This window comes from Heterocephalus glaber, unplaced genomic scaffold, assembly GCF_053883595.1.
Source record: "Heterocephalus glaber isolate CG9 unplaced genomic scaffold, H.glaber_assembly_v1.0 deba00000621, whole genome shotgun sequence".
In the NCBI taxonomy this organism is placed as follows: Eukaryota; Metazoa; Chordata; class Mammalia; order Rodentia; family Bathyergidae; genus Heterocephalus; species Heterocephalus glaber.
The window spans coordinates 36,565,202-36,637,290 of NW_028258153.1; the positions used below are offsets into that span (position 1 = coordinate 36,565,202).

Sequence of the window (72,089 nt, forward strand, 5' to 3'; positions counted from 1 at the left end):
TAAACAAATTACATGGATAGTTTTTGTAAAATGCATCACTCCAGCTGTAAAGGAAAGTGCTAACTGCATTTCTCCTCTGTTATATTTAGATATATGAACTCTTCCCAAAATAAACTGCTGCTTTCTACAAGAGCATCACCTCAAATCTTTGTACATATACTGAATTTTTAAAAAGCTTCAGATTTCTTCAAATTGCTGTCAGTGAATATTTGAGACATTTGTTTCTTGCTTCCATTTTAAAATTTTTGAAATTTACTCTTGTGAAACCATGTTTTTGTATGTGACACAATAATCTACTTCCTAGAGCACACGGTTTGGGATTTTGAATGTTTCTTTTTTCCTTTTCCCAGACCTGGTCACTACTGTGAAACCTTATGCTCAAGGGTGTGTACTGACCCAAAGATGCAAAGATATGTTTCAGATATTCATTGTGTGAAAACATTTCCAAAATTCTCAGACAATTAAAATGATTGATACTATACATGAAGCTTTAATTAATTGATAATGTGGTGATATCATGGGTAATAATATGTGTGTTGTCTTAGAATGTGCAAGGCTACACTTAAAATATCTAATCCTCTTATGTGCTAACTGTAACTTAAATAATGTAGGTAATTAAATTGATCCATCCAGATAATAATTTAATCTGTTTCTTTTGTTGAAATGAATTAATAACCATTTTCTCACATAAAATCATTACATGAATATTCTTTGATGGTCTCAAATGGGACTATATCTTCTTTAAAAGAAAATAAGTATAATATACAATACTCTTGCAAAAAATGAATTGTTTTCATTATTTTAGTGTGTTGAGTTTTAAAAAGAAAATGCCATGAATAAAATTTCAAATAAGTCACTCATGGCATCACCAGATTTGATTCTTAGTTATTCTGGAAATTATGATTGGGTATCTAACACGCTTCAGCTCAGGCCCAGCTAAAAGGGATGGAATAATGAGGAAGAAACTGTAACCAGATGATCTAATCGAAATCCAGCACCTTTACAAAAAGATTCTTGGAAGATTTAAATTATAAAATATCCCATTTTATGTGCTTTTTATTGTATTTGTTTTCCTTCATTTTTCTGTTAAACAGTGGTTTTCCTTCTCAGGGAAACACATAGATGCAGCCTCCTGATTAAACTTCTCTGATATTTGTATAGAATGAGTAAGAGGATTCTGCATTTTAAATTTCTCAGTTAACAGTGACTCCAGGAAGCTGTTCAGATTTGAATCCCTTTGCTCACTTGTGCTGTCAGACTTTGAAATGATGGGGCTGTTGGCAGCTCTTGACCCATTCATTCATTGCTTTACATTTTTAATTCATGGGAAGTTGACATGTTTCCTTACATCTAATGAACCAATCAGTATCATGAAATAATTTATCTGAGTGATGATTTACTGAAACATGCAATAGATGAATTTACAGTGGAAACTTCACTTACAAACTCAATTTGTTTATGAGGGCCATTTTTATTTCAAGATGGTCAATTAAAGCCTCAGGCTCCTCTACACAACCTTCAAAGATTGTCTCTTGTATAATTTTAGGCCACACTTTCTTCCAGGCAGATCTCAATGCCCATGGAGAGACATTTGTCCAGGATTTCTCAATTAACTTCTCACAGGAAAAGATGGGATAATGTTCCTTTCAGACTCTCTAAGTGTTAAATCCTCATCTGAGACCATCTGGAATTACAAGTAGCCAGCATTCAAGTAGTAACTCAAGAATTGGGTCATAAGTTAAAACTAAAATTCCAGTCATAATGCAAATTGTTCCTATGTCAAACCAGTTGTAACTTGTGGGTCACTATATATCAGCATATGCAGATAATTTTGTATTTGATTCAATTCATTCTGTCTATTCAAATAAGTTATTAATACATTCCAAAGGAACAAGCATTCAGCATCAAAGGAAAGAGATGGTTATTATGATATTCATAATAATACACCACATTTACCAGATCCACACTGTGAATTACCAGTTGCCCCAGTAGCTATTTTGTCCATGTAAGTTGTTCTCATGTAAATGAACAAAGTTTTCAATGATGAAACCTCATTAGTGATTCTTAATTTAAAGACTTCAATAGGAATTTTATGGTCCAGCCTATAGTCACCAGGGAAAGGTTCATGTGATTATGTGACAATTGTTACATCATTCCAAGTGCATAGTTCAGGGAAACAATTTTGAATGTTGGCAGGCCCCTTAGAGGCTCATTAGGAAATCCAGACAACACTGTTGTTCCATGTCAAAGAAATTTGCCCTAATCAGTGCACATTTCTGGACCTCAGAATGGTTTGTACATCTGGAAATTTTGATCTTCATTTACTTATTGCAGTATCTGTTAGATTAATGACTTTCAGCACTAGTAGTATGAAATGATGGAAAACCTCATTGGAAGGCACTTGAAAAATATATTTGATGTTGAGACTGTGCAAACTGGAATGAACTCTGCATTAATACTCAGCAAAACTACTTTACCTGCAAGTTGTTTAATTAAGTAATCTCTCAAATTTTTTATCCACAATCCCTGCTTATACAGAAATGATGCACTGATATATGCTTGCCTGAGTAAGCATGCATTTTTAAAACTAGTTGGGGTTTATTAAATCACTGAATGATTTGTAAAAATAGAAGAAATATCCATGCCTCTAGAAATGCACATTGAAGGGATATTTACATATTCTATGTGTTGCTCACATGAGTTTTAATGTGTACAGCCCAGGCATAATTTTTTCTGACAGATGAGAGTGATTTTCTAGTTAAAATTGCTTAAGTTTGATTTTTTTTCAAAAATCAAAGTGTAATTAAAAGTGTAATTAAAAGTATTAATACACACTCATAATTGTCTTTTTTCATATATGTAGAATCCTGAGCCATTTTCATTGATAAGTTCAGTAATGTGCCTAAGGAAACAAGCTCTCATATGAATTTATCAGCACTACCATTTGTCACTGCACTGGCTTTTGAACAAATATCTGAAGGCAGATGGGGGACAGGAGGTATACCAGATGTTCCTCCAGGATGGCATTTTACCAGATAGACAGCAAGGAAGCTCTCTGAGATAACTTGGGCCTTGACAGAGAGAGGAGGAAAACTAAGAAGTTCATGGTGGACTAAAATAAGTACATTTGAATATCAAAGAATAAAAACTCTTTAAATGAACTTAGATCCATCCATGCATAATGGTACAAAAGTTAAAACATGTTACTGATCACTTTAACAGATGTTAATAAACCATTTCATCATTTTAAGCATCAGAAAAAAGTAGGAAACATGGAAGGATTTATCCTGCTCACTCCAAACTAAACAACCCATCAAAGAGCTATGTGAGGTCTGTAAACACCTTAAATGAGCCCACCAGGGATGAGATTGTGAGTGTTCATTAGAGTTCACTTCAGCTGGTTTATAGTCAAGCTTAAATATTCACATGTAGCCAGATTGTTGACATATTCTTAACTAAAAACACAGGAATTTTTTTTCTATTCTAATTGCAAAACAGTAATTCATGTTATATTAAAAAAATGAGAGGATTGAAAAATGCAACCCATTTCAATAATATTTTAAAAGATAATATAAGAATTATGTTTATAAAATATCTTTAACAGAAAAAGACAAACAAATTATTTAAAAATATATTATTTTAATTTACATTAAAAGTAACAAGAGGTAGAGAAAGAAATTAGGTAGATGAAAACCGTTAAAAGTACTATAATAATTAATAACCTTGACTGATGAACTCAGGCAAATTCACTGCACAGTTTTTCATTTTTAAATTTTATTTCATTAGTACATGTTTGTAGTGCATGCAGTTTGCCTTAGGGAGGAGGTGCATGTACTTCACACATTTGATCCATTTTTACTCCCCTTCTACTTCCCAGCCACCTGCACTTCTAAATTCCCATTTTTAATTTTTATTATGCTTACTATTATTAATTTTAGTTCATGTTTCCAGTGTATTACATTTATATTCATTGTGAGTATTTGGTAAATATACATGACACATCTTGAATATTTTTACATTCCCTCTCCTTCCAGCCTCCTTTCATTCAGGGTCTCTTTGACCCCTTTCTGTTTGCAAAAGATCTATCACTCTGTTTCCTTTTATCAAACTTTTATTTTGCTCTTTAATTTTAGTTTCTCATGAAAGAGAAACCATTAGATTCTAACATTGTGTTTCTGATCTCTTGAACTTAAAATTATGGTCTCAAAATGTGTTTTTGTCATTTTCTCATTGCTGAGACAAAATACTTGACAAGCACAAGTTAAGGCAGGAAAGGCTTATTTTACTTCACATCTTGTAGAGGTTTCAGTGCATAGTCGGCAGGCTTCAAGGCAGGGCTGAATAGCAGAGGGGCAGTGCAGAAGAGAAACAATTTATGGCATAGCAAGCAGAAGGAAACAGCAACATCCAGCCTCCATTTTCATTTTATTCCACCCAGCCTACAAGCCTATGTATTGGTGCCACTCATACCCAGTGTAGGTATTCTTTTTTCAGTATATCCATTAAGCCACATCCAGAATCATGCTAATCCAATCAGTGACCTAATTTATTTATCTCTCCCATAAGCCACATTCATATATCCTAGATCTCACTACCTCTTAAAAGCCCAATTTATGAGGGCTTTGGGAGGACAACTAAATAAATGCTTTAACAAGGTGCATCCATTTTCCTACAAATCACTCAAGCTTATCTTTCTGTCTGGCAGAGTAGTACTCCACTGTGTATAAATACCACATTTTCTCTATTCAGTTTACTGTTATTGGACTCACATGATGCTTCCAGGATTTAGTTATCATGAATTTTGCTGCTATAAACATAGACATGTATGTCTTTAACTCTTTGGGAAAGATGTCAAGAATTTGGATACCTGGGTCAAATGGAATTTCTATGTTTAGTTATTGGAGAATTTTCCACACTGATTTTCACAATGGCTGTACTAATTTATATTTCCATAAACAATGTAGATGGGTTCATTTTTCACCACAGCCATACTAGGATTTGTTGTTATTTAATTTCTTGATGATTGCCTTTATTTCTTGTGTTAGAGGAAATCATTGGTTGATTTTAATTTGTTTTTGTTTGATGACCAGAGATGAAGATCACTTTTTCATGTTTAATGTCCATTTGTACATCTGAGAAGCGTTTATTCATTTTACTTGCCCATTTTTTAATTGTGTCTTTCATTTTTGGAGGTATAATTTTTTGGCATACACGTACACATATTAGATATTACTCCTTTGTCTGAGGAATAGTTTACAATGATTTTCCATCATAGGTTGTGTCTTTACTTGGTTGAATTTTTTCCTTTGCTATTTACACACTTTTTAATTGGATATGATCATGTTTATTGATTTTGCTCTTGTTTTTAATGTATTTTTGTTCAGAAAGTCTTGCCTACACCTATGCCTTCAAGAATTTTACTGACTTTATCTTTCAGCAGGTTAATTGTTTGAATTCTAGTCCTTAGAATTTGATCCATTTTGGTTTTCATTCAGTATATGGTGAGAGTCATGGGTTCAGCTTCCATCTTCTCCGTAGAGATTGCCAGTTTTCCCAGACAATTTTGTAAAGAGCCTATCTTTCCTCCAAGGTATGCTTTGGTCACTTTGTCAGAACTCACATGTCTGAATGGTTTTAGGGATATTTCTGAATCCTCTCTTCTAGTTCTTTGGCACATATGACAGTTTTAGTGTCAGTACTGAGTAGTTTTCATCTCTCTAACCTTGGAGTATAACGTGAAGTCAGGTAATGTTATGCCTCCTGCTTTGCACTTGTTGCCCAGAATTGTTTTTTTCTATTCTGACTCTCTTCTTCTTCCATATTCATTTTGGATTTTTTTCTCTAGTTCTGTAAGCAATGCCATTGGTATTTTGATGAGGAATCCTTTAAATCTACCAGTTTTGAAAATATGGCTATTTTGACAATATTAAATCTACCTATACCAGAAGAGGGGATATCTTTCCATTTTCTGATATGCTTTTCAATCTCCTTTTTTAGTAGTTTTCACAAAAGAGTTTTTTAACTTCCTTGTTCAGATAAATTGTAAGGTATTTGATTTTTCTTGATGCTCTTGTGAATTTTTTTTAAATTTCTTTCTACTGAGTTCATTATACATGTGCACAAAACGTATTGATTTGTGTGTTGAGTTTGTATCCCGCTACATTGTTGTAAAGGATTTATGAATTTTACCAGGTTTTTGGTGCAATTTTTTGGGCCATCTATGTAAAGAATTATGCCATCTGCATATCATGATAATTTGACTACTTCCTTTCCTACATTAGTTCCTTTTGTTTATTTCTCATCCCTAATTTTTTTCCATTAATCTTTTGAGTACAGTGCTGAGCAGAATTGGTGAGAGTGGGCATCCTTATCTTCTTCCTAATTTAGAGAGAAACTTTCCAGCTTTTTCCCATTTAATAAGTTATTTGCCTCTGGTTTGTCATAAGTGGCTTTTATTAGATTTAGTAAGTCCTTTTGTAACTATTTTCTTCAGAGTTGGGTTTTTATTTTTCTACATGTCTCTTTGTTATTGTAGCTTCTCTCACTATATATATTTTTTCATAAATTTAATTTAATTTTTTTGTATTAAATTCTTTTATTGGTACATTGTAGGTATACAACACAATTACATTTCTCATTGGGAATTGTACCTTTACATAATGCATCTTGGTTCTTATTTTTTCCCCATTCCTAGACCTCCCTTCACACCCTCCACCCTTTCCTAATTACAAAGACTTTATTTCCATTTTTTCCATTTCTCAGCATTTTTTCCTTTCCCTTCTTTCCTTTCCCCTGCCAGTCCCACTACCCCTACCCCTTTGGACCTTTTCTTCCTATTTTACATTTTCGATTATTCATTCTAATCATTGATGCATTTTAGGTATACAATATAATGACATTCATCATTGGAAATTTGCATCTTTACATAGTCTCTCTTGGTTCTTATTTTTCACCCTTGCCCAGCCCTCCCTTCAACTCTATATATTTTTAAATTCTCATGAAACTAAATGTTAATATGATTCTTAATTTTACCACTAGTTAAGTTTCTTCTCCATTCTTTGCCTCAATATAATTATTTGTAACTTGAATCATTTGAATATAACAACTTCATGTATAGCATAGTTTGACACAAATTATTCCTCAAATATCATTTATCATTTTTTAAAAATTAGTAAAATTTTCCAAAATGTGTTCTGTTCTCCCATTTGCATTTATTTGTTCTCAGACTAAGAATGATAAAAGTATTAATGCATTTTGTAACAATCAGAGACTTTTTAATTTGTGACCAGGCCCCAGCTGAGGGTCCTCACACCCAGGATTGGGCTCCAGCCCCAAATGTCCATTGGGGAGATGATCAGCTGTGAGGAGAGAGAAAGAGCCTTGGTCAGGAGCAAAGCCAGGAAGGACAGACACAAGCTTAAGGTCACCAGGAAGGGCCTAAGAGATATCCTGAGGATTTCTGGATAAGGGAAGGAAGGCAAGGATTCAGGTTTACATGGTGAGGGGTTTGCTCCTCAGGAAGGTTAGGCACTTGGCTGGGTATGGCAGGGCCTCAGCTCAGGCTGGATCTGTGAGAGGGCTGAGTGGAGTCCTTCAGTCCTGATGATGCTATCATGCTCCCAGAGGAACATGGCTCCTACTTAGGGGAGTGGCCTTGGCTCCTCAGCAGGGCTCACTGCTCTCTCTGGGGTGAAATCCCTTTGAGGCACTCCTAATCCTGGAATCCAAAATGACTACAGTGTGAGGGCAATGACTGGAACTTCAGGGTGCAGCTTTGGAGATGTAGAACAGAATGTGGCAAAATCTGGTGCTTGCTTGTCCCAGCACATTTTGGAAGCATCTTGGAGTGCTCTATCTTTTGGGAGGATACCATCTAGGTAAATGTAGGTAATGATCTTGTTCTGACAGCTTCTAGACAGAAACTCCCTAAGTGAGGACCATGCCTATTTGCAGAGCTCAGCAGACAACCCTCCCAAACTTTAATGCAACAAAAGAGATGGATATAAAATGAGACATAGATATTGGGCTTTATCCTGATTTTAGTAACCCATAGCACCTTTTTAGGCCCAGTACCTTTGGCATTGTTAAACTTTTAATTTTTATTTTGTGTTACCTCTTTATGATTTATTGCCAGGTAGTTCAGTCAAAGGCCTCATCTAAGGCATAGCTACTGGATGATTTGCACACTTGCCTTAGAAAATATTAGAAAACAAAAATGGTAATTCATTCACAATTTGATCAAAGGATACAGGCAGGTATTCAGCACCTTGGAGCACACACAGTCCTTATAAGTAGAAAATGGGAGAAAAGGCAGGTAACAGGAACTCACCCATGGATGCAGGGTTGGTTTTCAGAGGGCACAGAGAAGTTTCAACCTTACTTACTTCCAGGGCTGATAGGGGAGGGGGTGTCCACTCTTAGAATGAAGAAACTGGATTTTTTTACCTTAAAAAAATTTTTATCATTAAAGATCCATTTTGCCTCCAGGTTAAATTTCTGCTGGGTGCAGTACCAGTGTGTCATTTTTATGAACATGTATAATCTATCTAACTCTCCCATTGAAAGGAAAAACTAAATTCACTCTCTGAAATGGCCATAGTATTGTGAATATTTGTGCAAATACAGCTCCATGATGGTGGCATTTGCATTAACCTGTTTTCTATTATTAAAAGATATATGACCCTGGATGCTGTATAAAGACAGTAGGTTCCTTCAGGTCACAGTCAGGAGGCTGCAAGTCCAAGATCACACAGTCCCCTCAGCTCAGCCCCTGTGGGGGAGGCAATGGCAGTGACCTCACAGTGAGAGGGCACTGGGAGGAAGCTCATGGTGACACAGGAAGCAGAGACAGAGCAGAGGTCAGGCTCTCTCAGAACAGCGCCCTCTGGTGGGGACTAACTGGAGCAGCACCCAAAGACCTCACCCTGTCCCACTAAGGCCCCAGGTCTCAGATTCCACAGCTCCACACCACCCTGAGCTGCGGTCCATTACATGACTACGGGTAAACCACACCTGAAACATGACGACCTCCATGATCGTCTTCCATTTCCATCTTAGGAAAATGTATCCTCCAAGAAATTTAGTGTGTTCCAGTAAAAGTTGATGTTCTATTATTATTTTTTTTGTTGTTACTGGGGATCAAACTTGGGATCTTGCGAGGCCTCCATTGGAAACACTGAGCTAAATCCCAGCCCAATGTCCTATTGTTCTTATAATTCCTCAGCAACAAAGTTTTGTTTTCAATTTAGAAATCATTACAGATTTACCTTTATGTAACATGACATGCTGTCACATTTAATGTTGATTTATTTAAACATTGCTTTGTTTGTTGTGTAAAGTACAAATCTGTTTTCTTAACACTGTATAAATTCTTAAAATCATTACCATTTTAACATATTATCCTCAATTTCAAATAAGAATTTCTTTTTCAATTGGTGATATTTTTCTCTTTTCACTTTTCTATTAATTTGGGGCAAATTGTCCTAATTGGGTGTTTAACACATCAAACATTTGTCAAAATAAGGACAACTATTTTACTTTTATCTTGTACTCACATTTTCTGTTTCCATATTTTCTGACACTTATTTTTCATCTTCAGTTTTTTGTTCTATACAAACACTATTTTAACATAATTTATTCCACTTCATTTTAGTTACTGTTGTAAACACCTTGTCTTTTTCCATGAATATCTATAATGTTGATAATTTAGTTTCAAACTAATTAAAGTAAAATTTACATTTTTGATGTGATTTATATTCTTCAGGATCTATCATTAAATTTTCATATATTCATAAAAATCTTTCTGTAGCTTGAAATCCTTTTTAGCTTTCAACTGACAATAACCAACAGTAGTACTTGTGCTCCATAAAACAGCATAAATTGAATAAGTACCATTGCTGTCAAGGTTATAAAGGAATATATATATATATATAATCCCTATTCAGCTCACACTCTGATGAAGGAAATGAGTGAAATAACAAGAAGAATAATCACTATAGCCTAAATACAATAAATTGCCTTCTTGGTTATTTGCTTCTTGTTTTTTATAGAGTAACCTTACCAATGAGTGGGAGTCTGAGACAAAGTGACAAGAGCCAGTTCGGGTCAGGGTGAGGCTTCCAAGGAACACACACCCCTGAGGAGAGAGCAGAGGTGGGGACCCCTCACACCTGTGGCCCGGGCCCCCAAAGGCTGTGAGGGGCTCCAACGAACACAGAGAGGAGGCTTTGGGGACAGCAGCCACAGCTCCTCCTTACCCTACCCAGTGTTAATATGCCTGTTTCTTTACTTGAGTTTATTAGGTCCACTACCAATTTTTCACAGCAACATCTTCCTGGAAATGCATGCATATTTCAATACAATATGCTGTACATGATGATGATATAATGTTGTCAATTAGAATGAGGAAATAAGCAAGACTAAAGGAATAATTTTTCCATAGCACTTTACTCTATTTCCTCCTTGTGTTTCATAATGTACATCATAAATATTTTATTGTTACATGCCATTTTCTTTTATTTTTCTCTCATCCCCTCACTGCTTATTTAAGGGATGACCTCATCCATATACTCGGTGAGGAGTTTGGCAACATGTTTCATATTCCACATTTTCTATACATTTTTAATATGCTGGTTAGTGTAATGTCCTCATGATCTTCTCATTTTCTGAAAACTCCATCTCTGAAAACAGGAGACTTTTGGGGAAAAGCTGAGATGGAAAAACTGTTGGGACTTCTTCTGCAGTAAGCAGGTCTTTTGCACATTCCTTGCATATAGTAAACTCATCCAAACACTTTAGAAAGTTTGCAATTGACATATGATGTGTTTAAAAGTCCTAAGTATGAAATTCACACAAATGCTACAGAAAACCTTTAATCAGTTATCGGCACTTATTTCCAAAAGCATGACTATCACTAAGTTGGACAGGAAACGCCACCTTAATTCTCCATACATCTCCCAAATAGAACCTTCTTGCCGTGAGTTTCCTGAAGGCACGCTTCATCTGTTCATTTCTGAGACTGCAGATAATAGGGTTGAAGAGGGGGGGATTACAGAGTAGAACATAGAAAGGACCATGCCCATGATGCCAGTAGAGATTGCAGAGGGTCTCAGACAAAGAAGGATGAGCTGAAGACAGACACCACGAGAATGTGGGGGCACAGGATGAAAAAGCCTTCTTCCTCTCTGCTCCCACTGGAAACCTAAGCACAGTAGAAAAGATGTGATTATAAGACTTGATGATATAAAAGAAATAGCTACCATCAATCATCATAGCAGAGACAAGATTTGCAATCTGTTGCTGAAGGTGTCAGAGCAAGACAACTTCAGAAGAGAAGGGATGTCACAGAAGAGCTGCTGGACAGCATGAGAGTGGCAGAAGGGCAGCCTGAAGGTATTGATAGTGTGCGGTGCTGCATAGATGAGGCCACTGAGCAGAGAGGTCAGTGTGCTGTGGACACACAGGCAAGGGCTCATGATTACAGGGTAATGGAAGCACCTGCAGATGGCTGCAAAGTGGTCTTGAGCCATGATGATGTGAAACACTACCTCTACAAATCCAAAGAATAAAACAAGGAAGATCTGAGCTACACATCCTGCCTTTGAATTGGACCTTGTGTCCAGCAGGGAGTTTATGCAGGAATTAGGGACTGTGACAGAAATGTAGCAGGAGTCCAGGGTGGACAGGTTTTTCATGAAGAAGTAGATGGGCCTGTGAAGGCTCTTGTCAAGAGTGGTGAAAGCAGCAATGAGAAGGTTTCCCATCATGGTCACCAGATAAACCAGAGAGAAAAGCATGGCATAGAACCCCTGCAGATCCCGCATGCCAGAAATCTCCATGAGGAAAAAGTCCATCATCCTGGTGGAGTTGCACATCTGTGGGCGATGTGACCTCTGCCTGAGAAGAGAAGACAGAAAAGCTGAACCCAGGAAGATGCAGCCTATGAAAGATGCTTCTTTCCTGTGATACTGCATAGCTCTTCCTTTCTGTAATTTATATTTATGCTCTAATTTATATGGATGATATCTATATATACATAAATCTCCAATATAATGGAGATTCATGAATGATTTAATATTCCACTAATTATATACCTACTGCTGTTATCACAGTTTTTTTTGTTTTGTTTTGTTTTTGGTACTGGGGATCAAACTCAGGTCCTTGCACTTGCGAGGCAGGCAACGGAACCACTGGGCTAAATCCCTGGCCCAGTTATCACAGTTTTGTGAGTAGTAAATGAAACAGAAGGCCCTGAATGTCATGGAATTTATACTGTTTCAGAAGAGAGTAATGCTATACGATTAAATATTTCACAAAAAGCTCAATATTTCCAATAATTTTGAATGGTTCCATGAAAGATTTCAAAGGTATGTACTACTGGAAGAAGTAAGGTATCCTGAATATAGTAATGATTTTTGGAAGGTGGAAAGGTGCCAACAGAATAAACTCACAGATTTTAATTCTTTCCTCCAAAACTGGTGGTGGTGGTGGTGGGGTTGTGTGTATTTGTGTATTTGTTTTTCTCTTTGTACAGAGAACACCAATATTTATCTGTTGAACAGATTTAATGAATTAGGTTATTGTCCAGTATTTTCATACTTTGGTTAGAGGGAGAGACTGAATTGTGGAGCTTAAACCCTAATCCTATAAGATGTAAAACCAATATTAGAATAATAATTTTATGCTGAGGGAACTAAGAACATGGCAAAATATATCCTTGCTAAAGGATTTTGCTGATTGGTAGGCTAAAAGTTTATTATGTGGAATATTTCTTTCTCTTAAAAAAAGTGGGAGTTGGCTAATTTTGAGCTTTGCTTATAGGATGCATTTGTATTTGAGGAATTACAAGAAAGACTTCTGTTGCTGTGTCAATCAATACACCTTAGGACCAGGGATTTAGCTCAGTGCTGCTGTGCTTGCCTCACAAGCACAAGGTCCTGAGTTTGATCCCTGGCATGACATAAAAAAAAAAATAAATAAGTAAATAAATAAATAAAACACCTTAACTATCTAATGTCCTGAGAGGATTTTCTGAAGCTCTAATTATGACATCATGCCCTATATTAAACACCTGTTTTATGGAGCCACCTTTTCCATTAGCATTGCTATACTCATGCATCACTGTATTTAATGACTATGACCTTAATCTCCTCTGGGTTTGGAGTTGAAATTTCCACAACTACAAAACTTATGATTTATCCCAAATGAAATATATGTGCAACTAACTGAACCCAGTGTGTTCAACTCTAGATTAGAAAGGGCACACCTGAAATACACACAGTTTAATGTTTTAATTAATATTTTGCTATAACTTGCAAATATAGAAATATGTAGTTTTCAATTTTGGATGAGGTATAATTTTATTTGTATAAATAAACCTAACATCCTGGATTTAAGTAACAGTTTCTTTTTCCTGAAGAGTAAAATTTCTTGATGGTAAAAGTATAGATGTTAAATGTTTACATTTGCACAAGGAAGACATATCAATATATTTTCTGAATTAAATAGCTTTGCACCATCAGGAAGTAGTGCACTTCCTTACAATTTATTTAAATAAGTTTCATGATTAGTTTTTTTCAAAATGTAAATTACTTGCTGGTAAAATAAGTGCCACCTGTGTTTCTCTTTTATTTCAGCACTGAGGGCTTCCTCAAACAGACTGCTGCATTCTTTAGCAGGACCACTTCATACCTTGTGATTTATTATAATTGGTATAAATCTTCAGATTACTTCAAGATGAAGTCAGTGAAGGCTGGAAGCATCAATTTCTTTAATTTTGTTAATTTGTGAAATAATCTTTGGTGAAAAGGCAGCTTTCTAATTGACAGAATAACACACTTTATAAACAGCACATAGTTTTGGATTTAAAAATTTGATTTGGGCTGGGGATTTAGATCAGTGGTTCTGGCACCTGCCTTGAAAGCAGAAGGTCCCGAGTTCGATCCCTGGTACAAAAAAAATTTGGTTTGTCCTCTGCCAAACTACTTACTAGTGGTCCAGCTTATTCTCTGTTATCAAACTGACTCTGAAGGCATTAATATATGTTTCAGGTATTTACTATATACAAATGTTTCCAAAACTATTATAGAATTAAAATTATAAACTACAAAAACTTTAATTTATTATTAATGTAGTTTGCAGTTGTTGTCACAGAAAGTATAAGGCTCATCTCACACCTAAAAATGATAACATTTTATATGTAAAATATTTAATCCCTTTTTGTGCCCCTTCTAATTTAAATCTCACTGTTAGTAAGATCATGCATCTAGATTATAAATAAATTATTTATTTATTTATTTATTGTTTTGTACTGGGAATCGAACTTGGGACCTTGCGCTTGCAGGGCAGGTGCGGGAACCACTGAACTAAATCCCAAGCCTTAATCTATTTTTTAAATGAAGTCATAATGATTTCTTCCAAATAGAATCATTAAATTCAGATCATTCTTTGTTCACTAATTGGACTGAATTTTCTTTAATAGAAAATAACTATAATATATAGGCTTTGTGTAACAAAAAGAAAGGTTATATTTTGGACTTTGTAGAATTTTTTCAAAATCTATTAATTAAAACCTCAGTTACATTCCTCATGAAATAACACATTTACACATTCACTTTTAAGCATTCAAGAAATTGTGATTGGGGCCAGGGATTTAGCTCAGTGGTTTTGCCGCCTGCTGCACAAGCACAAGGACCCAAGTTCGATCCCAGGTACCAAAAAAAAAAAACCAACAACAACAACAAAAAAGAAATTGTGATTGATTATCTAACATTTATCAGCCTAGGCCCAGCTAAAAATTATTGACTAATAAACAATGCACTGTCACCTGTTATTTTTACACAATATGACCCATTTAAGAGTATTTTTAGAACAGTTACAGTATTGCATTTTATGTGCATTTCATTATATGTATGTTCCTCTATTTTTCTCTTAAGCTATTTGTCTTCTCAGAAGAAGTATTAGATGCAGTCTCCTTTTGCACTGCCTGGAGATTTGTGGAACAAGTAAGTAATTTTTGGTTTGTAAGTTTCTCAGTTGACAGCAATACAAACACTGTTCTGAATGTCTTTGCCCACCTACTCTGCCACAGTCTGAAGTGATTGGTTTGTTGCAGGGTCCTGACCCACTCCTTCATTGCTTTTTTGTTTCTAATTCATAGTACTAAGCTATTGTTTTTTTTACATTTAATGATACATTCAGTTCTATGAACTATTTCATGAATTATTACTGAAATATTAATCTAAATTAATTTATATCAGCATTTAGTTTTATTTTAATTTAACACATTCTGCCTTCACAAATAGGAAGGAAGTCCAAAGGAGTGAACATAAAGCATCAAATAGAAGAAAGGAAATAGTTGTCATGATATGAGTAATAATAAACTACTCTCTCTCTCCACACTGCAGTAGAGAGTCAGGTCTTCTAGTGGTACCTTCTGCCATATAACGTGCAAATGTAGTGGAACAAATTCTTCACAGTAAACATCATTGATTTCTTCATTTAAACACTTCAAAAGGAATTTTATGGCCTAAATATAGTCAACAGGGACAGATTTATAAAAGTATGTGACAAAATTCTGACATCATTCCAAGCAAGTTCTTTTGGAAAATAAGTTCAAACATCTACAAGTCTTCAGAGTCTCAGCAGAACTCAAAAGAGAATTGTTTCTCAGTGATAATGAATTTGGCCTAACCTACAGATATGGACATCAGAGAGATTTGTAAGTCTGGAAATTCTGACTTCTATGACTTTCCTAAATTTTCAGGTTATTGGCTTTTCATGGTAGTGAGAACTGATGTATCACTCTGAAGTAATGGTTAGAAGGAGCTCTGTGGTTAAACTTGGCTACAAATTGAGTAACTACTTCCTCTCTTAAAGATTTTATAGGTACTCTAGCTATCCAGCAATGTTGCAGAGAGATATCTACTAGCCCTAGTAAACATTTGCATAGCTATGATAAGGAATTCATCTTATAGCAAATAATATGGAGCCTCCTTTAATAAGGCAGGGAGTTATGTCTCCAGAGGGCATGCCCTGAGCCTTTCACAGGCCTACCCTAGGCAGTTTTCCTCAGGTGCTGTGACAGCAGGTGGCCCTGTGTAAAAACAGTAGTCAGTTTTTTCAGCACCTGCCTTTTCTATTACCCAGTAGGGAGTCATGCTGCTATTCCAGTGATATTCCTTGGTCATTTCTGGTTAGTATTTGATATGCATTATTTGAAAATGTCTAAATAAACCAGAAAATAAAACCAAAAAAATCAAATTCTGCTGTTATAAAGCATAATGGGTGATGGGGCTGAGGTGAATGTGGGAGAAAGAATGTGATTTAAATTAAATAATCAGATGCGCTGCTACAATTTTTGGAAGTGATACTTGGAATAAAAAGAACAAAGGAGAAATATAAATTTAAAGTGCAGAGTTCAGTTGTGTTAAGTGTATTCATATTGATTTGTAACAGATTTCCAACATTTTCATCTTTCAAAACTGAAATGTTAAATGCAAGAAACAACAACTCTTGCATGGAGAAACAGCTTAATTTAGAACAGTTCTTATGTTTATAGATTCGTTTTAACCTCCAAGACACATTTTCTCATGTGTGCAATACCGTGTTGTTGCTGTTCTCAACATGGATAATCTATCTATGCAATTCTACTGTGGAAGGGGAAAATTATATTCACTCTCTGATCTGGCTACAGGGCTATAAATAGTTTTGCTAATGCAGCTCCATGATGGTCATATATATTTTTTACACTATAGCAAAATATATGAGTCTGGGTTCTGTATGAAGACAGTAGGTTCCTTCAGGTCACAGTCAGGAGGCTGCAAGCCCTAGATTACACAGTCCCCTCAGCTCAGCCCCTGTGGGGGAGGCAATGGCAGTGACCTCCCAGTGAGAGGGCACTGGGAGGAAGCTCATGGTGACACAGGAAGCAGAGACAGAGCAGAGGTCAGGCTCTCTCAGAACAGCGCCCTCTGGTGGGAACTAACTGGGGCTCACAGGAGCAGCTCCCAAAGACTTCACCCTGTCCCACTAAGGCCTCAGGGCTCAGATTCCACAGCTGGACATCACCCTGAGCTGCAGTCCATCACGTGACTGCGGGTAAACCACACCTGAAACATGATGACCTCCGTGATCCTCTTCCATTTCCATCTGTGGAAAATATATCTTCCAAGAAATTTAGTGTGTTCAGTAGAAATTGATATACAATTATTTTTACAGTAACTCAGAAAAAAGTCTTTATTGCATTTCATGATGGATGAACTTACCCTAGATGTCATTATAGATTTTGCCCTTTACATAATAGCATTTAATCTAATTTAATTGTGATTTTCTTAAAAGTTGTATTTTTATATTAATAGTGTAAATTCTTCTGTCTCGATACATGTAAATTGGCTCAAAACATAAACTTTTAAACTTTTATCCCTAATTTCTAATATGAATAAGTAATTAACATTTCTGAGCTCTTCATTTTATCTTATTCTGTGTAAATGTTGCCTTTTAATAAGCTAATTATCACACCAAAAATCTTGGCAAAACAAGTACTACTATTTTACTTTTAAACTCATATCTTCTGCTTTTGTTCTTTCTTGCAATTAATTTTCATATTCAGCTGATTACTCTATGAAAACACTATTTTAACATAATTTCTCCCACTTTGTGTAAGTACTGTTTTTAGTACCTTATCTGCCTCCATTAATGCCTATGATGCTAATGATCTAGTTTCAACCTACCCATTTAGAGCAAATTTTAAAATTTGGAAGAATAATCTATATTCTTTAGTTTTTATTTCTATCAGTCATTAAATTTCTAACTTTTCATATTCATCCTTCTGTAGCATGAGACTCTATAATTTTAAACTACCAATAATAACCATAATTAGCAATTATGTTTTATATAAAATTATAAATTTATCAATTACTAACTCTGCAGACATTTTAAACAAACTAAACATACACAATCCCTGTCCAGCTCCCACTCTGAGGAAGGGGGTGAGTAAATAATGAGGATAATAATAATAACATAACTTGATGAAATGCCTTATATGAGAAATTATTTGGTTCTTATATTGCATAGAAGGAAAACAAGGGACTCTGGTTGTCTTTACTATCTACAACACTTCTGATGAACAATAAAAATGTCAAACTAGTCTTTTTGGTGGGAGAGATTTAGAGAAAGCCTTGCCTGGCTCAAACTGATCGAAGCCACCCATCCCCTCAGCTGGATTCCAAAGACTGCTGGGCCCTGGGTAGCTGAGGAAGTTAGGGCAGAATGCCAGCCGGATTGGCCTTGGGAGCTGCACAGGAACTGGTAGAGCCTGCATATGGGTATGTCTTGGTGGGCCATGGACATGTGGCCTCGGGGTCACTCTTTAGCCCCTCACTCCTTCTGTGGCCCTGCTTCCCAGGAAACTATGGAATAAACTTTTCCCAATCAGTGAGCTAAATGAAACCATTCCTCCTGTAAATTGTGGATGTCAAGTATTGGGCCTCAGTGATGAAAAAGATACCTGCTACAAAATTTGGTAAAAGAAAACTGGGGCCTTGACCATGTGACTCTCAAGCCCTTAACACTGGTTTGCTGGAGGAGTGTAGAAAGGTTGGCATATACCAGCAAGAGACCCTGAAGAATGCTGTAAGCTAAGTCATAGGGATAATTCTGGTCAGCAATCAGAAGAACAGAATGCTTTTAGAAATGCTCACTATAAAACAGGCTCAGGAGATTTAATTTTTGAACAAAGACAACAGTAGCATATGAATACAAGAAGATGTGTGCTTTGCTTGGCAAAAAAATGTGTCTATTTTTGCCTATGTCCTGACACTATACAGGAGATTGGGACAAGGAGAGTGGACTAATCAACCTGTGGGAGGAAATTTCATGGCAGCCCCACATTCAGGCTGTGGCAGAGGTTCTACTTCTGCTTTTATCCAATTTAAAGGTGGTTAAGACAGAAAAGAAAAATTTGAGAAACTTTTTAATTTGGGGCTAGAAAAAACCATCTGTAAAGTTAGGGCCAACAGAAATATGACTACTAAAGAGGTTAGTGGAGTTGAAAAGAAACCAATACTTGGGCTGGGGATTTAGCTCAGTGGCACTGTGCCAGCCTTGCAAGTGCAAGGTCCTAAGTTAGATCCCTAGTACAAAAAAAAAAAAGAAAGAAAGTAGAAAGAAAGAAAGGAAGAAAGAAAGAAAAAGAGAAAGAGACCAATACTTTGTACTGAGATGAAATGAAAGATAGAGATCAGCAAGTCCCTACTCATTCAAAGCTCAAGCATGCAAAGTTGCAAAACTTTCAAGTGAGAAGACAGTCCCTTAAACCCCTGTTTGAGAAGGTCATCCTAGGATATTCGTTCCCCGTATTTGTTTCACAGAGCTCAGCAGTCCAGAAACTCAGAGGATATTGTGGCCATGGAACAACTGGGCCTCAGGACTGTTTTTGCTGACCACACACCATGTCTCATGTGTGTGCCTAGTGTGTAAAGATGGAGGGATCCCACATGAGGTCCTTGGTATCCGAGGCACACACTGTAGCATTAAGATGCACCTCCCCACCTCAGTTTCAGTTTTGTGTATTTTACTCAAATAAAAAAGAGAAGAATATATTATACATGGGAAGAGAGTTTTACATTAAGTTGTATTTAATAGGTTTTGTTTGTAATAAAGAATACAAGAATGAGAAATAGCATTCTTGATTTTGATATATTAAACAATTATTAATAGTTTTCTGTATATCAGCAGAAAAAGTACAAAATGTAATAGAAAAAAATATTTCATGCACTAGACCAAGAAACCAGGAAATACCCAGGGACATTTCTATGTACTGATACAAATAACTTTAACAGAAAAAATACACAAAATATACAGTGCTTTTGTTTGTTTTTGTGGTACTTGTGACTGTACATTGAGCCTCACCCATGCTATATGCAGGACACCTACACTGGGAGATCTACCCCCAAATCTTTATATCTTATTTCAAGTCAAGGTCTTACTCAGTTGCCAGGCTGGCCTTGAACTTGAAATCCACCTGTCTGTGCATCCCAGGAAGCTGAATTACACACATGTGACATTATTCATGGCAAAAAATACACAATAATTTTAAGAGATATGAAATATATTTGAGAATACATGAATAGGAAGAACATTATGCACCAAACCTCATGATATTAAAAATGACAGTGCTGATCAACTGAAAGGGGCATTTGTTGCTTTCATAAGGGAAGATTGAACAGGAGGAGGAGAGATGGTCTGAAGTCTATAAGCACTGGCCTGCCCAGCCTTCCCAGCTCTCTGACTGTGGCTCCTCTCCAGCTCTATCCTCAGGTTCATCATGTAAGAAATCCCAGTGAGCCAGAGAGTAACAACATATGGGAGTGTTTGTAAGTGTTGTGGGAGTTTGTGAAATTTCTCACCACTGTGCCAATTACAAAGAAACCTCTCTTTGGATTTCCTGTTGTTATTATGTGAATGAAAGAGAAGAGAAAGTTTTAGGGAGTTGGTATTGTGGAAAAGAAGGACATGTAATTACTGCCCTATGGTGTTTTCAAGAGAAGGAAGCTAATTTCAGTTCTTCTCCTAGGAGAGGAGATGAGAAAGAATGCAAACTTTTATAATTAAAGACAGGGGAATGGATTCCCTGAGGGCTAAAATTTTAATTTTTTCTCTTTCTGTTAATTTACCAATGATAATAAAGATTAAAATTCTGTTAGGCCCTGGGTTTTTATGATGGAAATATAAAAACAGGCAAGATACACATTCTGCAGTGCCAGGAAGGCAATCCCTTTGGAAATAGGCACTATTCAGACCAATGCTGCAGAGGTAAGGTAAACCTCTGGTTAGCTGGGACAGTGTGCAAGCCAGTCATGTGCTGAACGCGGTGATGACTGACTTCATTTCTTAGGTGATGTTTTGCTAAGCATTTTGTAAGTGTTCTTTTATTTTCTCTGTACAATCGTGCATTGCAAAAGGTGGTGTGACTCTCGTTTTATGGGTAATGGTCTCAAGGTTGAAGAAGTTATGAATGGCCTCCCCCATCAATAAAAAAGATTACAAAATATAGTATTGTTATCACTATTATTTATTACTAATGTCCTCATATTCCAGATGTGAGGAAGAAACTGCTGGTGTGTGGAAATCGGCAGAATAGCAGCAGACAAGACCAAGGACAGAACCAAATTATTTTTCAAAAGGTAGAACCGGGCCACAGTCTGTTCTCTGTTAATAATCCCAGATCAGCTTGTATTAACAGTTCCTCTAAAACCTGCACATATATTTCACATTGTTTTATTAAATTTCTAACAAACCAAAAATTACTTGTAATAAATTTGTTAGATAGGATATACTATTGCCAGCAATTTTGAAAGACAGTAGGACTCTTTCTGCTCACATAGCCATTTGGTTCAGTTCTATAGATCATCATTATGCCAGTGCTGACACTTCTCCCGTGGGGCAACAGGGATGTAATCTTCCATACTAAACTCCAGAAGATGCCCCTCAGTGATCTATGTGTTCAGTGACATTCACCTCATGAGACTCACTGCTGCCTCTGCTTGTAGCAGTGATGATAAATCACATCGTCAGTGCTCTTGCAGGTTGAGTTTTGTTATTAGAAATAGGAGCTCTCAACTTGTCTGCTATCAGGAGATAATTTTTATTCATTCCTTAGTTCTTCCTGACACAAAATGGAAAATTCAGTTTAGCCAGCACAATTGATTACTCTAAGGGAAACAATGGAACATCGCTCCACAGAATGATTTCTTTCTTCTTTTAGTCAATTATGAGCACCCAGTGTATCTTTCTTTATCTCTCTCATCGATGGTTGAGCATATGGTCATGATTTTCAGGGTTTCTGGGTTATTATTGCTATGGGTGTGCACACCCTATCTCTGTGTTGTGAAATCTGATGATTCTCCTTAGAGAAACGATGTGGTTAAGGCATAAAATGGACACTAAAAAGACTTGAGGTTAAGACATAGAAATAACATTAAAAATTCTAAACAAATGAACTATCTGTCCTTCCAAGTGATGGAGTTTAATTTCAAAGAAAATAATTGGATGAAGTAAAAATAAAAGATAATAAGTAAAGGGATGGTAAGTAAAAGATGATAACTAAGGGGAAACAAGAAAACAGGCCAAATCTAAAATAAAGTATAAAATGTCATACCTCATTGTGCATGTCTGTGTTACATTATTAGCTTTCTCTAAACATTTAAATAAAACAATATGTCAAAAGTTCAAGTCTACTCTGAAAAGTCTGCTTATTATATCTCAAACACATAGCAGGCTGTTATTCCAAATCTTCTACTTTTTCTAGTAACAAATATCCTTACAATTTTTAAGTGCAGAAAATATTTCCACAAAGATTCTTTTTATGCAAGTACATACAAATCCCTCTTGGAATCCTGGTTTTACACAAAACATATTTTAGGTTTATCTCCATCCTAGATACCTGACAATAGGCCTCCAAATTTGATGTTATCTATCAATGCCTAAAAATAAAGCAGACTTTGGAGGAAGGATAAAAGAAATTAACATAGGATGAAAACAAAGAAATGTAATTTTTAAAATGTGTGTCTTGCAACACAATTCACAATAGCCAACATATGAAACCAGCTGAGGTGTCTTTTGATTAGCAAAAAGAGAAAGAAAATGTGGTACATAAGCACAATGGAGTACTATTTAGTCATTAGGAATAGTGTCATTTGTCATTTGCAGGAAAATAGATGGATGTGCAGAACATCATGTTGAGCAAAAAAGGCCAGATTCAGAAATACAAATACTGTGTGGTTTCCCTAATGTGTGGAATCTAAAAAACATGTCATCAAAGCAGAAGGGAGACAAGAGCAAGGGTGAGGAGAGGGGAAGGGTGGTGCTGTAGTGGAGGGTGGGTATGAATGAAACACATCATGCACCCTGAAGCAAACAAAAGTGACAAGCAAGGGAGTTGTGAAGGGAGGCTGCACTCAGAGGGATGCGGCCACACAGAAGTGCTCAGTTCCCACATGGCCCAGAGTCTCCCAGGGCTCACATGGGCAGCTTGGTCCTGGGGCCATGAAGCAAGGAGGGGGTGACACCTTTCAGGCCCCACAAGCAGCGCCCCAGAGCAAACCCAACACAATCCCAGGGACCCAAGGTGGTCCTCAGAGAGCTTTGTTAGAGGAAGCTCCCTGGGCTGCTGCAGCTCTGCTTCCATGAAGCATCCATGCGGAGCAGCGAGATCTTGCTGTGGATGTCTCCCCTCCTAGCCTGTGAGCTAATGAAGCCCATTTTCCTAGAAATCCTCCCACTGCAGTAACTGAAATCATCCTAGAATACCATGGACTGCCAGGAGTTCTGGAGTGAGAGGCCCAGGCGGGCCTGGTACTCTTCCCAGAGACTGGGGGAGCTGGACATCTAGCTTCTCAACTGCGAGGGTGCAGACTGCTACTGTTTTAAGCCACCCCCAGCTGTGTACTTTCAAGAAAACTGCAACTTCAAACTTACAATCAAGTTGCCCAAAGTCACAATGCCTTTTTCTCTGATGACTTCTTTTTCTTCCAAACTTCTAAGTCTTAAATTCATAAGAGTATTAAAAATAAAATAAGCTTGTAAATTGGGCCTTTTCTTCTTTGCAGAATCTGTACATGTAAATATCCAGGAATTTCCCCCTAAGGAAATAGTATTAATTGGGTCCCCTCTGTCTAAGCTTCCACACACCATGGATTCTCCTGACACATGGACCACTAGCTGCCAGACAGTAGGAACACACACCTATGCCACTTGTCTTCAGACACCCCAAGGTCCCATAAGTCCCCACCCCAGGCCACAGCCCTCTTCCCCCCATTCCTTCCTGGGTGTGCATTTATTTGGTTGTTGCCTAATAAATCTGCCTGTGGCTTTCAGCTACTCAACCTGAAAGCTCTTTTTTGATGAGTCCATGAAGCTACTCAGTGAGTCTAACCGTTCTATTCATGAGTCTTGCTTTTTTTTTGACATTATGTTTGTTGTCTGAGAAATTCACCCTCAGTAGCAAAATTTTTTTTCATATGTATTATTTTATGCATTAATATTTCACACTATTATGAATGACAAAGGTCTAAATAAAAATTAGAAAAATTATTAAAAATAAGACAAAAAATACATTAAAAATAAAAAGCCTCCTTCAGGGAATGTCTCTATTGTCATAATAGCGTGAGTAGGAGTGTGCAGATCTGTGTCAACTAGTTTTTGCAAGCCAACAGCTGTCCCTTGAGTTTCCAGCTGATCTCTTGCAGAAAGGCGCAAGTTGAGCTCCCTGACCTCCTGCTGGATTGAAATCTGCAAGGTTCCACTGCAGGTTCCAGCTGCCCTTCCCTTGAAGATAGTCCAGGTTCTGATAGGAGGTGGTGATCCCTCCAACTTATCAACTATGATGATGGTCTGGTGTTCCCTTACTGCAAAGATTTTCTTCATTTTTCTAATGGGCTTCAATTTTCATCTAGGAGCCTCAGCGAGGCACTCTTTGTCTTGTGCACTTCTGCTCTATCTTCTGGAGCTCAGATTAATGGTGTTTTTGACCCAGTGCCCCTCTATGGTGTGGATCCAAGTGCTGGCATGGCCCAGTGGCCAGAGGTAAGGGGTGTGTTGGTGCCCGTGTGCCTCTGCTCCTCCACTCCTCTGCACCAAAGGGACACCTCTGTTCTTCTGATGCCTCACAATTCTAGTGGAGAGAAGTGTGAAGCAACTTGTCCTGGGTGTTGCTACTTCTGAGGCTCTCAAAGGAAGAATATATTCTGTGTCCTACAGCTTCCTGTTATGTCTCCATGTTGTGGTGTTTCTCAGTTTAGTTGGCTCATTCCAATACCAGCCTCCTTACCCCAGGGCACTCTGTAAGTCAGTGTTCCCTTTGTCACAAGGACATCTTCCTTTGAGGACATCAGTCATTTTAGGGTAATGGTCAGCCTTATTCCAGTATGAAACTCACCTAATTAATCACATGTTTGTGACTCTTTCCATACATGCTGATGTTCTCAGGAGGTTATGGTTTCAGCATTACTTTTGGGGGAAGATAACAATGTGAATGTCTATAATGGGCTACTGAGAAAAGGGTCCAGCTTTTTGATTTACATAATTGCAGTATTAAATAAATTAATAATAATTTTTCTCATTGGACCGTTTACTTTGTGGAACATTGAATGTAAATTGAAGCCAAACACTCTAAGCTGTAAAGCAATAAACAAACATGGAGCTTTTGTCATGACTAGTGATAAAAGTGTCTTTTGTACTGTAATAGGCACAAATCTAACTTTTGACTTATATTATTGTGCCAACCAAATGCTGACTAAAGCTAGTTTTATCATTAACAGATATCTAAACTATGCTAGTTACAGTTACTCTTTGCCTGTGGGACATATGGTTATTGCAAAAATTCTATCCACAAAATAATATTCCATATTGTCATTCTATGTTTTCAACTGAGAAAATGATGCTCAAAGGCAGTATTTAGAACAAGTTCCAATATTTCCTAAGTGAAAAACTTTGGAGTGCAATAAGTTTTATTTTGAATTTGTGCTTATTAAGCTTTGAGTCTCTTAATTTTGGTTTTATTGTATTGATCACTGACTTACAGAAATTTCTAGAACCAGATATTTTGTAAGACACTAGATAAAATTTTAACAAATGAATAAACTCATTTCACTTTTTATGGTACTAAATAAAGTGTACATTTTCAGTGGCTTGGGAGAATCAGACCTTCAATTCTGACTTCATCCTTCTGGGAATCTTCAATCACAGCTCCTTCTACACCTTCCTTTTCACCCTAGTCCTGGACATCTTCACAGTGGCCTGAATGGGGATCACAGCCATGGTCCTGCTCATCAACCTGGATGCCTAGCTGCACATGCTCATGTACTTCCTCCTCAGCCAGCTCTCCCTTATGGACCTCATGCTCATCTGAACCACTGTCCCTAAGATGGTGGTCAATTTCCTGTCTGGCAGCCAGGCCATTTCAGTGGCTGGTTGTGGCACATAAATATTTTTCTATTCATTGCTGATTGGAGCTGAAGGTTTCCTGCTGGCTGTCATGGCTTATCACTGCTATATTTGCCACCCTCTGAGATACACTAATCTCATGAGTCCCAAAATTTTGAGACTCATGGCTGCTTCCTCCTGGATCTTGGGCTCTCTGGATGGCATCATCATGCTCACAGCTGCCCTGTCATTCTCCTACTGCAACTCTCTGGAAATTCACCACTTTTTCTGTGATGTTCCAGCCCTCCTACCTCTCTCCTGCACAGACAAGAGTGCTTTCGAAAGGCTGCTGTTCATCTGTTGCTTGGTGATGCTTATCTTCCCTGTTGCAGTCATCATCACTTCCTACTCCTGTGTACTTTGAGTTGTCATCCACATGGGCTCTGGGGAAAGTCAGCAAAAAGCCTTCACCACCTGCTCCTCCCACCTGTTAGTAGCTGGGCTCTATTATGGGGCTTCCATGTTCATGTACATGAGACCAGCCTCCAAGAACACCCTGGAACAAGACAAGATGGTGTCAGCCTTCTACGCCATCCTCACGCCCATTCTGAACCCCTCATCTAAAGCCTGAGGAACAGGGACATCTCCAGAGGGCTTAAGAAGCTGCTGGGGAAAGGAAAGCTCCAGTGACTTTCTAGAAACCCTTGGAAAGTCCACTTTAGGTGACAAGGGGATAGGAATCATTTGCATTATCCTATCAAGCTTGCTTTTTTCTGTTTTTTCTTTTCAAATTTAAGAGGTCTCTAACACACTGTTGTGATATATGTACCATATACGGCCCTTTAACTGGGTCAGGCTGAGGCAGTCAGCCAAGACTGTGCACCTCTGTAAATGCCAGTTCTACCTCTGGGCCTCACCACAGGTGGCAGCTGATTCTGGACTGCTTTCATTTCCAGCCCAGAGAATATCCAGAGGCTCTTTGCCTGTGCATGACTAAGGGGAGCAATTGAGCCTGGATTTGAGCACACACATCTCTGTCCATGCAGCGGTCATCTGGTGGTGTGTGTCTTCAGTTTTATTGGTGTTCAAATCTTGCATGAAATATTTTTGTCTTGATTCTTCTCTACTTATTTCCCAAACATTTGGAAATGGGGAGTTAGTGTGGGCTTTTCTTTCCTTTAAGTTTCTATATAAAATAGCTCTTATAAATTACTCTTTAACTTATATATTAAATGTAGATTTTTAAAGATTTTGGATAAAATATCTATTCCATTTGGCTGCACAGTCATCCTTGTTATGTTTATTTTTATCCCTGATTCATTCAGCATGGAATGCTTGAGAAATTAGGGAACTATCACTTTCTGCAATTGATAACCTTGTTTTGGCTTAAACAAAACTGAATAAAACCATTTGTTTTAAATTAATCTCCCCCTCCCTGCCCAGTGCCAGGGGTGTAATCCAGAATTTCACACCATGGAGCTACACATTCAGCCCTTTTCTTTTTTATTTTTAGATAGGATCACCTTGAACTTGAATTTCTCTTGCCTCTGCCTCCTGAACACCTGGTATTACAGAAATGTGCTCCCCCACAACACAGCAAAAATCGTTTCTTCAGTATTTCTGGTTTCTAAATCAGTCCAAGTGATCTGCCTTAATGTTACACAAGGGGGCTACACTTTGATAAAACATTTATTTTTCCAATCTGTTATCACATGATAGTAGTCTGTGTATCCAAATCCTTGTATTCTTGAGAATTGAAAACAGTCATTGCCTATCTCATAGTAAATGCCTTGATTCTCCTGTCTTATTATCCAACCTTTATTTGATAATATTTTATCAGTTTAAATTCATGTTCTTGCTAAACCTAGATTTTATGGTTTAATGACGTGACTATGGGATATAACTGATTGCATTGCTTAGGCAATTGCAAAATACTTTTTGCCTAGTAGAATATTCTCAATATTTTTGTTTTTAATTCATGGCTCAAAATGCAACATTTAAGTGCACATTTCAGTAGGTTTGAACATATTCATAGCTTTGTGTAAACATTAACACTAATCTATCTATGAGCAGTTTTATTATTCTAAAAAATAAACTCATAATTATTGGTATTTCTTCCCCATTCCTTCTTGCCCCCATTCTTGGCAATTGCTATTTCTTTTTTAGTTTCCAAATTTATGTTACTGTGTCATATTAATAATGCAGAATAGTGGGATTCCTTTTGGAATAGTGGCAGGTGCATATGATATATTTTTATTACTTTGTCCCCACTACCCCTGTCCATCCTTCCCCTTCCGCCATCCCCTTCCTCATAGCAAATAGCCCACTTTCTGCTTTATTGTCCTCTCTCTGTCTCTCTCTGTCTCTCTGTCTCTCTCCCACTCTCTCATCAGATCGCTCATAGAAGATGTGTAATAGTTAATGTACTATGTCTGGCTTGTTTCCCTTAGCGTGATGGTCTCTAGCTCCCATCAATTTCCCTGCAAGGAGATGGATTTGATAGAGTATACATACAGAAATGAGCTGGGGCTGGGAAACTGAGGGCAGAACATCGAGATAAAACACCATGGCTTGGTGAGAAGGGCACATCAGACCTGCTGGCGAGCTCTCCTCTTACCCAGACTTGCACCTTTCGACCCCGCTCAGTCCCACTTGGGGAAAGCCCCAGGTTACACCTGGTGACCCTGTCCCACTGAAGCCCTGTTCACCTTGGTTTGCGTGGCTTGGCACGTGCCCCTTGGGTTTTGGTCACCACCCTGGCTGACTGTGTGACCATGCGAATCTGCCTCCCAGAGTGAGGGTAGAGACCCACAGTGGACTGGAAGGAATCCCAGTTGGTCACCGTCACTGACCATGACCCAAATTCTAGGAAAGCACAAGAGAGACCAGCCCGAGCCTCGCTGCAGTGGCTGCCTTGGCACTGGGTATACTTTGGTCATTGGCAGTGTAGCTCTGGCTCCACCTCCTTGGAGCTCTCCCACGTCCCTCCTTACTTCTAAACACATTCCAACTGGAGCAGCCTGGGCATGAGCCTCAGTGAACATGGATGCTAAAGTCCACTCCTTTCTGACCCTGAGCCCCGTTCTGTGACCCTCCTCAAGAATCTCCCAGAGGAGTGTACAAGACTGAGGCTGCCACAGAAACAGCAGCCCCTCCGGGTGATCGCCCTTCCCTGTAACAACCTTGCTCTCTGGCTGGCTGTGGAAAGCTTTAGGCTCATCCTACACAGGGCAGCCACTGTAATTTGTCTCTACAAATTTGCCTATTTTGCATGCTACACAAGTGAAATGACACAGTATGTGGTCTTTTGTGAGTGGCTTCTTTCCCATGGGGAATGCTTATTGGAATATCAGAAGCTCATTCTTTTGTACAAGTTAATGATATTACTTTATGTGATTTTGCTAGGTTTTATTTGTTCACCTAATAATTGATGGACATTTGGAGTATTTCCATGTTTTCACTATTATGATTAATGTCTCTACAGACATTAGTGTACAAGTTTTTGTGTGGACATGTTTTCAGTTCCCTTGGGTGTGTATGTTGAAATGGAAGTTTTCAGTCACATGGTAACAGCCTCTAACTTTTAGAAATGCTGCCTAACTGTTCTCCACATTGACTGAAAAAGTTTACATTTCCACAAGCAAATGTAGTGTGCTCTCAGCATTTCCAGGGCCTCACCATTTTGGTATTTTCCACTCTTTATTTACACCATTCTCTTTGTTGGGGAGTTGTATCTCACTGTGACTTTTCCTGAGTGACTAGTGATGCTAAGCTGGGTCATTTGTCTTTTTTTGTTGTTGTTTAGATTTCTTCATATCTTCTGGACACTAAACATTTCTCAGATGTATAATATGAATACATTTTCTCTCATCCAGTGAAATATTTTTTCACTTATTTGAAAGTATCCCTTGAATTATAAAAATATGATTTAATTAAATCTGATTCAGATTCATTTTAAATCTGACTTAGATTCCAGTTTTGATATAACTTGAGAAATATTAATCTTAGATTTAGGAAAACCTTAACAGGGTTAACTCATATTTATGAGGCTGAGATCATTAATTTATAAAGCATGAAGTACATGTCCAGTTACATTCTTTTCATGTGGATACCCAGCTATAACAGCACCATCTATAAGAGGTCCTATACTTTTCCTCTTCGGTTATCAAAAGATGATTCTCTGTAAATTTACCCACATTTATTTCCATTTCATCTACATATACATTTACCTCATGATAATGCCCTGAGTATAAAACTCTGATAGAAAGTTTGAAGTTGGAAACTATGAGTCTCCCAACTTTGTTATTTCTGGTTGTCTCAGTTACTATAAATCTCTTAAATTTCTCTGTAAATGTTAGAATACTTTTGTAAATTTCTTATAAAAGTAACAGCTAGAATTTTTTTATTAAATTCTTTTATTGGTACATTGTAGGTATACAACACAATTACATTTCTCATTAGGAATTGTACCTTTACATAATGCATCTTGGTTCTTATTTTTTTCCCATTCCTAGCCCTCCCTTCATGCCCTCCACACTTTCCTATTTACAAAGACTTTATTTCCATATTTTCCATTTCTCAGCATTTTTCCTTTTCCTTCTTTCTTTTCCTCTGCCCCTCCCACTACCCCTACCTCTTTGGACCTTTTCTTCCTATTTTACATTATCGATTATTCATTCTAATCATTGGTACATTTTAGGTATACAATATAATGACATTCATCATTGGAAATTTGCAGCTTTACATAGTCTCTCTTGGTTCTTATTTTTCACCCTTGCCCAGCCCTCCCTTCAACCCCTCCAGTCCTCCCTATTTACAAAGATTTTCTTCCTATTTTTCCATTTTCTCATATTAATCCCATTCCCTTCTATCCTTTCCCCTAGCCCTCCCACTTCCTTCCCCTTTGCCCCTTTTCTTCCTATTTCACATTACCTATTATACATTTTAGTCCTTATTTACACTTTCAGTTTCTCACACCAGAGAAACTATTTGGTATTTACACATGTGTGTCCTATTTATTTCACTTAAGAGTATGGCCTCAATGTGCATCCACTTAGCTATAAATGCCTCTAATTTCTCATTTTTTATGGCTGAGTAGTACTCCATTTTATTAAAAAACCCACATTTTCTTTATCCAGTCTCCAGTTGATGGGCATTTGGGCTGTTTCCAAGTTTTAGCTATCACAAACTGTGCTGCTATGAACATAGATGCACATATATCACTGTGGTTTAATTCTTTGGGGAAGATCCCCAGCAGTGGAATAGCAGGGTCAAATGGGACTTCCAGTCCTAGTTCTTTGAGCTATCTCCATATTGATTTCCACAGTGCTTGCACCAGTCTACACTCCCACCAGCAGTGGAGCAGGGTTCCTCTTTCCCCACAGCCCCACCCGCATTTGTTATTGGTTGATTTCATGATAGCAGCCATTCTTTCTGGAGTGAAGTGGAATCTCAGCCTTGTTTTCATTTGCATCTCTCATGACCAGTGATGTTGAACATTTTTTCATGTATTTATTTGCTATTTCTAATTCTTTGTCTGAGAAATGTCTGTTCATTTCAGATGCCCATTTTTGGATTGGGTCTTTAAATTTGGGAGGTCTGATCTTTTTCAGTTCTTTATAGATTTGAGATAGTAGACCTTTGTCTGAGGAAGAGCAGGTAAAGATTTTTTCCCACATTGTGGGTTGTTTCTTCCCACTGCTGGTGGTTCCTCTTGCTGTGCAGAAGCCTTTTAAGGAGAAGAGATCCCACTTGTTGATTGTTTGTGCTAGTTCAAGGGCAACTGAGGTTTTGTTCATAAAATCCTTTCCTACACTGATGTCTTCAAGGGTTCTACCTAACCTCTGTTCCGAATGGTCCAGAGTTTCTATTTTAATATTTAGATCTTTAATCCATTTTGATTTTAGTTTAGTGCATGATGAGCAATATAGGTCTAGTTTTAATCTTTGGCAAGTTGAAGCCCAATTTTTCCAGCACCATTTATTACAGAGACTCTCTTTCCTCCAGTGAGGGCATTTGGCTCCTTTATCGAAGATGAGATGGCTAAGTGTGTCTGGCATTGTTTCTACATCTTCTAATCTGTTCCACTGGTCCTCAGGTCTGTTTCTTTGCCAGTACCATGCTGTTTTTATCACAGTAGCTTTGTAGTACAATTCCAGGTTGGGGGTTGTGATACCCCTGCCAAGTCTCTGTTACCTAGAATTGCTTTTGCTATTCTGGGTCTCTTCTTGTTCTAAATGAATGTTTGGATTGTTTTCTCAAGGTCCATGAAGTATGCTGTTGGCACCTCAATTGGAATTGCATTAAATCTATATAGCAGTTTTGGAAGTATGGGCATTTTCACTATATTAATCCTTCCTACCCAGGAGCAGGTGATGTCTGTCCATTTTCTGATATCATCTTCAATCTCTCTTTTCAGAGTGCCATAGTTTTCAGAGAAGAGGTCTTTGATTTCTTTCATTAGGTTGATTCCTAAGTATTTCAGTTTTTTGGATGCTATTGTGAAAGGAATTATTTGCCCTATTTCTCTCTCAGTGAGTGTGTCATTGATGTCGAGGGAAGCTATTGATTTTTGTGTGTTTACCTTGTTACCAGCTACTTGACTGAATTTGGTTATTAAGTCTAGAAGACTTTTGGTGGAGTTCTTGGGATCTTCTACATAGAGTATCATGTCATCAGCAAATAATGACAATTTGACTTCTTCATTACCTATCTTTATTCCTTTTATTTCTTTCTTTTGTCTAATTGCCATGGCTAATGTTTCCAGAACTATATTGAACAAGAGTGGTGATAGTGGACATCCTTGTCTTGTTCCTGATTTGAGTGTGAAGGATTTCAGTTTTTGACCATTTAGTATGATATTGGCTGTTGGTTTTTCATAGATGGCTTCTATCAGTTTGAGGTAGAGACCCTCTATTCCAAATTTTTGTAGTGTTTTTATCATAAATGCATGTTGGATTTTGTCAAATGCTTTTTCTGCATCTATGGAGATAATCATATGGTTTTTGTCCTTGGTTCTATTGATATAGTGTGTTACATTGCTTGAATTGTGTATGTTGAGCCATCCCTGTATCCCTGGGATGAATGCCACTTGATCAGCGTGTATGATCTTCTTGATGGTCTTCTGCATTCTGTTTGCCATTATCTTATTAAGGATTTTTGCATCTATGTTCATTAGTGAGATTGGCCTATAGTTCTCTTTTTCAGTTGGGTCTTTCTCTCCTTTGGGGATCAAGGTGATGCTTGCTTCCAGGAATGAATTTGGGAGTATTGCTTCCCCTTCAATTTCATTGAAGAGTTTAAACAGTAGTGGCAGTAGTTCCTCTCTAAGTGTCTTGTAGAATTCAGCAGTGAAGCCATCAGGGCCCCGGCTTTTCTTAGTTGATAAGTTTTTAATTACATTTTCAATTTCATTGGTTGATATTGTGTTGTTCAGAATTTTTAGGTCTTCTTCATTCAACTTTGATAATTCATATGTATTAGGAATCTGTGCATTTCTTCTGTGTTGTCCATCGTATTGGCATATAGGTTCTGGAAGTAGGTATTGATGATCCTCTGGATTTCTGCTGGGTCTGTTGTAATTTCACCCTTTTCATTCCTCATTGCATGGATTTGGGCCTTTTCTTTCCTTTTTCTGACAAGGTTGGCTAAAGTTTTGTCAATTTTGTTGATTCTTTCAAAGAACCAACTCTTGGCTTCACTGATTTTTTGTATCATTCTCTTAGTCTCCATTGCATTGATTTCTCCTCTGATCTTTATAATTTCCTTCCTTGTATGAGCTTTGGGGTTGTCCTGTTCTTTTTCTAGAAGCTTGAGGTTCAGCATCAGGTTGTTTAATTGGGCTCGTTCTGTTTTCCTAATATGCATATTCACTGCTATGAATTTCCCTCATAAGACAGCTTTCACTGTGTCCCTCAGATTCTGATATATTGTATTGTCATTGTCATTTAATTGAAGGAACTGTCTTATTTCTTCTTTAATTTCCTCTATGACCCATTGGTTATTCAGAAGTTTGTTGTTCAATTTCCACATGTTTATGAAATTTTTCAAGTTTGTTTTACTATGGATCTCCAATTTCATCGCACTATGGTCTGATAATATACAGGGGATAGCTTCAATTCCTTTGCACTTACTTAAACATGTTCTATGTGTGAGTATGTGGTCTATTTTGGAGAATGACCCATGTGCAGCTGAGAAGAATGTGTATTCTGATTTCGTGGGGTGGAAGACTCTGTAAACATCTGTTAAGTTCATTTGTTCAAGAGTTCGATTGAGTTCTAGTATTTCATTACTTATTTTTTGTCTAGTTGATCTATCTATTTGTGACAGTGGGGTGTTGAGGTCCCCCACTACAATTGTATTAGTGCATATATGACTTTTCATGTCTGTTAGTATTTGTTTTATATAGTTGGGTGCACTAGTGTTTGGTGCATAGATATTTATGATTATCATCTCTTCCTGTTGGATTCTTCCCTTTACAAGGATGTAGTGTCCTTCTTTGTCTCTCTTACTCAGTGTTGGTTTGAAATCTACTTGATCTGCAAAGAGGATAGCTACTCCTGCTTTTTTTCAGGTTCCTGTCACATGGAGTATTGTTTTCCACCCTTTAACTTTCAGTCTACAAGTTTCCTTTTGAATTACGTGTGTTTCTTGTATGCAGCATATTGTTGGATTTTGCTTCTTGACCCATTCTGCCAGCCTGTTTCTTTTGATTGGTGAATTGAGACCATTACCGTTGATGGTTATAACTGAAACATATTGACTTGTCATTGCCATGACTTTTTCTTTTTGTTGGGATCTCCCCCTTTACATTTGATTTCTTGTCATGCCAGAGGGGTTCATTCTGCTTTGCTTCCTGGGGTTGTGATCCTCCATGTCTGTTCCTAGGCTATTGTGTAAAATTCTTTGGAGTGCTGGTTTGGTATTCATGAAGTTCCTAAGGTGCTCTTTGTCATGAAAGTATCTTATTTCTCCATCCATTTTGAAAGATAGTTTTGCAGGGTACATCAATCTGGGTTGGAGGCTGTTTTCTTTTAGGGCTTGGAATATGTCCCTCCAAGTTCTTCTTGCCTTGATGGTTTGTGTTGAGAAGTCTGCTGTGATTCTGATGGGCTTTCCTTTGTATGTGATTTGTTTCTTTTCTCTGACTGCTTGTAGAACTTTGTTCTTCTGTTGAGTTTCTGGAATCTTAACAGTTATATGCCTATGTGTAGTTTTTTTTGATCAAGGCTATTTGGAGTCCTATATGCCTCACTTATCTGTATGTCAAGTTCTTTTCCCCTGCTTGGGAAGTTTTCTGCCATTATTTCTGTGAAAAGATTTTTTATGTCATCTGCACTCTCTCCTGTTTCTTCATTGAGTCCAATCATTCTTATGTTATTCTTCTTTGCATCATCTAACAGCTACAATTTTTATCAAGATGGTATTGCATCAACAGACTATTTTTAAGGGAATTTTTGTTTTATTAAGTTTTTCTAATTCATAAATACAGAGTATCTTTCTTGCAAATTTCTTTGAACACTTTGTAGCTTGCTGTGCACAAATCTTTTATAATTTTATTTTTAAGTATTTGCTAATATATTATTATTTATGATACTATTATAATAAATCCCAATTTTATTTTCTGATTATTCATTGCAATATGAATGATTTTTTTAACATGTGGATATTGCTACATTTGGTGATATTTCTGTCCTATGCTTGATTCTACCTTGTCCTTTCTACACCCTTTCTGTATTTATAGAAATCTTATTTATAGAGATAATTCAGTGATTATATAATTAATTATTGACTCATTATTTACTTCCCAATTTATATTTTTCTGTCGGCTTTCTTAGGGATTCCCTTGAATAGATTAAGAAATGCCCAGCAGGTTAGCAAAGCAGGACCCATGTGTGTTTGTGGGTGAGGGACAAGCAGTGTGGGTGACTCTCAGCACATGGAAAGGGATGACACTGAATGTGGGGGGCAGAAACTCACAGGCCTGAGGTCTGGGTGGAATAAAAAGGAGAAGAAGGAAGTGTACCCATTTTGGAGGAGCTCCAGGCTCTCTCTCACCTCTGAACATTGGTCTTGATTTTTTCTATTTCTTCAGTCTTCAAAGGCGACTCACCGGTGAGTTTCCAGCCCTCATAACTAACGTGATCAGGTGAATTACAGTGAAAGTTTAATCTTCAGCCTCAAAGGTATCTGCAGTTAAAGTTGGGGCACTGATTAAAACTAGTGGGATCCCATTAAATGGAATAAGGATATTTCAGATGAGCCTGATGAGGCAGGGGATAATGAGCTGCTAAATCCTGATGGGGTTATTTTGCCAAAGAAAGAGATTTTCCACCCTCTGTGGCAGATGCCACCCCATCCCCTACTCCACTGGCATTGGCCTCTACCTCTGCCTGAGTAAACTAACATTGTGTTGCTATGAAAAAGGAGTGACTGACCCAGTGCAGTCAGGAAGACAGTGCTGAGGCTCCTGGGACCCATCTTCACCATCCACTTTTGCCTTGAGGCTTAAAATCAGACTCAAATCTCCAAATGCTCCTAAAGGTGAGATGCACAAGGAGACCTAATAGGAGGCTTCTACATTCTCAAGGTGCTTGAATTTTCTTATCCATATAAGTAGAGAGCCAAGAGATAGGCATGGGAATAGGTAATGATGGAAGGAGGATGAATATGGAACTGGAACAGGATGAAACTTTTGATATGGGCCCACTAAGCAAGGATTCTGGTTTAGTATCACAGCGTATGGAGTTTAGAAAAGGCGCTTATACTTTATTTTGTTGTCTGGCTGCTGTATGGATCAAAAGATGGCCACTGGGAATGAGTTTGGAATGCCTGATATTACCTAGTTTACTATTGATGAGGATACTCAATGGCCCAGTGCTGGGGTGGAGTTGCCAAGTAAAACCATTGATTCATAGTGGGGTGGACTAGAAAATGTGTCCTTCATGGGGGCCTGAAGAGACAAGAGGCACCAGCATCCCTGATGAGCTTTCAATTTCTCTTCTCTGTCCCAGGCCTCATGGTGTGTGCATTACACCAGAAAAATCCTCACTTCCCTGAAGACTTGTCGGGCCTTATTTCCCTTTTACATAGAGAGGTGCATAAGTAGAAAGAAAGTCTGGGGAAATCTGAAGCATGATGTGTATGCACAATGCTGTAGACTTGGTAGTGTTGGTCAGAGTGAGACTAGTAAATCTTCAGCATTTTTAACTACTCATGTGTGGTCTGCATTTCCTGTTCCTGAAAGATTTGTTTCTCAGCTTCTAGGAATGAGACCAGAAATCAGTTTGCAGCTTTGCACCTCTGAGACTGCTTCAGCTACAGAGCTGACTTGCATGGGAGGAAAAGAATGTTGCTCAGTGTGGGATTGTGATCAACTCAGGAAGACTTGAGAGTCCCATAGCAACTGCATGGCCCCTGTGGATGGAGCCACATCATCAAAGGGCTTCAACACCAAGTACTATATGCTAGTCAGGAGCCTGTCCAGTGCCACATGTGCACCCTACAACGTCTGTGAAACAAACCAGAGGGCTATTTTAGTTTATTGTTTTATTGTACTTTATTGTATTGCAATACTGGCAACAGAACCCACGGCCTTTGCCTTGAGTTACACTCCCAGGACTTTTTACATTGAGACAGGATTTTGCTAAGTTGCTGAGATAACCAGGATAGGTTGAAATTTGCAATTCTCCCACCTCAGCTTCCCAGAGTGCTAGGATTACAGGTGTGTGGCACCATGTCTCACTTCCAATTTTAAAATATTACAGTAGAGAATTGAGATAATACAGGAAAGTAAATGCACTATCTGGTGCAAGATTTCATGGCTTTAAAAAATGGGGTAGTCACAACTGCAACTAGAGTAAATCTTTTGATGCTGTGAAAAAATAATCAAAAGATGTGTGTGGTTATCATTTGAATGCTAAACATGAAAGCAAGAGGGGCTCTTCAGGAACCTCTGGTCTCCTGCAATGGAGGGCAGAGAAACCTGAGTCAAAATCAAGCAGTTAGAAATTATATTGCTCTGCAAAAAGGTAAAGTAACAGTGAAAGGAGGTCTGCTACACCAAGGCCCTGGCTGAAAAAGAAGGTGACCTCATTCAAGGGTGGGAATACAGATTTCCACCTCTGGATTTCCATCTCTGGATTCCCATCCCTGGATTCCCACTGTTGGATTTCCTGCCTTCCTTTGAAGGACTGAAGTGTCCCAGGCCTCCTGACTGAAATCTACCCTCACCTTTCAACCAGAACTATGCAGAAGCTTGCACCCCACAGGACAAAATATACTGCTTCAGGATACACCCCATTGCACTCCTGGACATCAGGCCTTCAGTAGGGTTACGTTAGAGTATAACCCGGTGCTGACAGTACAGGTGAGCCCCAAAAGGGAGAAAAGGAACTGTACTCCCAAGAGCTATCGTGCATTACCAGCAATCACCAGCAGGAGCCGGTAGAATGCGTGTTGGGTCGGATCCCGAGAAACTCCATTAGGTAACAGTGGTTCTTATATTCACAATTCTGAATTAAGTTTGAATATTTATTTTTAATTGTAGCATAATCAAATCCAGATAAATATGTGGAAAATATTTTTAAAAGATTATTTCATGTTTTAAAATTAATTTTGCTGCATATAAAAATAGTTTTTATTGTAAGAAATCCTACTCGCTTCATCCCTCATGTGCTTCATTCCACATGTGCTGCACATCAGAAATATTTATGCTCAGTTTCCAGGAGAACCTATCATGAGTATAGTTGATAGATTTGTTAAACTTCTAATTGCTACAATAATTCACCAAGTAATCAATTTTATGATCTAAATTAATTAAGTTTTATAACAGAATATAGTGAATTTAGTGATTTTTTTGTGCTCCATGACAATATGGACTGATTGTGTTAAGGAAGAATTTTGTAATGATTGTTTATTTTTTCTACAATTCAACTTTTTAAAACATGATATACAGCAAACATTTCAAAAATTGACATGTTGCCATGTGCTTTATATGTAATCAGCTACATCACAATGTGTGACCCAAACCTGATTTCATTGGAAAAAACAACAACCACAAAAACTTATTTGTGGTCTAGAGAAGTGTAAGAGGTTATGTTGAAATAGAAATATTTATGGTATTCAATATTTATAGTTTTATACCTTTTATGACCTTACACAATAGAGAAAGTTTCATTTTAATATACAAGTACCTGAATTCTATGTAAAATCTACAAAACACTTGAAAACACTGTTAATAATCATCATTCACCATTTAGAGTTACTTTAATGTATCTACTAAATCTTTCAAATTTAACACTAATGACTTGGAAAAGCCGAGTGTTAAAGCAGATATTATTTTTTTCAAATTAAACAATCAAAATAATCTTTAAGAAGACAAAACAATTTTTGAATGTGTAATGTAAGTATTGAAAGTGACTATCGGTTGCTCAATTCAATGAAAACTCCCTTTTGAATATGTTTTAAAAATTTCATATATATATAATATATATAACTTTACATATATATAATTTTTCAACATCAAATTTTAGTAAATTTAAGTAGAGATTAAATACTTTCAATAAAAATTTACTGTCTGTATTGATATAAACTAGAAATGAAAAATACATGGCTTGCTTGTAAAGACTTCATACTGTAATATATTTCCTCATTAATTTTGAAATTGTTTATCAATTGAAACAATAATGTTTTGGATATATTAGTTTTAATAAATGTATTATAATTAATTTTACATTTCATTTTATTTTTAAACAGTGATCACTAGAATATTTTTAATTAACTGTTTTCCTGGATTATATCTATATAGGTTAGAAAAATCTAATCTACATCGTTACACCATAGAAAATACAAATCAAACCCAAAATATTGAAAATTTGCTGTGTGGATTTGGCAAATAAAAAATGGCCAGTGTAATGGAAGCCTTGTGAAAAAAGTTACTTCAAATGGTAGAAGATGAGTCTTATCAAATTCAAAGCTTTACCACAAAAATAAATATTAAAAGCCATAGGTTATGCTATTCAAAAGGTGATGGGATTTCCAAAATAAAGTACAGATTATTGAATCTTAACCAGTAGCAGAAGAAGAAAAACAAAAAGCTGGAATTTGGACCAAAGATTTGGTAGAATCTTGGATATTTCAAGAAGCTATTATCATTGAGATTGATGTCATGTGACATTTATTGCACACTTGAAATCAAGTGACCAGAATTCTAGAGTACAAACATGTCATCCACAGTGAAAAATGTTATCCCTTTCATAAAACAAACCTCACTGTGAGATGGGTCTCTGTAGACACAGGAACCATAAACGTGTGAGATTCAGTGAATACACAGCCATGGCTCCTTATGAGTGAAATTGTTTTTAACCCACCAAGGCCTAAGTTTAGACTCAGCAGTAGGCCTAATAAGTTAGAAAGAACATATCAGGATGGGCAGGGAGCAGGGCCAGAAGGTTCATGCAGACAGCTCACATCTCCAAACACCTGGGAAAGGGGTCCTAAACAAAGGTTGCATGGTTAGCTGTTCCCTCATTGTATTCCATTACAATAGAGTTCAATAAATTCAGGTCTATCATTCAATAAATTAAATGATTCAAACAGTGCTTGAAATCCAAGTTTCAATCCAAACAAGAGTTTTAGTTTTTCTGGAGAACTGTCCCTTACTTTGTGAGCCTGGCTGAGTCCCCATCACCTCTCTGCTCTGCCCTGTGGGGCACCTGTAAAGACCTGAGCTTGCTGTGAATTTTTGAATGAAGTGTAGAGTGGTAGAGCAGCTGCTCCTCTGCTTTAGGCTCCTCCAAACTGAGGGGTAGAGAAAAACAGTGTTTGTAAAGGATCTTTGGCCTCCATGAATTGAACACTAAGTGTTTATTTTGCTTTTCATGGGTGCGGTCTAAGTGAGTAGCTAAGGAGGATCAAAGGAATTTTAAGGAGGGGATGAAAGAGGAAGTTGGATCCATATCATGACTTAAACTCATGTGGAATGTCTTAGCACTCTGATGTCTATCTCACACAGAATGCAAAGAACCATTAGTGTTACAACTCTAAGAGATGAAAATAATCTCAGAAATAAAATACTTCAATTTCTCATTCCTTTTCTGCAATAACTCAATACAACTGAAAACTATTGGTTGAGAACTATCTGATGGATTACTATTTAGTGTCATTAAATTCTGGCATCTTAAATATTAGGATGTAAAGAAAGACTGGAAACAATAACATCTCACTAACTCTCTAGGCTTGAGAGTTAGGTTGCCAATCCAATCCTTCTCAACCAATGTTGTTTGTTTCTGAACAATAATATCCCTCATATATATATGATATATATACATCATATATATATGAAGGATATATATATGATATATATATATATTATATGAATTCTAAACATTTGAAGAAAGTCATGAAACCTATTGCCCAAGAGGTCATCAATAAAGTTGGGAGACACAAGCTGAAGGACATATCTGAGTGCCTGGAATCTAGGTACACAGACACTTTGATGATGATGATGATGATGATGATGATTATTTTGCTTCATCCAGTGGGAATGGAGATGTTGATTAATAAAGACAATGGCACTAACTCATGGGAAATATGTGTTCTTGTGTGAATTATGGGAGGGAAAGGCCTTAATTGGAAGAGTATTGTTCAGAGGCCCATTAAATCAGACTTCTGGGAATGTAACTAAAAAGTTTTAATGAATTTGTTGAAGTTGAGCATCCATAGAGTTAAATAGCTTCCCTGGTTAATTAGCAAGACTTCAAACTTCATTTTGTCCTCTTGGAACTAGTTGTTAATTAAAGAGTTAATATATTAGTAGAATTAAGGGAAATTGTCAGGGATCAATAAGAAACCTTTATTCACAAACTCAAAGGAATACAAAACTGTGTGGTTTCTATGGTAAGAGTCCATGGAGAATGAGTTTCAAAGCAGTGAAGTTACTGTTCTCTGAAATATGCCAAAGTAAATAAGTGCTTCCAGCTTCTCCTTGGTATTCAATAATTGCCAGTTGCATGGCAAGGTTTTAACAATAAAGCATGCTCTCCTCCTGTCCTAATATAAAGGCATGATGCCAAAATGGGATATTTAAATTCACAGATGCGAAAACATTAGATTTATTTTGGAGTTTTAAATTAAAACAAATTTTTCACTTCAATATATTATGTTTGTATCATTAATTTTAGTGAATCTGTATGGGTCTATAGGCACTCTAAAATGTATATATATATCCCTAAATTTTTCTTAATTTTATTTCACAGACATATGTATATTATGTTTCACAAAAAATTTCAATGCTGTGGGTCTAGGGTAGTGCATTTGTGAATCATTAATGTGAATTGCTTCATTGCATTTCACTGTATAAATCATGTTTATGAATTTCAGTGTTAGAGACTAGAGCTTTTGTTCTCAGGAACAATACCCCCATGCCATGTAAAAACCTTTCTCACCCAAATCTCTACATATAGAAGTGTTATAGTAATTTGCACATAAATCGCCATTATTGAAGTGAAGAATAAGTGTGTGTGTGCTTAAATCTTCATTTTCTGTGTGTATTCTGTTCACAAAATGCCAAATGATTCCTAGTAGAGTATTGCTTTAGCATTCTTAAAGATGATCTTATCATAACATAATGATGTAAACAATACCATAATAGGATGTTTTAAAATGCTTACTATGGAAGTGACATCAGCAAGATGATAGAGTAAGAAATTCTATCTCTTACCTTTCCATAAAATACCAAGTAGACAGGAGTTAATGCTTAGGAACAGTCATTGGAAGGCTGAACTCCACAACTAAGAACCTGGAGTAATGTGAGGGAGTAGCAAATAGAGAATAAACAGATTCAAACAGGCCAACCAGAGATATCCAGTAAAAGCCAGGGAGAAGGAAGGGCTGGGACTGTCACCCTTGCCCACACACAGAGATGACACTGTGGTTTCAGCTGCTAGGTCTTCAGAAGACCATAGCAAATCCACCCACTGAATAACCACCATACATGCCTGTAGTGAAGTCCTTGTAGAGGGAGGAACTATTGTGCCCTGCCATCCAGGAAGAGCCACTTATTGCCTTCCAGGATGAGCCCACCACTCCTTCAGTTTCCACATGCACCCTGAATCTTGCACCATGGCCACTTTGCACACATCTACCCTCTGCATCCTGATTGCAGCTGAGCTGAGTGTGCCTGTTCTCAAGAACCCATGGCTATAGCCACTACAGTATGGCTTTACCCTGCAGGTCAGATGGCTTTCTTTCATTATAACAAAACACCAGATGTAGTTACCATATAGAAGAAAAGATTTAATTTGTTCACAGTTTTGAAGGTTTCAGCCAATGACTGCTTTGCCCCATCATGTTGGACCCATAGAAACCCTATGCATCCTGGCAGGAGCATAGACAGAGCAAAACCACTAACATAACAAGGTTGGAAAGAAATATAGAGAAAAAGGAGGTTCCATGGTTTCACAACATCCTTCAAAGGCCCAGCCCCCAATGACAAGAATTGCTCACCTGACTGCAACTTTCAAGTTTCCCCCACCTACCAACATTGCCACTATATTGGCTAGGCTGGTGACAAAATGGCTTTGGGGAGGTTTTCAGCATCCAGAATAGAGTACCTTGGGACCAGAAGCTGCAGACGTTACACAATGTCAGTGTTGTAGATCTCACCTGATGTGCTGGTATAAAGTGCCAATGCCTAGCACATTGGAGCCATTAACCATGGTGAGCTGCCCAATACCCTGGATGTGGAGCTAATACTGTTCCATGAATGTCCAGTTCCAGAAACTGGTACCACAGCTGTGACAAAATTATCAGTGCCACAGACACCAGAACCAGCCACAGCCTCACCCTGTTTTCCAGAGCAGTGGCACTTCTTCTGTCTAGACTCTGGCTGTTTATTCTGCGAGTTCTTGTGCTGTCCTCAAAGTTGCAAAGGCAGCATTGGGGAACCTCCATCCTGGCCAGAGCGCCACTGCTCTCCAGATCAAGAAGCCATGTTTTTTCTATGTGTCCCTGCTTCAGACCACAGCACAGGTTCATCAGTGCTCCATGGGGGCTGTGATCCAGGCAGTGGTTTTACTTCCACTAGGCTCACTCACCACCAGATTTGGGAGCAAGCCTGCTACCCTTAATCACATTTCTCCTGCCAAAGAGAAAAAGTCAGAAGGAACTCAGCAACCTTCACCACCAAAGACTGTGACAGGCCTCACAGCTGTGAACAACACTTGCAGCCTTGTTGGCTGAGACCCCTGAGATCTTTGTGGATGCTGACCTCAGCCACCAGAGATACAGAGAAAAATGCCACTGTTTCCTCTTCTAGCTAAAACTATCACAGCACTTCCAGCCACCACCCTCATGCCCAGTCATAGCTGAAGGTCCTGCTCACAAAACCCAGTCCTTAGGTCTAAAAGAGGTGAATGCTCCATCTCATGGACAAACATTTACATGAGGAAATGAGAAAAATATAAAAGAACACATCAAAGAAACATAAAAAATTTCAACAACTATCACAGAAGAAATGAAGATAAAATTGCATAAAAATAAATTTAAGATAAATATTTTAAAGAAGAAATGCAAGCTACAAGAGAATAGAGAAAACAAAGAAAATGACTCCAGGCAAATGCACTCTAAACCCGTGAGAAGCTCAAGAAATAAATAAAAGAAAAAAGAACTCAGAAATTCGGAAGTTGGGAATGTGATGAATAAAATGGGGAAAATGTAATACTTGTAAATAATGGAATAATAAGAAAAAATGAACTTCAAACCAACACTTTTGAAAATATCTAGGCAGAATAAAGAATGGGCAGAAAAAAATCTAAAACCAATGGAGTTTAGGGGATATGATCAAAAGAGGTAATAATTACTTTATTAAGCTGCTTGAAAGAAGAAAATATGGGACAGAAAGTTTGTTTTAAGAAATAACTAGTGAAATTATCCTAATTCTGAACAAAGATATAAAGCACAAGGACAGGAAGCTCAAGTGTCTTCAGCCAGGTACAGTCCAAAGGGAACTTTGCAATACATACCCCAGTCTAATTGTCAAAACTAAGAAATAATCTCAAAAGCAGCCAGACAGAAGGAACTCCTAACATAAAAGGGAAGCCTCATTAGGCTAACAGCAGATTTCTCAGTGGAAACTTTGCAGATCAAAAGAGATTGGATGCAGTATACAAAAGATTGAAAAAAAAAAAGAAAAAAATTGAAAACAAGAATAATTTATCTGACAAAGCTGACCTTAAAAATTAATTGAGAGGGACGGGGATTTAGCTCAGTGGTTTCACCATCTGCCCCACAAGCACAAGGACCTGAGTTCAATTCCCACTACCAAAAAAAAAGAAAAACATTAAGTGAGAAATAAAGACTCTTTCAGATAAACAAAAGTTGAGGAAAATTTTTCTTATTACACTTTCTTTACATGAAGCAGAACAGGGGAATATTTAAGTCAAAATGAAAGTATCCTTATGAATAACATGAAAATGAAAGGATAAAAAGTCACTGAACAAAGAAGTATCTGCCAAAATTCAAAATATTTAATATTGTGATGATGTGAAAAACACATCTCCAACAAAGTGTTAAAACTATTCTAGCTGCAATGTTTTATTAAGGGACACACAAAACATAAAATATATAAATTGTGACCTCAAACATATAAAACATGGGGGAGCAGTAAAGGTACAGAGTTTTTACATGTAATTAAAGTTGTTCAGCTTGAATTTTATGTAAGCCTTAAAAGAGATACAGAGGAAAAAGAAAGAAATAAAACACATCACCAAAGAAAATCATCAAATGAAAAGGGATGAGAACAAAAAAGAGAGAAAGAAAAATGGTCTACACATTAGCCACAATACAATCAACGAATTGGCAATATGAAGTCTTTGCATATCCTTAATTACTCTAAATGTAAATAGACTAAATTATCCAATTAGAAACCATAGTGAGACTGAATATATTAATGAGTAAAAAAGAACAAGGCTTAGCAAAATACTACCACAATAGAGTCATTTCAACTTTAATCTACAAATAGACTGAAAATGGAGGAAAAAAATATTTCATACAAAAGGAAATCCAAAGAAGGCAGAAGTAGCTGTGTGCATATCAGATAAGTATAATTTAAGTAAAAATTCTCCTGTGAAAAGAAATTATTAATACATAATGATTAAGAATTCTATTCATCAAAAGGATGTAACTGTAAATACATGTGCAACAAATATCAGAGCACCTAAATGTATAAAATGGACTTCATATTCCATTTTCCATAGTTCAGATATCATGAATGATGCTGCAGTGAAAGTGTACTGCAGATATCTCCTCAAGCTCTTGATTTCATTTACTTTAAATATAGATCCAGAACTATGATTGCTGTATGATATGGTAATCCTATTTTCTAAGGGACTGTCACAGCCTTTTTCACAATGAATATGCTAATTTCACCAGCCTCATCTACTATATAAAACAGTTGTCTTTTCTAAATATTGTTATCTTTCATCTTTTTGATAATAGTCATTGTGTCAGAAAATTAGATTTTATTGTCCATTTAGTTCACTTTTTCTCAATGATTAGTGATGTTGACCAATATTTTATAACCTATTGTTTATTTGTGTGCATTAATTTAAATCAATTTATTTGGTACGTGTCTATTCAAACCAGTGGTATTGACTTCAAATAGTTTTGGTAATTTGTGATTCTTTGTTACTCTCTTTAATTAATTTAACTAATTCTAATGTCTTGGGATTCAATTATTTATAGTATCTATTTATAATCATTTTTATGTATACAAAATATGCAGTGATGCATCTTTTTACATTTGTGATTTTAGTAATAGAGTCATTGCATTTCTCTTTCTGTTTACCTGTCTCTCATCAATATAGGAAGAAAGGAAATTTTGCTGATATTTTTAAACAATTCTACTTCTTTATTTCTCTCTATTGATTTCATGGTATTATTTTCTTTCTTTTGCTTGCTTCAGCTTGATAATCGTTTTTGAGGGTTTTTTTTAAAAGTTGTATGTTTACATAATTGATACAAGGTGCTTCTTCTAATAGAGTCAGTTACAGCTATAATTTTCCTGTTAGTACTATCACTTATGCATACTGTGGATCTTTTAAAGTTATATATTGAAAGATTATTCTTAGATGCATTTATGAAGCACTAAGCAGTATTATGATATAATAATGTAAATAATACCCACAACAAGAAAATCAGGAGAGTCTTCACAGAAATTACTAGTCATTTTTCTAGTGAGAATATTTGAAAGTTACAATTAGTGATTTTAAAATACTAAGTGCACTATGTCGATAGTCATAAGACTGTGTAATATTTCAAAAATATTGCTCTTGCTGTCTCACCAAAATCTGTACCCTTTTACCATCTCTCCTTTCTCCCCACTCTTCAGCCACTGTCTTCTTCGGTGGCAGCAATTATATTTTTATTCCAAATGCAAGTAAAGATAAGTGGTAATTTTGTCTGTATCTGTCTATTTTCACTTAGCATTATTAACTCTAAATTAATCTATGTTGATGGAAATGATAGAATTTCCTTATTTTCATAGATGGGTAGATTATATGCCACAATTTCTTCATACTTTCATTCCTGGATGGACATTTGGGTTGATATGAAAACTTGTCTATTGTGAATAATATTGTAGTGAACACAGAAGGAATTTCATCTTTTGGACACCCTTGCACAGTTTCCTTTGGGTACATATCCACTATAGGGATAGCTGAACCATATGGTAATTCTGTTTTTGTTGATACGGGGACCTCTACAATGTTTTCTGGAATGGTTGCCCTAATTTACATTTCTACTAATTCTAGGCAAGGGCTTACTTTCCTCCTTATCCTGATACTTGCTTCCTTTTTTAAAATAATAACCATTCTGACAAATGAGAAATGACATTTGATATTCATTTTTATTTGAAATTTTCTAAAGATTGCTGATGTTAAATATTTTCATCTGTTAGCCATTTTATATAGTTTTTCAAGAAATGTGGATTCATGTCCCTTGTCATTTTTCTAATGTTTCTTTTGTTTGTATACTATTGAGATAATAGAATTATTCATATTTTGGATACATATATCACATATTTTAAATACATATATATATATATATATATATATATATATATATATACATGTTTGATCTCAAAGTAATTTTATTCCTAACTGTTTTTTCACATGATTAATCATTTCTATGCTATGAAAAATGTTTCAATTTTGGTGCAATCCACTACCTATATCTATCTTTTTCATGTACTTTTAGGATAAGATATTGCCCAAACAAATACACTAATTTCCACCTGTAATCCTCTAGTGTTTCTTACAATTTTACATTTTCTATTTAGGCACTTCATTTATTCTAAATATTGTTGTATAAAATGACATGAAATAATGGGCTGATTTCATTCTTCCATATGTGGAGATCTAGTTTGCCCAACTCTATTTATTGAGGAGGATGCATTTTTACTAGTGTTTCTTTGAAGTTTTGTCAAAAAATCAATGAATGGTGTTATGGTGGTGGAGGAAGCCATGTTCAGATGAGGGCTGAGAATTTCACCCAGGTTACTGACTTTGCTGCACAGGGTGGATGGCACCAAAAAACAAAATAAACAAACAAAACATAAGAATGCAACCTCAGCACTATATTCAATGGGTGAATTATAGAAATGGGGAAAGCTAGAATAAGAAATGAAACCACCACTGTACCTCAGCATTGGTCAAAGGACAGGTTTGGAAACTGAGAAATTGCTTTGAAGCACACAGAATTCTCCAGTGGAAGAAGGTCGGGGAGGTGGATAATACTTACCCTGGCCACCATCAGCCTCAGTGGCATCCAAGACCAATGACAATTCCATTTGGAAGTGGGGATGCAGAGTCTGAGGTCTTCTACAGGGATGGGACTCTATGATGCCAGGAATTGTGGAACTTGTGAGCCCAAAAGAAATACAGTGGGCTGTTGGAAAGTTAGGAGTCACAGTCTCTGATCCAGGTGGCTCAGTGTCAGGCTTTGGACTCCTTAGCATTGGGCAATAAGGTTACTGCAAGCCAAACATGGACTCACCACTGGGGCAGAGAAACAACTGGTGAACACAGCAGGTGATGAAGCAACATGTAAATGGTCCTTGCTTAGGCATTTTTGTCCCCCATCTCAGGTACGGGGGAAGAACATGTCTTAGAGAAACCTGGAGAACCATAGGGGCTGCTGGGTCATTGGATCATCAGGAGTGGAAAGAGAACCAGATTCATGTAGGCTGAGACTGTCCCCTTCCCAAATACTAGGAAATTGCATGCTGAAATTGCATGCTCTAGGGAGGCTATGAGAAATATAGCACAACAAGGACAGAACAAGCTAGTGGTGAGAGAGAATGAAGAAGGGGGTGGCTGTGGCAGGGGTGTGACCTTGAACCCCAAATCTGAGACTCAATAGAGAGAGTAGATCCAACCCCACACCCAGTCACTGAGAACACTAGAGACTGCTGAATTTGGGGACCTTAATACAGAAGTATTGTTTAACTGCTTTGGGATATTCATTCCAAGCTAAATGTCAGGGCAGTTGTCCTATCTGTCTGTCTACCTATCTATCTATCCTCCTATCTCCTCCTTCTCTCTTAGAGTTTTATTCCTTTTTTGCTTTGTTGATTTACATAGTAAGAGTTGGACTTATTTTTTGTATAAAACTTAGAATCTAATATTTTTGAAAATATACAGTTTTTCTGTGTTTCCTCCTACACAGTGTGCAGAATTAAATAAGTGGTTTCAGTGACAGCCCTTGTGACCATGGTTCTCTGGTGACCACATCAGTTGATGTCTGGACTAATAAATACAAAAGAAACATTTCTTAAAATTTCAGTTTGAGGAATGCCCCACAATTTTACTGGTTTCTTGTATTCACAGCATCATATCCACATTGATATCCTTCTATGTTGGTCAGCCTATTGTTGTAGCATAATACCCAATATAAACAACTTCAAAGAAGACATTATAGTTTTATAGTTTTCACTCATGGCCAGTTATTTACATTGCTTCTAGGCTTTTGGTAAGATGAAAAATACTGGTATAATGGCATGATGGAGGAAATCTCACCTCATTGCAGCCTGAACAGAAAGAGAGTGAGAGAGAAAACAGGTATGGAGGCTGGGATAGTGTGGAGGCATCATGGTTGTTTCCCCATGATCCATTGCCTTGGACCAGTCTTGTTTCCTGTTTCCACCACCTCCAATAATGCTTACCATAAAATCATGGCCTCATCACTGGATTAATCTACTTGATGAAGTTATAACCCTCATGATTCAGTCATCCTCCAAAAGCCATTCTGCTTGACTTTGGGAGGCATCTTAGATCTAAAGCCAAATATTCTGCAGTAGCACCCAAGTCATAACAAATTCAATTACTCAAAAGTCCAAGTTCAAAGTCTACGCTAAGACTCAAGGAGAACTTTTATGTGTAAACCCATGCAAAAAAAAAAAAACAAACAAAGAGATTCCCAAGATAAAATACTACAAAGTACAGCTTCCCATTCCTAAGGGAGAAAGGCTTACCCTGATGAGGTGAGTTTCTTCCGGGCAGCAAATAATTGGGTCTCATCTTTTAATCCAGTCTGCTAGTTTATATTTTTTATTGGTATGCATTTGTGGCACATAATAATTACATTCAGTTTAGCAGGTTGATACATATACATTGTACCTTGACCTTGTTGATTCCCTTTCCTACCACATTGTTTCTTTCCTATTCCCATCCCACTTTCTTATCTCCAAAACATCTACACATTTTCTACTATATTTTCTCTGTTGTGTACTCTAATATTTTATATTTTGAGATTCTCATATAACATAAGCCATGCGATATTTTACCTTCTGTGTTTGATTTATACCTTTTGACATTATGGTTTCAGGAGCCTTCTGTTTTGCTATAAATGACTGAAGTTTATCATTCTCTATTACTCTATTGTGTATATGTACTACATTTTCTTTGTTCAATCATTTGTACTTTATCCAAAATTTAAATTTAAAATTTCAAATCTTAGGTCTTGGGAATTGTATTGTTAAAATATGGCTGTGCATGCATAATTTTTATATGATGACTTTTTAAAACTTTCAGAAAGATACCCAGGACAGGTATAGCTGTGGCAAATGGAATTTCTGTCTTTAGCTTTTTATAGAGTCTCCATTCTGATTTCTATACTGGTTGCATTAGTTTACATTACCACCAATAATGCAAAAGGGTACATATCTTCTGGCATTCTTGCCAATATTTTCTTCTTTTTCTAATCCTTAATGATAGCCACTCTTAGTGGAGTAGGACAAAAATCTGAGGTTTCGATTTGCATTTTTCCAATGCCCCAAAATGCTGATTTGAATGTACTTCTCAGCCACTTCTACTTCTTTTGAGAAGTGTCTGTTTATTTTAATTGCCCCTTTTTGATTGTATGTTTTACTTTTGGGGTAGTTGTTTTAAAAATTTTTATATACTTTAGGTATTAATTTTTTGTCTGAAGAGTACTTGGAAAGATTTTTATTATTGTGTAAATTGATTCTTCATTCTCTTGATTATTTCATATGCTATGCAGAAGATTTTTAATTTGCTATGGTCTCATTTGCTGATTCTTGGTATTTTTTCTTGTGCCATTAGTTCTCTGTTCAAAAATTCCTTGCCTATACTTATGACTTGAAATGTTTTACTTAATTTATCTTCCAGCACAGAAGAGGTGAGCCACTCCCAGTGCCTAAGAGGAGGCTTCTGGGCTGCTGTACCATCAACAACCCGAGGAGAGAGGAGGTGAGCTGCTCCCAGCACCCATGGGGAGGATTCCTGTCCATTGTACCACCACCATCCCCAGCACAGAGGAGGTGAGCCACTCCCTGTGCCCTGGAGGAGGCTTCTGGGTGGCCGCACCACCGCTAGCCCCAGCACACAGGAGATAACCCACAGAGACACCACCAACAACACCCCCACCCAGACAAAATGAGAAGACATGTAAACAAGTCTCAAAGCCAGACTTTCAGAACACCTAAAGCAACCCCAAAGGGAATCAAGATGGAACTCGCTGATACTCAACCAGCTGGACTCCATGAACTGGCAACAAAAGAGGTTCTGGAAAAAATGAAATCAGAAATGATTTCTCACAGAACAGTAGAGATTGTGCCCATAGTGCAAGACATGATTAATAAAGTTAGGACACAGATAAAAAAAAAATAGAGGTCCTGAGGAGCATGGTAGAATCCCAACAATTGGAATCCATAAAACAGATACAAAAAGATGTCCAGGAGATTAAAAACTCCATTGAAAGTTTACACAGCAGAATGACCAATGTGAGGACAGAATTTCAGATATGGAAGTTAAGATTCCAATTAGTGAGCACGAAAAGCAAAAGTTCTTTTAAATAATAAAGGACCATAAGAAATCAATCTAGCAGCTGCTAGATGATGCAAAGAAGAAAAAGATAATACTGATCAGAGTCAAGGAAGAAACAGGAAAGAGTGCAGATGACATAAAAAATTGTTCACAGAAGTGATGGCAGAAAACTTCCCAACCAAGGGAAAAGAACTTGACATACAGATAAGGGAGGCATACAGGACTCCAACTAGCCATGCTCAAAAGACATCTACCCATAGGCATAAAATAGTTAAGTTTACAGAAACAAAACAGAAGAACAAAATTCTACAAGCAGTTAGAAAAAAGAAACAAATCACATACAAAGGAAAGCCCATCAGAATCACAGCAGACTTCTCAACAAAAACCCTCAAGGCAAGAGGATCTTGGAGTGATGTGTTTCAAGTGCTAAGGAAAACAGCCTTCAACCCAGATTGATGTGCCCTGCAAAACTATCTTTCAAAATTGATGGAGAAATAAGATAACTTCATGACAAAGAGCTCCTTAGGAACTTCATGAAAACCAAGCCAGCACTCCAAAATTTTTTAGACAATATCCTAGGAAAAGGCCATGAGGACCACAACTGCAGGAAGCCCAGTAGTATGAATCCATTAGGTGCGACAAGAAGTTAAATGGAAAGGGGGAGAATCCAATAAAAAGAAATTTCATCTATTATACTATATAAAATGTACTTTTCTACAATTTTTCAAGTATTATTGATGTAGAAATTGCTGACACAAAGCAGTTCATAATGCCTGATTATTAGAGGTAGCCATAGCAATTTTATAGTATTTCAGAAATGTAATAATATTAAAATTATATATAGATATTATATTTCTTCTCATGATATATCTGTTGAAATATTTAGGAATAAATTGTTTCTGTAAACTACTGTGAAATGCTTCAAAATACAGGAAGGATGAATTAAACATGACAAATGAAACCATATTGAATGAAAGCATTAAATGAAACCATTATAGAATATTTATGTACATGCATCACATTTTAGCATACTATTCCTTGAATATCTCTGCACTATTGTTTTCATAATGAAATATTAAAAACTAATATTCAAGTGAGGATCTGGAAATAATAAAATATTGATATGATTGTTACTAGTTAATAATTATCACACTGACATATTAGAAGTATCCAGGAAATAGGTATAACACTGAAGATGGGTGGGGCATGGCAGATGGGGCTGAGGTGGCTGGGAAAAGTGTCTGACCTGGTGACACTGGAGCATTGGCTGTGGCAGAGTAGAGGGCACCATGGTTGGTGCTCACACCACACATGAAAACCAAAACTCTGGGAGGCAAAGGACTTGGTGCCTGTGCCTCCTGCCTGAGTGCACACCTCTGAGGTCTGACTGCTCTCTCCTTACACTCTGAGCATTGTGAATACAAGTAAAGGCTTAGATGTCTGTGACTCCCCAAGGCACACAGACTAATGTTCTAGAATCCATGGTGATGGGTGTGCACCACCTCTGAGTGTGATGCATGAAACACTGAAGCTGTGGGTGTGAGGGGCTCCACATAGTGTGGACTTTTGTCACACTAAAGGTGCACAGGCCAGGACCTATTGGTGAACTGAGTACCACTTGCTGCAGTGTGGAGAGCTGCCATGCCTGCAGGCCCATGGACTGAGGACAGAGAGCTGAATACATCCTGTCACCTCACTCTGGCCCATGTAACACTGAGCCTCTGCTTGGAAGAGGGCTGGACAGGGACATGGATGTTCACTCTCAAACCCTGTCAAACCAACAGTGCAGAGACTGAGCTCAACAGACCAATATGTGCTGCCCCCTGGCATGGCCTGTGAGAGGCATTGCTGAGGCTTGGGGATCTGTTCAATGCTAGGCACACAGACTGGAGTCCCATGCATACAAGTGGACAGCCATCTCTGCCCCATGAGGTGCTGCAGCTCTGCCAGTGAGAGGCCTGCTGTGGGCCAGACACCTGCCATGTCCCTGAGCACAAACTGGGAGCTCTGAAAGGTAGTGATTGGACTCCAAGAAGAGGCTGATCCACTCACCTCTCCAGGAAGAATCTAGAATATTTTATTTCCTCTTTATTCATCTTTCCCATTGTTTTTAACTTTGCTATCTTATTGCTTTATTTATATTTTTAATTTTTTAAATATTATACTTTACTAGGATATGTTCCCTCTCTCCCACCACTTGTAGTGCCTAATGATTCCTGTGTTTGTAACCAATTTTACTTTCATCAGTATCAGAATGAACTTTACAGTTCATTCTGTGATATTTTGTACTCTTGTTAATGTTAATGTGATTGCTGTACATTTTACAGCTTTGTTACTGTAATCTGCAATTGCAGTTGCTGCTGTTATTTATTTTGTTCCCCCTGAGTGGAGCACGAGACCCAGCAGGAATAGGGAACACAGTGGTGGGTGCATTGCCATTGAGCTCACCACATTCCAGGACAAAACCCAGACCTCCTCCCAGCTACAGGCTCATCCCCTGAAAACATCAGCACCTGTGGAAGAGAAGAGATCAATGCCCCAACCAGTACCTCATGGGGTAATCATGGCTAAGGAAGGTCTGCAGTCCCCATTCATGGACGTTCACCCTATCAGCACAAATGTTGTGGACTCCATGCCTAGAAGGGACTTAGGCATAGATAATACCTGCCAGTGAGCACGTTATTGGGCACCAGAGGACTGACCACAAAGGAACCATTCCACATAGCCTGCTCCCTACAGTACATTTGCATGACTTATCAGGTGGACCTCACACTTGCTATTCATTCAGAAGGAGTTTGTCCCCTCTGGGTTCAACAGAGTGTGCACCACATCAAAGCTCAGCACCACAGAAAGAGGGGACATAGGGAAATCAAAGTGCTAAGTTAATATGTATGTATGGATTCTGTGTAGATGTCCCTCCAAAGCCTAATGCAGTCATGGGTGGGACTTTTTCAGAGGTGGCTGGATCTGGAGTTTGTGGGGCTGGGATTGATTCATGGTGCAATGCTAGGATTGAGGGCACTAGGATTAAGGGTGTGAATGCTGCCTGTCCTAAATAGTCTAAATAAAACAAAAGAGCCAGAAAGACATTGTTAATGTCCCTTATTGCATTGCTACCTCTGTCTGTCATGAACTGTTGCCACTCTGCCAAGTACTACCCTGACTTGGAGCCAGCTGATTATGGGCTGAAACCTCTACAAACTGTGAGCAAAATAAACCTTTCCTCTCTTAACTTGGGGTTGTCAGGTATTTTGTCTCAGCAACAACAAAAGTAACTGACAGAATTTGATACCAGAGAAGTGGGGTTGTTGCTATGACTATATGTGACCATGTGATTCAGGGGCCTTTGGGACTGCCTTGTGGGAAAAGTTAGGAAAGGTTTAGAGATGCTGGCTGAAGAAGTAGAGCTGGAACACCTTTGGCTGTCCTTGATGGGAGATTCTGCTCAGAGATCAAAGGCTGATAGAAATCCTGCTGGTAAAGGCCAGGATGAGGAAGTTTCTTCTGGGAAGATGGACCCCATTGGCTGTTGGACTTCAGACATTGTGTGTTATACCTCAGCAAAAAGTTTGTCTGCATTTTGCTCATGTCCAGAAACTTTGCCTGAGACTAAGATTAAGGGCAGTGGACTCATTAATCTTGTGGAAGTAATTTCAGGGCAATTTAATGTTGAGCCAGTGGCATGGCTACTGTTGGGGGCTTTTAGCCAGATCTATGTTGAAAATCAAGACCAAAGACCCCAGTAGAATGATTTAAAATGTTTTGAGTTTGGTCAGAACTGAAGTTCAGGTTTTGCTAGGAAGCTTCAGTGAAGCTGTGGACTGCAAAGATAGAGCAGAGGAGATCTTGATTGCTGAGAAGGAACAGGAGAAAAGAAAAGTTGGCCTGAGGGCATCATCAGAGGCAGCAGCACTCTATCTTTTGCAGCCCTAAAATTACAAAATTGAAAGACTGTCCTTTGAGAAGAGAGGCCCAGAGCACCATGTTCCAGAAAGGCCGTGGCCTAGAGAAGGTGATTCTGTGGATTTGGTTAACAGTCACTAAGCCCCTACAGCCAAGAGAGAAGGAAGCCTGGTACTGTTCCAGCTGGCAGCAGATCTTGGCATCATCCGCATGGTACTGATTTTAGGTACATACAGAATCCAAGAGTTGTAGTTTCAGGAAGTCCCCAGATTTCAGAAGAAGGCCTGGGAGGCCAGGCAGCATGCCCCTAAGAGGGCAGTGTGTCAAGCTGAGGTTGTGAAGCCAAAGGTGCAGTGGAAACCCCAGAAGTTTGGAGAAGCCAGAAATGTGGATCATCTAAGGAAAACTCCAAGGAAGGAGCAGAGCTGGCCCCAGAGATCAACCATGAGAGCTACCAGAATTGCCTTAAGGGTGGATCCACCCTAACACTCTGGAGTTCACAACTTGCCACAGATAGCCATGGATGCTGGAAGTGGAACTGTGGGATTAATGTTTGCCCTGGTGGATTTTGGTCTTGCTTTGTTCTCATTCCTTGTTGTTATCATTTGTAACTTTTGGAATGGAAATGTCTGTCTTGTGTCTTTACGTATTGGAAGTGTTCCACTCTCTTTTCATTTCTACAGGGGCTCACATCAAAAAAGTTTGCCTTCAATCTCAGAAGAGACTTTGGACTTGGACTTTTCAGCAGTGCTGAAACTGTTAGGACTTCGGCACCTCTTACAGATGGACTAAATACGTTTTGCATAAAAGAATGTGCACGAGTCTTTGGGAGACCAAGGGTAGAATGTTACAGCTTATATGTAGATGTCCCCCAAAGCCTCACGCAGTCACTGGTGGGGCTTTTTCCAGAGGTGGCTGAATGCTACCACCCTAAGTAATCTTCATAAGACATAAGGGATAGAAAGAGCTGTGGTCATCCCTTGTTGCTTTTTCTGTCTCCAGTCTGCCATGAACTCTTACCCCTCTAATATGTGCCTGGCCTTGGAGCCAGCCCATTATGGATGGAAACCTCTACAAACTGTGAGCTAAATAAACCTTTCATCACTTAACTTGTTGGTGTGCATTTTGCCTCAGCAATAATAAAAGTAACTAATATGGTATAATTAACACTAATACATGCCAAAAAATGATACCCAAGCCTGGGAGTTAGGTCAGTGGTGACACACTTGCCTTGAAAGTGCAAGGTCCTGAGTTCGATTCCCAGTATTGGAAAAAAAAGTGATCCCCAGCACACACTGTGTAGAGAATAAGATTTCCTCACAAGGGTCCTTCATAAATGTGGAAGAGATTCTCATCCTGACAGATGTGAAAAATCTCAACATGGAAACACAAGAACAAAAGAAAACAAAATACAAAATGCCTTCATAAGTAAATTAATAGCTGTTATAATGGATGAAATTTTGTACATGTAATTTAAAAAAATAATTCTAACAATAGTCAACAAATTCAATGAAGATAAAATAAAAAACTGAATTAATTGAGGAAGAGATACAGGATATGAAGGTTTCAAAAGAGAGGCAGGGATTCTGGAGAAGAACAAAACAAGTTTTGGAAATCAAAAGCTCAATAAACTAAGTGTGCTGGTGCATGTCTGTGGTCCCAGTGTTTGGAATGCTGGGCAGAAAGATTGCAAGTTTCATACCAGCTTGTGTAATTTGGCAACTTAGTGAGACTCTGGCTGAAAATCTTTTGAAAGACCTAGAAATATAGCTCAGTATGAAGGCCCTGTGTTCCATCACCAGTGTTGAAAAAGAAATACCAAATAAGTTAAAGAAAAAATTCAATTAAATGTCTCAACAATAGACTAGATCAAACATAAGTGAGAATAATCAAGGTTTTATTTTGTTTTTTGTTTTTGTTAGGTACCAGGGATCGAACTGAGGACCTTGCACTTGCAATGCAAGTGCGTCAACACTGAGATAAATATCCAGCCCAAGAGAGAATAATCAAGCTTCAACACAAGATATAATGACAACAACAACAACAACAACAAAAATAATTATAAAATATACAAGATTTGTGTGACAGCATAAGAAAACAAAATATAAAATAAACAGCACTCAATGAAGAAACAAAATAAATATGATTTAATGATGTAGAAAACCTTTTTGATGAAATTATAACACAAAATTTCTAAAATTTGGGGATTTAGTTTGTTATTTAGGTACTGAAGTTATGTAGAATCCAGAGATTACCAGAAAAGAAATTGTTCATGGAATATTAGAAGATTGAAGAGAAAAATTCCAAGTCAATTATAATGACAAGCTCATCAGAAAAATAAAACAGATTTTTCAGATGAAATTCTAAAGGATATGAGGGCAAGGAACAATGTATTTCAAGCACAGAAAGAAAATTACTGAAATACTTTATTAAAATATTCTGAAAAACTATTGTTCAGATTCAAAAATGAAATAAAGACTATCCAAAGCATAAACTAAACTCATGCCTACTCAACTAGCTTTGCATGAGATACTTAAAAGAATCATACACCCAGCAGGGGAAATGTAAATACAACCAAGAACACATGAGAAAGAATAAATTTAATTAATATAGTAGATGAATAATGGAAACAGAAATGAATTAAACACTAGAAATAAATGACAGGAATCAGTATACACATTTCTATAATGAGCCTGAATGTAAGTGGTCTTAATTTAGCAATTAAATGCACAGACTGACAGTTTGGATAAAAATGAAGTGTCAACTATGTTATCTGAAAGAAACACATGTAACCTATACACATTACTAGTACAGTACACAGACTGATAATGAACAATGGAAAATTATATTCCATGCAAATGGATACAAAAACAAGCAAGGATAGTTCTTGTATCAGCAAAAGCAGACTTGAAGAAAAATTTATGGTATATTCTATATAATATCATATATATGGACATACATACATATACAATACCATATACATATGTATGATGTTGAATGGTAACTAAATGACATACATATATGTAACTAAATGATAAACACATATATGATAGATTTAGATGATATATATATAAATATAATATTATAATAAAAATGGTTAGTGAGCATTTTTCTCTTTTCCCAGGTCTTAAAGTAAAAACTTTAAACTTTTCCTTTGTTAGTATGATGCTAGCTATGGATGGATCATACATGGTCTTTCTTGTAGTGAAGGATGTGTCTTTTATACCTAATTTAAGAGTTTTAATCTGAAAGAATAACACATTTTCTCAAAATTTTGGCATCTATTAAAATGATCATATTTTGCTTAATTCTATTAATGTGATGTATCATGTTTATTGATTTGTTTATGTTAGGCTGTCTTGTGGGCAGCTTCATGTTACCACAGTGAAATACCTGAATAGTCTAACTTTGTAAAGAGAAAGAATTTATTTAGTTTACAGTTTTGGAGTTTCTAGGTCACCATGTCTCCATCTTTGTAGTTTTGCTGAGGGCTGTATCACAATGTGGTGAAAAGCAGCTTATCGGAACAGGTGGAAACATGGCTACTTCTTCAACTGGAAGCTGACAGAGTGTGCACAGGACCAAACGCACCCTCTCATGAGAATTCATGTGGTTACACCAGAACTACCAAGGGTTTGCATGTGCAGGAACTCACGGTCATAATGCCTCAAGGACCTCACAATAATCAGTCAAGGAATAGCCCCAATAAACAAATGGACATAAAAATTTAAAATGTCAATAATGGAAGTAAAGTGTCTTCTTAGTTACTTTCTGCATTGCTGAAACAAAATACCTGCTATCCAAAGTTAGAGGAGGAAAGATTTATCCCAGATCACAGTTTATGAAGTTTCAGCCTGTAGCCTGCTGGCTCCATGGCAGGTTGGCATTTCTGAGGGGCATCGCAGTGGAGAGACGGTCGATGGCAGAAGGCAGCAGGCAGTGAGCAGCAGCAGCAGAAGCAGGGGAGCAGCCACCTTCCGTGTTTCCCTTTACTCCCTGCAGGATGCCAGCATTTTGGGTGGTGCCACCTAGAACTATGCTAAGTCCAATGGACTTAGTCAGTGGAGATTTTTGGCACCACACACCCTAAATCCTAGTATCACGCACCCTAGATCCAGCCAGTTCTGAAAAGCCTCACCTATGAGTACATGACGCATTGGGGGGACATCTAGGTACAAGGCAAAACATACGTAGATTTTGTTTTACTTTTTCTCTCCTTTTATCAAAAGAGTGGTATTTTTATCTCTCTAGATTTTCAGATTCCATTCTTTTTCTTTCCCCTTGAGCATATGATTGTAACAGGTCTTGAATTAACCTTCTTTGAGCTGAATGGCAGCTTTGACTTTCCTGTACCTTGATATTTATTTGTTTCCAGATTTGAAACATTTTTCTGTTAATATTTTTTGAATTATTTATGTATCCTTTTGTCTTTTGCTATTTTATCTGGAATCCCAGTGATCTCTATATTGTTCTTTTGAGGTTTCCTCATAGATCCTGTGAGCCTTGTCCCTTTTCATTTTTAAAAAAGAAGATTCAAATCTTTATAGGATGTAGTCATGTAAAATCACTTCAGTAATACTATGCTAATTTGGGGCAAAAAATCACATATGGGTTCCTCAATGTAACACTGATATCAATATTAGTCTGTGCAGAATTACTTCTGCTTCATAACTTTGAAATACCTTCCCAACAATTGTATTAGCATTGCCTTTACACTACTTCATCTTAGAGAGGAGATGCCTGGGAATTCTGTATACTATCTCAGTGCTGTTAAGTGATTTTCCCTGAAGAGAGCAAATGGAGCTGTAACAATGTTGTCAAAAGCTAAAGATATAATACCATATAAAAGAAATTTATTTTTTATTTTTAAAATTTTTTTTTGTTTTTAAATTTTTTTTGGTACTGGGGATCGAACTTGAAACCTTGCGCTTCCCAGGTAGGGAGCGGAACCACTGAGCTAAATCCCCAGCCCTAAGAAATTTATTTTTTGAAAACTATCTCCAGGTAGAAGGCACAGGGTTTGGGATAGCATGAAACTATGCTTGAAAACACTGGGCATTGATTTTGGAAATAGTCACTACTCTGCTTATACACTGTTTCTTAAAAAGCAACAACAACACCCCACTTATGAATTGAATTAGGTGGGTGAAGGAAATGTCTGACATGTCACTATATAAGAACAGCCAGTGATACAGTTTTGCCATGTCACTGGTTCAGCAAGAACCCTAAACAAAACATGGAACTGACATATCATTAATGAAAGTTTTCCTAAATCCTGTCTGCCAGAGGGTGCCAAAATGTACTATTTCTCCCATAGGGTCATAAAAATGCAAAACAATGTAATGGCCCCGCTATGGTTGGATTTATTTCATATCTGCCATAAGAAAATCAGTGTACTTTGGTTTCTGGCATCCAATAAACTTCACCAAAAAGTCTCTAATAATTTTGTAAAGCTAAGTGAAAGTTAAGAGAAATAGAATGAGTCAAACACCCCAGGCAAGGCTTTTATTAAGGGACAGAGCTGCCGGGCTGTCACAAACAATGGGGAGAACAGCAACCAGGGGCTGGCTGGGTGAGGTTTATAAGGGCTGGAGGAGTGTGGTGGAGGCAGATGATTGGCTACGACTGGGGGTGAGGCCAGAAAAAGCAGATCTTTTATCTCTCTGGAGTGACTCATTTCCTGTAGGCAGGGGCCATTTTAGAATGCAGGGTTGTCGGGGCCTTTTATCTAGCAGAGAACTCTATCAAAAGCTAAGTGAAATTATGTAAAACTAAGTGGAGTGACTCCTTTTTAACCCATACAGCTTAAACATGTTTTACTTTTGAAAACCATATATTTCTTGGTTAGGCTCTTTTTGTACACTCTGTTGATTTTCAAATAGCCGCCTTCATGCTCCCTAATTCTTCCCCTTGATCAATTATGTATTTGAAGCTCCTCCATGCAGCTTTCATTTCCTACGTTGCATTTTTCTGGTGAAGAATTTTTGTTTTGGTTTATTTTTCTTATTTCAATCCCTGTATTAAGTGGATCTGATAAATTTCTGCATTGTTTTTCTATTTTCCTGAAGTTTCTGGAATTCCCTTCAGACAATTTATTTGTCTAACAGAACACAGCTGTCACTTTGTGATCAGTCTTAGTGCCTTATTTTTTAATTCCATTATATAATTTCCTGAATATTCTTGATGCTGTATACAAACATAATAAATAATTATGCATTCATTCTGTTCTTTACAAACTGTCTGTGTGCTTGATTTTCCTTAGTCAGCCATCCAGAGACTTTGAATACACTGCTGCTTGTGTCATCTCCACTCTGGCTTCTGCAATCCCTTTGGCACTAGAATGCCCTAAGACAAAATTTCCTGGGGTGACTTTGGCTTTTATGTTGGCTGAAATCTCAGCCTGGATGCACCTGAGGGAAACCCAAAGAGTGTGCCCAGGCTATACAGGACCCAAGCTCAATTCATGTCCTGCTGACCCAGACAGGGATGTCTCCACATTCCCTGTATGAGCAGGGTGGTTTCCTTACTGAAGTGGGAAGACAAAGAGATTGCAGCAAGGGTGGCAAGTCAGGACTGGACACATGGATGTCCAAGTGGCTCCAGGGGGCTGCTGAGCCTGACTCCGTGGTTCAGGTACACATGCATCTCCTAGCCAAAGGGGCTGCAGCCACACACTTTGGTGAGTAACCGCAGGACTGGTTCTACCCCTGAACCCAGCAGCACACCTTCTTGTTCTGTTGCTCACTGTCAGTCTGCATGCTCAAAACCACACTCCAAGGACTTGGGCACCACAGTTTCATAATCTCCTAGCAAACTCCTGAGGAAACAAAGACAGATTTTGTCAACGCAAGAGGACAAATGTTTTGATGTGTAGAGATAAGAGTAGGTAACTGTTTTCCTCTATCTTACTGATATCCACTGTCAGTGTCTCAAATTGCAACAAAAGAGCAATGACCTTGTTTATCTTTATTTGAGTTGGTATATGTTTTAGAAGTTCATACAATGTAATATAGGAAGCAACATTAAAAAAATCACATGACATAAATAATATATGCCATGTTAGTGAAAAAGTTCTGAGGTCACATATTAACATTTTCCTCATTTGTAACATTGAGAACAATACTTTCTTCATGCTCTTTTAAAAAATTTATATATATATATATTTTGGCAAAATGTTTATTAGTACAGTTTACATATACGTAATGATAACACTCATCTTAGGGAATTTGCACCTGTATATGATAAATCTTGCCCTTCTTTTTTCCAATTCCTTCCTCTCAAGACCCCCTCCCCTCCCTATATAGAAAAACTTTGTTTCCATTTTTTCTCCTATTTTTACTTTTTTTTCCTTGTCACTTCCATCCTCTCTCCCTCCCTTTCGAGGTTCCTTTTTCTTCATGTCCCCTCCAGCATTTGTTATTATTTGATTTCCTGATAATAGCCATTATTTCTGGAATGAAGTGGAATCTCAAGAGTTGTTTTAATTTCCATCTCTCAAATGATAAGTGATGTTGAACACTTTTTCATATACATATCATGCCTTTATTTTTAACCTAGAAAGGTGATGACATTAATAACATTTAAAATTTCATGTTTTTATGATATGTAAAACAGCCTAACTAGAATCATAATAAATAATACATTCTCAAAAAGTGTTGTATCTAAAAAGCAATTGCTCACTTAATTCTTAAATACTTCTTAGGAAACATATAAACTTAACTTTTTAATATAATACTAAAGTAGGAAAGTTACAATATCTTTAAAAAGTTAAAAAGAATTTAGTTTCATAGTGAGAAGTGGAATTAAGTTTGCTGGTGTTTTAGGGTGACTTATTCTCCCAACCACCTTTTCAGGGATCCCTTGACTTTGTTGTTCCTCAGAGCGTAGATCATGGGGTTCAGCATAGGATGATGATGGTGTAGAAGGCTGACACCATCTTAACATGGTCAGCTGACCTGTAGGATTTGGGTTTCATGTAGATGAAGACTGCAGGGCCATAAAAGAGTCCCACCATGGCCAAATGGGAGGAGGAGGTGGCAAAGGCCTTCTGTGGAGTGAATGTGCAGGACAACAATGAGGATGAGGCTGTAGGGCATCAGGACGAGGGTCAAGAGAGTCAGTAGCATCAGGATGCAACAGATGTACATGACATTTTGAAAGACTGAGGTGTTGCTGCAGGCCAAGCACATCAGTGTAGGGGCCTCACAGAAGAAATGATCAGTGTCTCGGGCACTGCAATAGGTGAAGTTCAGGGTACAGCAGCTTGCATAAGCCCATCAGCTGCCCCCAGGAACCAAGAGCCCATGGTCATTTGTAAGCACAACTGCCAGCTCTTGAAGGTAGGGTATCTCCGAAGGGAGCAGACAGCCACATAGCAGTCATAGGACATGGCTGCCAAGAGGAAACTCTCCCCATGACCAGAGTGAGGGAGTCAAAGATCTGCAGCCCACAGCCATCTGGGGAGATGGATGTCTTCCCAGCAAGAAAGCCATCAGCCATCTTGGGAACAGTGGTGGAGACCAGCATGAAGTCCATGAGGGAGAGCTGGCTCAGTAGGAAGTACATGGATGTGTTCAGCCGGGAGTCCTAGTAAATCAGGAGAGCCAAGAGGGCACTGCCCAAGAGGGAAGCAATGGCTACAACCAGCACCAATGCGAAGAGAAGGAGGTGGAGTCTCATGTGCCTAAAGAGTCACAGGAGAATGAAGTCTGTTGTGCTGTTGCTCTTCTCAATGGTTCCTACTGGTTGGATTCTGCAAACGGAAAAGCAGAGAACAAGGTGGATTGTATCATCTAAAAGTCTTATTTCACAATTTGTTTATAGTTACTGGATATGTAATTGAAGGTATTATTCGAAATCCTTCCTCCTATCCAAGCTAAAGCATACTCCACACGGGAATATATTGGGAGAAAATTATGGATAAAAATATTTTTTAAACTTTTAGTTTTACCAAATAATAGACCTAATTTTATTTCTTTTTAAAATTACCCATTTTACCAGTATTGTGTTTTTGTTACATATGTCAGAACCAAAAACAATTGGAAAGAAATACTGAATTAGAATTTTGTGATTTAGATTTGTATGTATCACAGATGATTTTTTTTAACTTTATGAAATGTTAATATTTTCAAAATAATTTCCTCTTAAAAATGAACATGAGTTAAATTTATTTCACTGTGTTTTCCATAAAATGAAAAACTGCATACAAGGACAAATGAAAGGAATTTCTTTCTTCCATCGATAATAAGAGTATCCCAAATAATGAATTGAAGTTTCTTTATTTTTTCTCTCATTAAATATTTATTTCCCTGATTTTCAAAAGGTAATCCTGATTTTATAAATGCAAACATCTTTGTTCATTTCCTCCTCTACTAAAACTTTCATCATTGGCTCATCCACTCCCCTTAAATAAAATAGAAAGTTCTTTCCTAAATTGGACTTGGTGTTATAGAGACATCTAGCATGTTACCCTGACTCTACTGCATTGGTTACTTACAGAAGCAAATGAATGTGAAAGAGATGCAGGAAAAGACTTTGATGCTGATAAATGCTGCACTGACCAGCAGGAGCTCCAGGGAGAAAGGAGGTTAAAAGATGAAAATAACATCAAAGTTTTCATCTCTGTGGAGCATCATCATTACTCACAAGCAATGAAATATACTTGAACAGAAAAACAAAATTTCAGATATTATAATTGCTACTTGACTTATTGTTTATTAAGTGAAAATTAATAAAATAGCCAAATACAAAACAATATAAAAAATCAGTAAATTTTCTATATACCAATAACAAATTAAAGGAAGATCCCATCAAAACAATCACATTCACAATAAACATTAAAAATTTACCAAGAAATAAATTTACTTGAAAAAGTGAAAGATGTCTACAATAAAAATTACAAAACACCACAGAAAGAAATTGAAGACAAAACAAAAAAAGGAATGATTCTCCATGTTCTGGGATTGGAGGAGTTAATATTGTTAAACTGTCCATCTTATTCAACGGGATCTACAGATTCAAAGTGAACTATAGATCCCTATCAAAGTTCAAATGTTATTCTTCACAATTTTAGGAAAACAGCAATCTTAAAATTTATAGAGAAGCACAAAAGAGTCTGAATACCCAGAGCAAAATGAGCAAAAGAACAAAGCTGGAGGCATCATGATATCTCATTTTAATATTTTTGAAAAATTAATTTTCCTAGAAGACACAGTCAAGTTGATTAAGTGTACCAAAAGGACTACAGCTTTATATGAAAAGTTGAATATGGTTGAAATATGTTATGCATAAAATATAAGAGGTGATTTTTTTTAGTCCTTATCATTTTTTGTTTTGTACACTAATAACAAATATGTAAACTCATGAAGACCAAAAGGGCATACAGCTGTCAGGACCAAATTCCTCTCTTCTCCTAGAAGAAAAATGCACAAAGGAAGGCAGTGCTTCGGTTCATAGGCAGGGCAGAAGACTTCTTTTGGGAAGGACAGTTCAGACTGATTTAATTTAGTGCTTTAACCACATCAAGATCTTGAGGTCTTTCCATAGAACATGCCTGGCCCTTTAATCCTCAAATCACAGAAGTAGTTCTGATTCCTTCTAATCTGAAAGGTGACTCTGTGAGTCCTCTGCTGCTACACAGATTAGGAGGCAGCAGAGCCCACTTCCTGCAGAGCTCTCTGTTTCATGTCAGGGCCCTGCAGAAGGGCAGTGCCAGTGGCAAAGTGCATGGCTGTGTTAACCACATGAGCAGTCAAGGTGGGGAGACACAGCAATGCATCTTATCCAAGCACTGCTGCAACAGCAGATTTTAGTCAGTGGGGCAGATTTTAGTCAGCGATCAGCCAAACACCAGAAATTTTATCAGCTCACATCTGTGCCACTCTACTCCAGCACTGCCTTCTGCTTGGTAGCTGCAGCATCTTTTTCTGTGTCTTATTTAAAGTATGTCCTGTGTGGATGCTATGGGCTCCTGAGCCCTGGACTGTAGGCTGCACTGCCCCTATTATCATGGTGAATCACTACCATACCCACTTGTCCAGACAGAATGCCTTAACTGAAGAACAGTGGCCCTGGGATGTGAGATCCTGGGGTAGAAGCATTTCTCTGCAGTCAGCTATTCCAAATTAGAGTAATTACAGGAAGTGCACTACTGTTGATACATGCACAGGTTTAGTAAGTATAAGTAACATTATTTCCTACATGCAAAGTTTGGTATGAATTTTTGTACTTGCTAAAAATTGAAAACTATATCACAGGTAGAAAATAGTCATTGTTATCATTTTTCTATCTGTGAGATGTGGAGCAAATTACTTAACCTTGTTGGTATTTTTTACTTACATGTATTAAATTGTAAATATATTAATCAATGAACTAAATGACCTTTTACATATGAAAGGGTTTAAAAATTCATCAAGTCATGTTACATATTTGAACATTTTTTTAAAAATTTTATTTTATTGGTACATTTTAGGTAAACAATATACTGACATTCATCACTGGAAATTTGCAACCTTACATAATATCTCTTGGTTCTTATTTTTCCCCCTTTCTCTGCCCACTCTTCAACCTCTCCATCCCTCCCTATTTCCAAAGACTTTTTTTCCATATTTTCATTTTCTCATATTAATTCCATTCCCTTCTTTACTTTCCCCTACCCCTCACACTTCCCCTTCACCTTTGCTCCTTTTCTTCCTATTTCACATTATCTATTATACCTTTTAGTCTTTATTTACACTTTCAGTTTCTCACACTAGAGAAACTATTCAGTATTTATACTTGTGTATTATATTTATTTTACTTAAGAGTATCACTTCAATGTGCATCCATTTAGCTATAAATGTCTCTAATTTATAATTTATTATGGCTGAGTAGTACTCCATTTTATTTTTTTAAAAAACCCACATTTTCCTTATGCCGTCTTCAATTCATGGATAATTTGGCTGCTTCAAAGTTTTAGCTAATACAAATTGTGCTGCTATGAAAATGGAAGCACATATATCACTGTAGTATGATTCTTTTAATTCTTTGGGGAAGGTACCCAGCAGGGGAATAGCTGGGTCAAATAGGACTTCCAGTACTAGTTCTTTGAGGTATCTCCATACTGATTTCCACAGTGGTTGCACCAGTCTACACTCCCACCACCAGTGTAACAGGGTTCATCTTTCCCCATGCCCAACCAGCATTTGTTATCCATTGATTTCAAAATTGCAGCCATTCTTTCTGGAGTAGGGTGGAATCTCAGCATTGTTTTCATTTGCATCTCTCCAATGAACAGTGATTGTGAACATTTTTTCGTATGTTTATTTGCCATTTCTAATTCTTTGTCTGAGAAATGTCTGCTCATTTCAGATGCCCGTTTTTGGATTGGGTCTTTAAATTCGGGTGGTCTTATTTTTTTAAGTTCTTTATAGATTCTTGATAGTAGACGTTTGTCTGGGGAATAGCAGGTGAATATTGTTTCCCACATTGTGGGTTGTCTCTTCACACTGCTGGTGGTTTCTCTTGCTGTTGAGAAACTTTTTAATAAAAAGAGATCCCACTTGTTGAATGTTTGTGCTAGTTCATGGGCAACTGAGGTTTTATTCATAAAATCTTTTCCTACTCCAATGTCTTCAAGAGTTTTACCTAACCACTGTTCCAGCTGGTTCAGCATTTCTATGTTAATATTTAGAGCTTTAATCCATTTTGATTTTAGTTGAGTGCATGTTGAGAGATATAGGTTAAGTTTTAATCTTTGGCAAGTTGAAACCCAATTTTTCCAGCACCATTTATTAAAGAGGTTATCTTTCCTCCAGTGAGGGTGTTTGGCTCCTTTGTTGAGCATGAGTTGTCTGTGTGTGTCTGGAGTTGTTTCTGCATCTTCCAATCTGTTTCACCAGTCCTCCAGTCTGTTTCTTTGACAGTACCATGCTGCTTTTATCACAGTAGCTTTGTAGTATAGTTTCAAGTTGGGGGATGTGATACTCCCTGCCATGTCTTTGTTACCTAGAATTGCTTTTGCTATTCTGGGTCTCTTCTTGTTCCAAATGAATTTTTGGATTTTCTCAAGGTGGGTGAAGTATGCTGCTGGGATTTCAATTGGGATTGCATTAATTCTATGTAGCAATTTTGGAAGTATGGCCATTTTCACTATGTTGATCTTTCCTACCAAAGAGCAGGGGATATCTTTCCATTTTCTGATATCATCTTCAATCTCTCTTTTCAGAGTGCTATAGTTTTCAGAGAAGAGGTCTTTGATTTTAGGCAGAACAATCAGGCAAGAGAATGAAACAAAAGAAATAGTAATACAAAACTAAAAAAGTCAAATTTGCTGTAGAAACCCCCCCCCAAAACTTTTAGATCTGATAAACAAATTCAACAAATGCTCAGGATACATCAATAAACAAAAAAATCATACACCAATTCTATACACCTATAATGAAACCCTGAGAAAGAAATCAAGAAAACAATTCCATTCACAATAACTTCAAAAGTAATTATATGCATTCGAACCAACTTAATCAAGGAAGGGGAAAGTCTTCTGTAATGAAAATTACAGAACTCTGAAAAAAGTTGAAGGGGATTTCAGAAAGAAGAAATTTCTTGTTCATGGATTAGAACTAATACTGTTAAAATGGCTCAGTTACTAAAAGTGATCTATGGATTCAATGCAGTCTCTATTAAAGTACCAAGAAATTTCTTCACAGAGGTAGAAAAAATTCCCAAATTCTTATGAAGTAGAAAATACCCAGAATAGCCAAAGAAATTCTGAGCAAAAAGAGCAATGCTGGAGACATCACAATACTGGATTTCAAGTTCTACTGCAAAGAAATAGCAAAAATCTCCAAAATGAAACCAGGACAAAAACAAAAATGTAGACCAAATGGACTAGAGCACAAGACAAACAACCCCGTGGATCTTTACCATCTGAATGTTGACAAAAGAGCCCAAAACACACTAGAACAAAACAGCCTCTTTAAAAAATGATGTTGGGAAAACTTGATTGCCAGATGCAGAAAATGGAAGCTAGGTCTTTGTCTCTCATCCTGTACCAAAATCAAATCAAAGTGGATTAAAGACCAGATATAAAACCAGAAACTTTGAAATCCTGGAAGATAACAGGGGAAACACTTGAAGCCATAGGCACAGGCAAAGACTTCCAAATGAGAACCTCAGTAGCACAGAAAATATTGAGAATCAACAAATAGGGTTACATAAATTCAAAAGCTACTGGACTGCAAAAGGAACAGCCAACAGTGTGGAAGAATAAACTACAGAATGGGAGAAAATATTTGCTGCGTATTCTTCTAAAAGAAGACAAATATCTAGAATATGTAAAATACTAAAAAGTTCTTAAAAAATGACCCCATCAAAATATGGGCAAATGGACTGACTAAATACTTCTCATCCGAGGAACCAAAATGGTCCATAAATATATAAACACATCTTTAGGTACTAGGGAAGGGCTCACCTTACGCCAGTCCAAATGGCTACCATCAAGAATATAGAAAATGATGAGCTCCGGCTTGCATGTGGGGAAAAGAGAATCCTCCTACATTGTTGTGGGGAAGGTAAAGAAGTGCGATCACTGTGGAAGTCAATGTCAATATTCCTTAAAAATTAAAACCAAAATTACCTGATGATCCAGCTATAACTCTCCTAGTATTCTCCTGAAAGAATTTAAGAACGCATATATATGTGCATATCTTTGTTTACAGTGGCACAATTCTCAATAGCTAAGGTGTGGAAATGGACTAGATGCCCATCAACATATGAATAAAGAAAATATGATTGGTATATATGAATATTATCTAATCATAAAGAAAAATGACATCATGTCATTTGCAGGAAAATGGATCAAATTTGAGACCACGATCTTAGACAAAATAAACCAACTCAGAAAGTTACATATCAAAATTTCTCTTATATGAAAAATAGATAAACAAAAACTTCCAAATAAAATAAAAGAGAGATATCAGAGAGTGAGAAGGTAGATTTTGGGAGATTGAAAAAAGGATCTGTAGTGGATTGACTAATGGTCAACTTGTAATGCCCAGCTGAACTGAATCAGTGTCGTGTGGGTGTGGATGATCCATCTGAGGATTGCTGCCAATAGCCAAAAAAAGATCAAGAGGGGAAGATCTTGCCCTGTTGATTTTCTAGGAGAAGCTAGCTGTGGATGGTTTTCCTGCTACAAACCAGGCTGTTCTTGTTGGAAGAGATGCTCAGGGTCTCACTGTTGCTGGGAATGACTGTTGTTTTCATCATAGGAGCTCTGATCTTCACCATGAACAACACTTTCTGGCTCCAATGTGGATCCCTCTGCTTGGTGGTACAAATCCTTCATCTCACTGGTGTAGGTATTCTGGATTCCACCAGTGGCCTTTGGGCCTTCCCAGTGCAGATCCTCAATATGGACAAGCATGAGACATTGCTGTGGGCTCTAGGCCACTGGCTGGACTCATGGAAGATATTCCCTTGGATTCTAAGCCTTTAGCTGGACTTGTGTGGAATATTGCTGGGATTCAGGCCCTTAGCTGGATTCTTTCAGCCCCTAGTGTGTGGTTAATCTCTTGCACTCCTTTGCATTTGACTTTTCGGGTAATTAGCATAAGATAATCTTCTAAATTATGTGCCCTGTAGTAAATGTATTAGCTTAACAAGACCCTCACTACAACAGGATCAGAATGAGTGGGTAGAAAATGGAGCAGAGTAATGGAATTTAAAATAATAACGATATGATACATAAAGAACCTCACCCTTCTATATTAGTAATAATATTAATATATACATATATGAATAATATGAAAGAGTTGCAAGCAAAGATTCTCAGGCAAATGATTCCCATTTTTGTAACTCTTTGCATAACTTTTTTCTTCAAGTTTAAAAAAATGGAGGGAAATTGACAAAGACATATTTAAATATTAAGTAATTTTATATATATAT

General features: G+C 37.4%; 2 pseudogenes; one reads left to right on the top strand and one right to left on the bottom strand.

The window, feature by feature from the left end:
* The first annotated feature begins 11,820 nt into the window (after nt 1–11,820).
* Nucleotides 11,821–26,610, top strand: LOC106008182 (olfactory receptor 2M4-like; annotated as a pseudogene).
* A 37,180-nt stretch (nt 26,611–63,790) lies between these two features.
* LOC147829441 (olfactory receptor 2T33-like) overlaps nt 63,791–72,089 on the bottom strand; it is a 10,384-nt pseudogene continuing 2,085 nt past the window's right edge.